General features: G+C 44.3%; 1 protein-coding gene across 4 annotated transcripts; it reads right to left on the reverse strand.

Moving 5' to 3' along the window:
* Window positions 1–1,247: 1,247 nt before the first annotated feature.
* Window positions 1,248–43,062, reverse strand: LOC139384361 (semaphorin-6D-like). 4 transcript variants are annotated; one of them, XR_011628848.1, is made up of 19 exons: window positions 42,889–43,006; window positions 30,154–30,330; window positions 28,626–28,798; window positions 24,738–24,800; window positions 24,403–24,504; window positions 24,188–24,278; window positions 23,862–23,981; window positions 23,345–23,433; window positions 21,179–21,396; window positions 18,202–18,333; window positions 15,979–16,134; window positions 15,611–15,784; window positions 14,714–14,854; window positions 14,361–14,438; window positions 12,658–12,716; window positions 11,217–11,447; window positions 8,340–8,578; window positions 3,608–5,300; window positions 1,248–3,511 (listed from the first exon to the last, which is right to left on the reverse strand). XR_011628848.1 is itself a non-coding variant. In XM_071129067.1 (19 exons), the coding sequence occupies exons 2-19, from the start codon at window positions 30,263–30,265 to the stop codon at window positions 4,095–4,097; spliced, it is 3,441 nt and encodes a 1,146-aa protein (XP_070985168.1). In that variant the 5' UTR covers window positions 30,266–30,330; window positions 42,250–42,465; the 3' UTR covers window positions 1,248–4,094. The 4 variants fall into 4 exon arrangements, 3 of the variants coding, with proteins under 3 accessions (XP_070985168.1, XP_070985169.1, XP_070985170.1); XM_071129067.1 differs by lacking the exon at window positions 42,889–43,006 and adding exons at window positions 12,059–12,115; window positions 42,250–42,465 and having other exon boundaries at window positions 1,248–5,300; XM_071129068.1 differs by having other exon boundaries at window positions 1,248–5,300; window positions 42,889–42,996.
* Window positions 43,063–72,089: the final 29,027 nt, after the last annotated feature.

Here is a 72,089-nt window from a genome sequence, read left to right on the forward strand (position 1 = left end):
GGGTAGCAGGCATGGTGTCCTTCAGGCCCAGTGTGACAGCGTGCATGACAGGGGGGGGAGGTAGCAGGCATGGTGTCCTTCAGGCCCAGTATTACAGCATGGGGGGGTTGCAGGCAAATAGAGGAGCCATTAAATAGCACTACATCTGCCACTGTAATGACAACACCATGAATCATGGAATCATAAGCAGAACCCCATTGTGTGTTAGTGTGTATCTGTAAAACAGAGGTGTCATTCTTCAGCATTGTTATTGCTCATTCAACGGATCAAGCGGGTTAAGAGTAGCCTCCTCATACCCCCACCCAGGCCTGGTCCGCTCTTCTATATCTCATCTCATCACTGTGATCGTACTGGGTTAGTGTGCATGTGTATGGTGTGTTAGTGTGTGTTCAAGGGCCTGGCACAGTGCTGAAGCTCAGATCTTAAGCCCAGAGCAGGGAGGGACCTGATGTTCATCTCCACGACAACAAACCACTCTGGAAACTTTCCCACATGACCACACACACACACACACACACACACAAATGCCCTCTGCTCTGCAACAGATCTCCTCTCAGATGTTAATCACCAATCCTGCGCTGCTATGACCAAAAGGGAATCGAACCAAGGACATCTGCAAACCTCAAGACCATGTAAGCCCACTAAGCTAAAGCCTAGGCATGCAACAGCACTACTTTGCTTTGGAAATCAACATTGTTGTTGGCAAGACAACAACACTATTGGCAAGGCAACAATTACTTATTGGCAACGCTTAGCAGAAACAGCCTGGCCTGCAACACCAAATCTTAACAAATCTCCATCCACATTTTGCATTTCTATTTCTGAAACAATGCTGTCTTACATGTATAACTGTAGATATGTAGCTCACTCAGTGCCAGAGGAAAACAGGACATTGTTTGGCAGAGGTGTAAATAGTGTTTGATGTTAGCTAGTGGTTTGTGATGATAGCAGGGGTGCATGGAGGCAAATAGCCTGTTCTTCTGCTGTGGGATATGTTGAAGAAGGAACACTTTAGTATAAATATAGGCATTAGTGTCCCAGTTAAGATTTCACTCATGAAACTCTAATTAAACCAAAGCTTTGCTAAATCAATACAGTTGAACATGAACAGTATGTTGATGTCTGACTCCTCTAGTGAGTTCAGTGATCGCTGCATCTTGTACTCACTAACTGGATTAGAGAGTCACTGGTCTAATCCGCTGTCTTCTGAGAATCATAAAAAACAAGGGTCTCTCTCAGAATCAGAATTCTGTGCAGTAATATTTTATTTCAACTATACATGCCGTGTTAAAAAAAATTATAACAAGAAGTCCTGAAACAAAAGACGATCATTTTGTACACATTCACAGTTCCAACTTTACAACATATCTACAAACACTCTGAACAAACATCAGGAGGGCTTACTGTCCAATCAGAACAGTATTAGAAAGGTAATGTCAACGAGGCTGGTTCATCTGCACACACAGAGCATAGATAGACAGGAGGGTAGGAAGGCTTTAGACTGACACTGCAACACAAAAACCCAGGTCAATATGGCAATGCACAAGACAGCTGAACGCAGCCTGTCTGTCTGGACGAATGGAACAGGGGTGTGTGTGTGTGTGTGAGCCCAAACGCTGGTTAGCAGAGGACGACTGATAGACAACAGACTTTAATTAATACCATTATCTTTTTTAAACAAAATGTGGCTTCGGGTTCCAAACAGGCAGACAAATTAATTCCCCAAATAAGGTAAATGTAACCAAATCATGAACCTCATTGTCAATGTGAGATCTGACCCACATCCTGTTGTTATACATGTCCCGGTCACATGACCACTGCTCACTCTAATGGAACAGTTTATTAAGCCATTAGATACACATCTTTGATCTATAATAATTACCCAGAGTGTTTACCTTAATACTGGGTTGGATGGTTTATTGAGTACTGTATTGACTGTTTACTGTATATTGGCCATGTTGAGCTGAGTGTTTTGAAGCAAAGCGTTTAGAGAAAAGACAAGAGTCAGTCTACATCCCCATGCCATAATAGTACATTCACTGCATGGAACCTCAGCTTGGTCTTTCAGCAGCCTTCTTCTTCATGAGGTCATATACGGATACTGTAATCCCAGCATGCTTTGCTTCAGCCTGCATTCTGTAATGGAATGTTGGTGACTAAACCGACTCTTAGTTCTAGAATCAAAATAACTGCAGTTTGGTAGATAAATACAAATTGAAATGCAGAACACAAATTTCACTCTGAATTCAAATAATCAGAGTTGCTTAGGTTATATTGTAACAATAATGACATTCAGGACCAAATCACTTTTTTCCCTCAATATTTCTGTATATCGATCATTCGTTGAATAAGGCACACGATGCACAGATTGGGGTTAACTGGCCTAAAAATATGTATACTCATATATTTATAATATGTACAGTATCTTGTCATTACCAGCATGACTCGGTAGGACACATTGGTAGATGTTGGTGTGATTGTACACTTGTCACTCAATGGGAAACTGCAAACACAACACTGCCTCTGGAACCAAAATGGCAACCAGAGAACCGAAGATCTAAGATCAGTTACCCTGGAAATGGTTAAGATTAGGTTTGAGAGAGGGTAAGCTGATCCTGCATCTGTACCTTGGGGCAACTACCACACAGAGAGCAGTGTGTGAACTCCCAACGGAGCACAGAGACTAACACTAGTGATGGACATGCAGTTGGCAGGTGAGACAGACAGACATGTTACAGGACGCCATTTCAACCTGACAGAACTAAACCCATTGGTGTTGCTTAAAATGTTTACGTCTTTCATTTGTGAATAAAATAAAGAAAACCAAACCAAAACAACACCAGCCTGTTGAAGTGGGTTGGATGAAATGTTTCTAAATACCACTCTGCTACAGTGAAAGACTGGAGCAAAGGTCTCTGCATCGCCAGTTTGTATCTGTGTGTCTGTGTGAGACAGGAGAAGAGTGGTATGTGTTGATAGAGGACTCTGATGTCACTGGAGCCTGTTCTAACAGTGCATTGAATTGCATGGTCTGTACGCACACACACACACACACACGTCAGGAGACAACGGCAGCTGTAGGGTACAGACGCATAAGAGGACTAAATACACTCAACATACATTACTCATCATAAACCAATAGCAGCAAACGTGTTTAGTAGATATCCCAGTGAGTTACAGAGGGTCCCTGTTAGGGTACGTAGGCAGCCAGGCCTTTCACCTCCCCAAGCAAAGTGTGTGTGTATGTGTTTGCTGTACATTGGGTTTTGCCCTCCAGCTGACACACAGTGGTGTTCTCTCTGTTGCCTTCCTTCCTCCTCAGTCTTTATAGTTGAGTTAAACACCTCTAAAGGGACACTAAAGGGACACTATGTTTAGTGTGTCTCCTCGCTGCTCTCCCCCATCAGTCAGACAGATAAGATACAAACAGTTCTATTGTATTCCTCCCCCTTGTTCAGTTCAGTCCAGTTCACATTCATGGGAAGACAGAGGGTGTCCCCCAAATGGCACCCTTATTCCCTATACAGTGCACTAGGTACAACCAGGCCTATGTGCCGTGGTCAGAAGTAGTTGACAACAAAGGGGAATAGGGTGCCATTTGTGACACAAACATACAGTGCTTAGTGACAGTGAGACATCAGACCCATTCTTCAAGTAGTTCTCGGAGTTAGACCTTGTACCGTCCACAGTCGGGATCATAGGGCCAGGCTACACACTGGGGGCCACGCTAGTCCCCTACAGGACTCCTACCCCCATCTACCCCCACCCTGCCTTATGTCCTGGGGCTGGGCTGGGGTTAGTGAGTCAGGGCCAGGGGTCAGGGTTAGAGGAGACAGACCAGTGTGTTGTGAGATGGAGAGAAACATGGAGCCACAAGACAAGACACAGACCTCCACGTCACATCTGGTGTGATTTTCTCTTTTTAGAGTGAAGGAATGAATCATTCCACGGGGAACACACCCCGACACACACATGGTCCTACTCTCTCCATAAGCCTTCTCACAACCAGTCTGGCTCTAGAGCACACTCAGTAGTGCCCCTGCCCCGTCCCAGTTAGTACACTTGGTAGTACACTCCATAGTGTCTATAGTGTCCTAGTAGCTGTACTTGTTGACCACCCTCATCTGAGGAGTCTGTGGGGTGAAGGCGTTGGGTTTAGGGGGGACGTCAGGCTTTAGGGACGGGGTCCGTTTAAGCCCCTGGCGGGGGAGCGAGCCGTGCCCACTGTAGCTGCTCTGGCGGGACAGGGAGGGGGGGTGGGGGTGTTGATGGGGGGAGTGAAGCCCCCTCTGGGAGTCCAGTCTGGAGGGAGGGGTGGGGGGCATGTACCCCCCTCTGTTCATACTGTGTTGGTGGGACAACGACACCCCCATACTGACCCCGTTGGGAGAGGTGGCGGTGAGGGAGTGTCTGTGAGAAGAGATCCTGTGATGAGAGCCGTACCTCCTCTCCAGGGTGCCGCTCATGCTTCCTCCCATACCCAGGCTGCCTGTGGGGGAGCTAGGGGTGGAGGGCAGTGGGACGTCAACCCTCTTGGTGGGGCTGTGCCTGGGCAGGGAGGAGGAGGAGGAGGGGGAGTAAAGAGAGGCCTCTCGGCTGGGGACCTTGGGGGGAACCTCAGTGATGTCCCCTAGAGGCTCCAGCATCAGGTGTTGTCTGCTGGGTCGGGGTGCTGAGCCGACCCCCTCTTGGAGGATAGCCTTGGAGCTAGCATTAGCCGTGTTAGCATCGTTCAGGTGCTTCAGCAGGTCGTTCAGTGTGTTCCTGGCATCCAGCGACCTCTTCTGCTCCTTTCTGCTCCCTTTAGAATGAGGGGGCGTGGCCTGCAGGTGTTCCATGTTCTCTGGCTTCCTGTCCAGGGTGCGCGGCGGTGTGACGTCGTCGGTCGGGTTTCCATGGTAACCACTGCTGTATTCGTGCGTGGCGTTGGGAAGGACGACGGCGCTGGGGATGTGGGAGTGTCCCAGCGCAGGGTGGGGGTGGGGCTGGGGGTGAGGAGGGGGGGAACTGGGGTGGAACTGGGGACTCTTGGCAATGGAGGAGGAGGTAGAGTTGGAGTTCTTCCTGGATCCGTTGATCTTCCCGTGGTGATTGGCTCGCTCCCATTGGTTCCTGATTGGCTGCAGGCCTTTCTGCTGCAGCACAGGGGTAGACTCGGGGGTGGGCAGGGCGGCCAGCTCGGGGGGCTGACAGCCGTCCCGGAGGATCATGGTCTTGGTGTCTCCGTTAGGCGTCAGGTCCTTACCACTGCTCAGTAAGTTGGTGTACAGCTTGGGACAGTCCAGACTTGGCTGGTACTCCTGGAGACAAGACATGACAGAAGAGAGGGCTTTGTTCATTTGGTTCCTCCAGCCAACACATACTGTACATACTGTACATACATACATACATACATACATACACACACAGTGCCTTCAGAAAGTATCCAGACCCCTTGACTTTTTCAACATTTTGTTACATTACAGCCTTATTATAAAATGGATTAAATAAAAATAAATCCTCAGCAATCTACACACAATACCCTCAAAAAATGTCTGCAGCATTGACGGTCCCCAAGAACACAGAGGCCTCCATCATTTTTAAATGGAAAAAGTTTGGAACCACCAAGACTTCCTAAAGCTGGCCTGCTGGCCAAACTGAGCAATCGGGGGAGAAGGGCCTTGGTCAAGGAGGTAACCAAGAACCCAATGGTCACTCTGACAGAGCTCTAGAGTTCCTCTGTGGAGATGGGAGAACCTTCCAGAAGGACAACCATCTCTGTAGCACTCCACCAATCAGGCCTTTATGGTAGAGTTGCCAGATGGAAGCCACTGCTCAGTAAAAGGCACATGACAGCCCACTTGGAGTTTCCGAAGGTGAATTACAGGGGAGCCAGGGGGGGCTCAGCTCCCCTGGGGGGGGGGCTTTCTAAATAACGCTAATTTATCCATTCTCCTATTTGTTTAAAAGCAGTGGTAAATATGAAAATAAAAGTTTACAAATGAATCGAACACCCCCACCTTTCTGTCATGGTTTAAACCATTTATTTCTATGTGGCTGCACAAACCGTCTCCCTGTCCACAGCACTGTCCACTCACTAGTGCTGAATTTCAGCCTCAGCTGAGCTCCTTTAAACATTGATTTTTCTTTGCACTTGCTCACTTTCGCCATTTGTTTGCCAAGTCCCCTTGATAAAAATCGCCTTTAATTCCAATGCATTAGATTTATCCGTTCATTCATAATGGTTTGCTTTTGCCAGTCAGCTGTTTAGAGCGCTCATTGCTTTGTTTCTCAGGCGGGCGCGGGTATCGCTGTTCTCTGTGCCGTCCGCGACCAGAAGTAGACCATTTATTTAGCTTTATTATTTTCAATCAATATCAGTTTTCCTGCCTGGATCAGCTGATGATTGTCTCCAATATCACTAGACAACCAGCCTACAGCTAAATAGCAATGCGCAACCATTCCATCCAACATTAATGACAGTACGCCTATAGTAGACTCTTCAGAAGACTTCGATTTGGCAATGGCATAGGCCTATATTATTTTGGATAATGACATTTTACATAGGCACGGTTGCACTTAGTGCTTTTTCCGAGATCTCCAAGATCCAGGAATAGTACAGGGTTTAAGTTCAATGTTCTAATTCAATCATTAAATGCTTAATAATTACAAATTACACTATCATTAATGTCATAAATGTAGGGAAAGGTTGTGGTTTATGTCACATGATCTGTGAAGAATCTAAGAATTCAACTTGTGTATTATATTGAATGTAGGCTACCTGTTCTGTTTATGTTCATGTGTGTAAAATTGCTTCAGTTGAGAGCGTAGGCTACTGGCAGTGTAGGCCTAGTGGAGGGTAAAGGCAACAAAATGCAGTTGACCCTCCCTTTCTGAAAAATGCATTGAAAGTATAGGGAGCGTAACTTTTCTCACCGCAACCGGCAATCAGAGTTTACCCACCATTTATTTACTACTACATCACTGGCTACCCCACAGTGGAGGTGTCATAATACCCATAAAACCTAGCGGTCAAACAGGGAAATGGTTCCAATCGTTTTCCTCCATTCATTTTTCTCATAGGAAATTTTAGAAACACTTAACATAAGGGCTGTGATTCGTGGAGGCTTACCCAGGCGTGGCGTTTTAATAATAAATAAATGTAAATCTCTAGGACAAGGTGACTTTTATCAATATATTCAGCTCTATTTACTTTTCTGCTAATTAGTATCAACGTAGACATGCAAGACTACAAATCCCTGCAAGCTTCTGCACGTCGTCTCTAGCTGACACCTTTGCTAACAGGTATTGTCTCAAGTTAAAACTTGCACAAGACAGTTTACAGAATTGCTACATTTAGCTAACAGATAGTTAATCCAGAGATTCTTACCTTTGCCTCTATTCGGCAGTCTTGTCCAGATCATCATGGTATTTGTAGTTCTTTACGATAGCCACATTAGCGTTTAATTTTTAGGGGATAAACACAGGCGACTATGTTGATAAAAATCAACTTGTCCTAGAGATTTACATGGTTATTAAAACGTCCCACCAAAGTAAACCTACACCAAACACAGCCATGTGTCTCCCATAAATTGACCATGTGTGTTAGGGTAACCACCCAATTTCCCCAGGACAGTTTCAGACCCATTTCAGTTGTCCCGACTTTTCAAGGAACAAAACATTTAAATTTGTCAGCAAGAAGCATCAATTCATTTGGCCTAATCAATGGTATTCGCCGAATGTCAGTAGGCACACTTTTTGGTGTTTTGTAAACAGATCTACGTCCAGTGATCAGAGTACATGCAGATGTCTATTTCCAGTCATCAGAGTACATGCAGATGTCTATTTCCAGTCATCAGAGTACATGCAGATGTCTATTTCCAGTCATCAGAGTACCTGCAGATGTCTATTTCCAGTCATCAGAGTACATGCAGATGTCTATTTCCAGTCATCAGAGTACCTGCAGATGTCTATTTCCAGTCATCAGAGTACATGCAGATGTCTATTTCCAGTCATCAGAGTACATGCAGATGTCTATTTCCAGTCATCAGAGTACATGCATTGCACTGTTTGGATTATTTTGGACTGGACGAACATGCACAGGTAGCCTACATTTTGAGGTGATTTGTTTGACAATCAGATGACAGCATCATGACTGGTTGTGTTCATGCCACGTTAAAAGGTAATACATTTTTACCGTTAAATTACTTCTTTATTATTATTATTAGCCCCCCCTCCCCAAAATAAATTGTGGACGCCGCACCCTGAATGTCACGGTATAATTCGCACTCTGGTTCTATCTATCTACATAAGATACAACGACTCATAAATTGCACTCTGTATTCAGGGCTCCAGGTTACCTTGACAGGACTGTCGAAGAGCCCGTTGAGCTTAGCGAAGGATCCGGTGGAGTCGCTGCAGGAGGGGGCTGACTCTGCATCTTTGTGGGCGTGCCGGGGCTTGTGGAAGGAGTCTCTGTAGCAGAACACCACCAGGCCGGCCACTAGCGCCCCCAGGAGGAAGGCAGCCAACACACAGCTGATCAGGATATTCATGTGGACCATCTGATTGGCTTCTCCCGCCTGGATCTCCCACACACCTGAAGTCACACACCCCATTGGTTAACGAACACCCCGACACACACAATCACAGCCAATCACAGTTTTATACTACACCTCTATATCAGGTGTGTTTGTGGACACATGCATGGTTTCTCTGCTTTTCCCCTTAAAGGTATTCTGTCCGCTATCCAACAGGGATTTTATAATTGCCAAAACCATTCAGATTGGCTTCCACTCTAGTCATTCTTAATTGTAAATACATGGTGAAAATGGTTAGGATCCCACAACCACTCCGGTGATGTAAGCCAATCTAGAAGAAGTAGTATTATGTTAGTTTGAAAAGGAAGAATTGAAGTGTTGCTTTTTCCCTACCAAGTGTCAAACATTTGTCCAGATAGAAATAGGGTTAGTGCATTCCTAACCAGGACAGAGAAAGACTTGTTCTCCCAAAATCAGAAAGACAATGAACCATTGACTCCCCAGCGTTGTCAAAGGGAAGAGGATTGTAGTTTGTCCTCTACATGGTGAGGCTGTTCTGTTTCTAGACTGCAGCTTGGTTAGTAACCACAGACATGGACGAGTTAAACATTCACAGAGCAGGAGAGAGACAGAGAGAGGTCCTGGAGCCGGAGGGGTTAATGGACAGGCCTGGGACCTGCTCTAACGCTCCTAGGGTTAAAAAACCTAACTCCCAGGGTTAACCCTTTACACCCGGAAACAGGGTTAACCCTTCAACTGTAACAGCCAGGGTTATAGGGTCTACTGGCACAGAGAGAAACAAGGGCAAAATAAAGAGTCTGAAGAAAGAATATAGAAGTGCAGAAGGTTTGAAGATAAGATTTGAAATAATTGTTTAAAAAGGGAGAAAATACATTTTCACCATGTAGAAAATCATTATAATCATGACAATAAATCAATGAATAAATCAAAATACAGTTGGATGAAATATAAATCATAACAAAATCTGAAAAATGTCATCTGCTATATCAATTGATGGTAATCCCAAATACCTGCCACTGAGAGAGAGTGTGTGTGTGTGTGTGTGTGTGTGTGTGTGTGTGTGTGTGTGTGTGTGTGTGTGCGTGTGTGCGTGCGTGGGTGTGGTGTGTGCATGTGGTGTGTGTGTGTGTGTGTACAGTACCAGTCAAAAATGTACACACCTACTCATTCAAGGTTTTTCTTGTAGAATAATAGTGAAGACATCAAAACTATGAAATATCACATATGAAATCATGTAGTAACCAAAAAAAGTATTAAACAAATCAAAATATATGTTACATTTGAGATTCTTCAAAGTAGCCACCCTTTGCCTTAATGACAGCTTTGCACACCCTTGGCATTCTCTCAACCAGCTTTATGAGGTAGTCACCTGCAATGCATTTCAATTAACAGGTGTGCCCTGTTAAAAGTTCATTTGTGGAATTTCTTTCCTCAATGCATTTGAGCCAATCAGTTGTGTTGTGACAAGGTAGGGTGAATACAGAAGATAGCCCTATTTGGTAAAAGACCAAGTCCATATTATGGCAAGAACAGCTCAAATAAGCAAAGAGAAATGACAGTCCATAATTACTTTAAGACATGAAGGTCAGTCAATACGGAACATTTCAACAAGTTTCTTCAAATGCAGTCGCAAAAACCATCAAGCGTTATGATGAAACTGGCTCTCATGAGGACCGCCACAGAACAGGAAGACCCAGAGTTATTTCCACTGCAGATGATAAGTTCATTAGAGTTACCAGCCTCAGAAATTGCAGCCCAAATAAATGCTTCAGAGTTCAAGTAACAGACACATCTCAACATCAACTGTTCAGAGGAGACTGCATGAATCAGGCCTTCAGGGTCAAATTGCTGCAAAGAAACCACTACAAAATGACACCAATATTAAGAAGAGACTTGCTTGGGCCAAGAAACACGAGCAAATGGACATTAGACCGGTGGAATTCTGTCCTTCGGTCTGATGAGTCTAAATTTGAGATTTTTGGTTCCAACCGCCGTGTCTTTGTGAGGCACAGAGTAGGTGAACGGATGATCTCCGCGTGTGTGTTTGATGGGGCTTTGCTGGTGACACGGTCTGTGATTTACTTATTTAAGGCTACCACAGCATTCTGCTGCGATATGCCATCCCATCTGGTTTGCGCTTATTGGGACTATCATTTGTTTTTCAACAGATCAATGGCCCAAAAACACACCTCCAGGTTGTGCAAGTCTATTTGACAAAGGGGAGTGATGGAGTGCTGCATCAGATGACCTGGCCTCCATAATCACCTGACCTCAACCCAATTGAGATGGTTTAGGATGAGTTGGACTGCAGAGTGATGGAAAAGCAACCAACAAGTTCCTCATGAAGCTGGTCTAGAGAATGCCAAGAGTGTGCAAAGCTGCCATCAAGGCAAAGGCTACTTCGAATAATCTAAAATATAGCATGTATTTTGATTTGTTTAACACTTTTTTGGTTACTACATGATTCCATATGTGTTATTTCATAGTTTTGATGTCTTCACTATTATTCTACAATGTAGAAAATAGTACAAATAAAGAAAAACCCTTGAATGAGTAGGTGTGTCCGGACTTTTGACTGGTACTGTGTGTGTGTGTGTCTGCTGTAGCAGCTATGGGACCGTCAGGGCTCCATACAGTGTGGTGGCAGCAGTTCTCTCTCTCCCTGCTAGGCCTTACCCTCTAGGCCCCCTGGGAGTGACTCTAGTGAATGGGAGGTGGCCGGGTCATCCTGCTGCACAAACCCTGAGCCATACAGGTCTGGAAAACCAGCCCCAGGCCCCAACCCAGGCCCTTCCCCAGGACCAAGCCCAGGATGGGGGCTCAGGGTGGGGGTGAGTACTGGGGGTACTGGGGGGTGTATGGGCCCACTGGGCTGGTCTGTGAATGACGTAGATGACAACTCCATGTCTGTGGTGACAAACAAACTGTTAACAGGGTGTGTAGACATGAGGCCAGCAGGCTGTTAGCTTACATCCTGGTTAGTAGGCATGGATTGGTATGTGTACGCACATGTGGGTTAGTTTACATAACATAATAGGTTTTATGTTTTATGATAATGCTGTTTGAAAAAAGAATACCTTTTCTGATTCAAGAGCTATTTTATTTATCATTACCAGTCATAGAAATACAGTTGTAAGATTCATTTTGTTGAGACAGGATACAGTTTGAAAGGGGAAAAGGGTGAGAGTTGTCTGAGGAAGGTCTTTGGTACACAGCAGCGATGATTTCATAGCAGTGATGACGTCAGAGGAGGGAGGGGCGCCGAGTGAGCATGCAGGAAGTAAAGAGGAAGTGCGTGAGGAAGTGAGGAAATGAGTCCGTGTGGAGATGGAGATTTCTGACGAGACCCGGTGATGATGATAGTTGTTGAGATGATGAAGAAGATAAAAAGGTGTTGAAGAAGAGGAGGTTTGTTAAATAAGATGAAGAGTGAGCAGCGTTGAAGGAAGGATGGACGGAGAGAGGGGTTTGGAGTTCAAGGAAAGAAAGAAACCAGCGGAATAAAAGATCCAACTAACCAGAGGTCGGGTCACCAAATGATTTGTAATCTGTCGCTGATGTAGTGGCCAAAAACACTAAAACAATTAAAGGAACAAGAAATCAGTATAAAGGAACCCAAAAGAAAAGTCCCAAAACAAAAAAAGGCCCCGATAACTAAGAGTGTAGTTCTTTCTAATCAAATGATAAAAAGCTAAAGGACAGGTTGTCTGAGTAGGCCTATTGCTCCAAGTCTTGTCTGTCTCTAGACCTGAGGAGAGACAGCTATGCATGGCCTCTATCCCCTGTTCTAGTTCTATGGTTTGGTCTGGTGTGTCTCCTATAGCAACACTGTCTTAGTACTGCTACTGGTAGAGCACGTCTATGTTTCTCCCCTCCAAGTAGGCAGCATTAGTAGTTACAGGTGGCCTGGCTGTGTACAGTATGTGGATCTACGGAAGATGTGTATGTTAATACTGAACATAGAACCATGTAGGGAGGGTTACTGATTGGTGTGTTGGTATGGTGTGGTTACTGGTGTTACTGGTAGTGTGTTACTGGTTGGTTGTGCAGACTGATGGTGTGTGATAGCAAGAGAGAGTGAGAAAGAGATGGGTTGGTATGAATGGGAGGGGCTCACCATGGCAGTCTCCCAGCTGAACCGTGTTCCCAAACTCTACATCCTGCTCATAACCAGACCTGAACGAGAGAGGCAGAGGGGAGGAGATTAGAGCCGAGAACCAAACCTCTCTAACCAACATTTCCTTCCTTAATTCAAGTTTTTCCTGAACTCTGTAGTATGTACCCTAGCTTAGTACTGTGGTAGTATTGTAATATTTAATACTCACAGGGCTCTACATTTACATTTTTCATTGGTAGCACTGGTCCTCCCGCCTTTAAAAAGGTTAGGAGAACCAGAAAATCTGATTTTTGAAATAGATTGAGATGTAGTCTATATGAAGTCTAGCTGCTCTACAGCCCATGTTGTGCCCTAAAAACTCATATGGAACCCTGTAAATACATGTGTTTACTATAAAAACCTAAAATGTTGATACAGATACCTGTCATTGAAATGAAAAAGTAATTTTGGGGAATATACGGTTTCTACATTATGTAAAAGCACTATTTTCCTATTGAGATGCATTACATCGAAAATTGTTCACTGTCTCTTTAAGAGCATTTGTGATGATGTCATGCAGGACATCTCTCATTCAAATCAAATACAATTTTATTGGTCACGTACGCATATTTAGCAGATGTTATTGCGGGTGTAGCGAAATGCTTGTGCCATTCATTGTTCCATTCATTCATTGATCATTGATCTCCTGAAGAAGCTATTCCCTTTCCTTTCTTTCTGTGCCTCCAAATGTTTGGATATAAGTCAAGTTACCAGGTCGTTTGCTAGATAGCTAATGAGATAACAAACATGACTGAACAAGGTGTAAAACAAATGCGGCCCGCAAACAGTTTTAGAAAGGCCCGTGACCTGGTTTATGAATGTAAAATGTGTCCCTCCAATAGTTTTAGAAAGGCCCGTGACCTGGTTTATGAATGTAAAATGTGTCCCTCCAATAGTTTTAGAAAGGCCCGTGACCTGGTTTATGAATGTAAAATGTGTCCCTCCAATAGTTTTAGAAAGGCCCGTGACCTGGTTTATGAATGTAAAATGTGTCCCTCCAATAGTTTTAGAAAGGCCCGTGACCTGGTTTATGAATGTAAAATGTGTCCCTCCAATAGTTTTAGAAAGGCCCGTGACCTGGTTTATGAATGTAAAATGTGTCCCTCCAATAGTTTTAGAAAGGCCCGTGACCTGGTTTATGAATGTAAAATGTGTCCCTCCAATAGTTTTAGAAAGGCCCGTGACCTGGTTTATGATGTAAAATGTGTCCCTCCAATAGTTTTAGAAAGGCCCGTGACCTGGTTTATGATGTAAAATGTGTCCCTCCAATAGTTTTAGAAAGGCCCGTGACCTGGTTTGTGAATGTAAAATGTGTCCCTCCAATCCGTGACCAGAATAAATAAATGTTGCTCCAGTAATATGAGTCAGATCTTTTGAAATGTTTGGGCTAAAAACAAGCAGTTTCCACTGGATTAGTGGTGCAATCAGGGTGCTAACGAATCTGCGCTCGGGAAACAACGGTACAACGAAGCCTTATCATTACAAACATTATTATTCAAAATAAAGAAAAACTCATATTGGATTTTTTGGGGTTGCACTGGTGCTCCCAAATTAAAAACTCCAGGTCGCACAGCAAAATATTTTGTTGCATATGAGATCAAATTGATCACACTTTAGGGCCCTGAGTATTCATACTATTTAGTATTGTAATACTTGGTACTCACAGAACTCCAGGCAGGATCCTCTCACAGGCTCCATGAGGCATCCAGCCACAGTAGGGGTCCCTGGACGCTATACAAGACCTAGGGGAGAAACACAACACAGGGTTAACATATCTGTAAATATACAGTTCACCATACAGGGTTAAATAGGCAGAACCAGTTAACCTCTGTCTGGCTGTATATTAACCAGTGTGCTACAGGTACTCAGTGTTTATGACATGTAGATAGAGAAAAAACACATCAATGAACACACAAACCTGTGACCAGGTACAGCAGAAAGTAACCTTGGAGTGGAGTGTGTGCATGTTTCTGAATGCGTGTGTGTGTGTGTCTGTATGTGTCTGTGTCTGACTCACTTGTGGCAGTTAGTGTGTCGCTCACAGCGGCTGAGAGGCATGCGAACCACACAGCTAGAGAAAGCTACATACACACTGTGTGTGTCTCTGTCAACATGGAGCGACAAAATATGCCTGTCATCCTCACTGTTAGACAGACACCTGGGAGACAGAGAGAAGAAAAGAGAGGGAAGAGATGGGTTAGGAGAGGAGAGGGAGTAGGGGAGAGAGAGAAAGGGAGGGTGGGTGGTGGAGGGGGAGACAGAGGAGAATCAGAAATCAGATTACAGGTTACTTGATCGGTTGTTTATCAGAAAGGCCTGTCTACGGTTTCACTCTCCAGATGTAATCACAGTGGCACTGTTTAGCCCTGATACCCTTACTGACAGGAGAGAACGAGAGACTGAGAGGAAGACAGAGGAAGACAGAGGAGAGAGAGAGAGAGAGGCAGAGGAATACAGAGGAAAGAGAGAGAGACAGAGGAAGACAGAGGAAGACAGAGGAAAGAGAGAGAGACAGAGGAAGACAGAGGAAAGAGAGAGACAGAGGAAGACAGAGGAAAGAGAGAGACAGAGGAAGACAGAAGAAAGAGAGAGACACAGAGGAAGACAGAGGAAAGAGAGAGAGACAGAGGAAGACAGAGGAAAGAGAAAGTGACAGAGGAAAGAGAGAGACAGGGAAAGACAGTCGAGAGATACTGAAAGGAAGAAAGAGGAGAGCGAGAGAGACTGAGAGGAAGAGAGAGGAGAGACAGACAGTGAGAGACAGACGGTGAGAGACACACAGCGTGAAAGAGAAGAACACAGAGTGAGAGATGAGACCAAAAAAAGAGAAAGACAGTGAGACAGAGACTAAGAGAGAGACGCAAAGAGAGTAAGAGAGAGAGACAGTGAGAGACGTGTAGTGAGTGTTCCGTACTTGGCTCTGTTGAACAGGTCAATCTCCTCCAATAGGATGCTGTCGTTTAGGGACAGAGGGGAAGTCTTGGCTAGAACCTTCAGCACCACGCCCGCCTCTGAACCAATGAACAGCACCGTGTAGTTACCATGTGGACCAGCCGCGTTGTCCACCGCCAGGGCTGTCAGCCTGTACCTAGAGAGACAAGGACAAGACAGGAGGACAGTCAGACTTCAGTAGGAATTATCAAGCCAGTATTTAAAGGCCATCAGTGCGATCTACAAATGAGCATTTTGATTTAGTTTTTTGTTGATTGTTACCCGGGAATTTAGATCCTACAAGCAACTCTTGCGATGTGTGCGTGTGTGTGTTTGTCTGTGTGTGCTTACCTGACGCGTGTCTTGGTGAACCAGGGCTCATCTCCTATGTTAGGCACGGAGGAGTCCATGAGGGGGTGAGACTTGATGAAGAGGAGGGTCTCATCAGGGAACTCTATAGAGGTCTTATAGGACTCAGCCTGGCCGTGACCCGCACAGCAGCCTGGCCTGGAGTCATAGGGGTCAGAGAGGGGTCAAAGGTCACCACAGGTCACACATGAGCCCAGCTACCATCCCCCTGTAGGGACTAATAATGTTGACTATTGAATTGAACTGAGGAGAGGGGTTAGGGTATGACAGAGGAGCAGATGCCTGTCAGGACCACAAAGAGACGTGCTGCTGTATCACCGTAAACATGAAGTCATAACAGAGGATTAGAATCTTCATTATTTACCACCATAATGAGCAGCTCTGTGGAGCTCTGGGGCCAGAGAGCTGAGCTACGTGTGTATGTGAATACAGCTTAAATATGCAACGTCTAAATATCCAGATTCATTATTTACTGCTAATAACCATCATCTGTGTGTGTGTGTGTGTGTGTGTGTGTGTGTGTGTGTGTGTGTGTGTGTATGTGTGTGTGTGTGTGTGTGTGTGTGTGTGTGTGTGTGTGTGTGTGTGTGTGTGTGTGTGTGTGTGTGTGTGTGTGTGTGTGTGTACGTGTGTGTACGTGTGTGTACGTGTGTGTGTGTACGTGTGTGTGGTCATAGACCATGTCTCTCTTGTTAAAGAGGGTTTATCTCAATGAGACCAAAACTCAAGGTTATGGTGACAATACAGTCCTGCCCTGCATCATAAACTTAAGGGTGGGTCATGTACCTGTTGTTGTGCAGACTGACATACACTTACTGAGACATACTGGGCTTGGGTCAGGGTTAGAGACTGACACACACTTACTGTGACATACTGGGCTTGGGTCAGGGTTAGAGACTGACATACACTTACTGAGACATACTGGGCTTGGGTAAGGGTTAGAGACTGACATACACTTACTGAGACATACTGGGCTTGGGTCAGGGTTAGAGACTGACATTCACTTACTGAGACATACTGGGCTTGGGTCAGGGTTAGAGACTGACATACACTTACTGAGACATACTGGACTTGGGTCAGGGTTAGAGACTGACATACACTTACTGAGACATACTGGGCTTGGGTCAGGGTTAGAGACTGACATACACTTACTGAGACATACTGGGCTTGGGTCAGGGTTAGAGACTGACATACACTTACTGAGACATACTGGGCTTGGGTCAGGGTTAGAGACTGACATACACTTACTGAGACATACTGGGCTTGGGTCAGGGTTAGAGACTGACATACACTTACTGAGACATACTGGGCTTGGGTCAGGGTTAGAGACTGACATACACTTACTGAGACATACTGGGCTTGGGTCAGGGTTAGAGACTGACATACACTTACTGAGACATACTGGGCTTGGGTCAGGGTTAGAGACTGACATACACTTACTGAGACATACTGGGCTTGGGTCAGGGTTAGAGACTGACATACACTTACTGAGACATACTGGGCTTGGGTCAGTGTTAGAGACTGACATACACTTACTGAGACATACTGGGCTTGGGTCAGGGTTAGAGACTGACATACTGTAGGTATAGTACCTGGGCTTGGGTCAGGGTTAGAGACTGACATACTGTAGGTATAGTACCTGGGCTTGGGTCAGGGTTAGAGACTGACATACTGTAGGTATAGTACCTGGGTTTGGGTAAAGGTACAGGTACATACCTGGGTTTGGGTTTGGGTAAAGGTACAGGTACATACCTGGGTTTGGGTTTGGGTAAAGGTACAGGTACATACCTGGGTTTGGGGAAAGGTACAGGTACATACCTGGGTTTGGGTTTGGGTAAAGGTACAGGTACATACCTGGGTTAGGGAAAGGTACAGGTACATACCTGGGTTTGGGTAAAGATACAGGTACATACCTGGGTTAGGGTAAAGGTACAGGTACATACCTGGGTTTGGGTTTGGGTAAAGGTACAGGTACATACCTGGGTTTGGGTTTGGGTAAAGGTACAGGTACATACCTGGGTTTGGGTTTGGGTAAAGGTACAGGTACATACCTGGGTTAGGGAAAGGTACAGGTACATACCTGGGTTTGGGTAAAGGTACAGGTACATACCTGGGTTAGGGAAAGATACAGGTACATACCTGGGTTAGGGTAAAGGTACAGGTACATACCTGGGTTTGGGTTTGGGTAAAGGTACAGGTACATACCTGGGTTTGGGCAGTCTCTCCTCTGGGAAGGCGGTCCAGACAGAGTCAGGTGTTTTCTGTTCTTTAAATCGTCCTCTGAACACCTTCTCTATGTCATCCATGGAGAACGCACACACTGCAGACCCTGGGATACTGAAGAGAGAGGAACACAACCACACACTGTTACACAACTACTATTAACTATAGCTACTAATATACACACTGTAGGCCCTGGGATACTGAAGAGAGAGGAACACAACCACACACTGTTACACAACTACTATTAACTATAGCTACTAATATACACACTGTAGACCCTGGGATACTGAAGAGAGAGGAACACAACCACACACTGTTACACAACTACTATTAACTATAGCTACTAATATACACACTGTAGGCCCTGGGATACTGAAGAGAGAGGAACACAACCACACACTGTTACACAACTACTATTAACTATAGCTACTAATATACACACTGTCGACCCTGGGATACTGAAGAGAGAGGAACACAACCACACACTGTTACACAACTACTATTAACTATAGCTACTAATATACACACTGTAGGCCCTGGGATACTGAAGAGAGAGGAACACAACCACACACTGTTACACAACTACTATTAACTATAGCTACTAATATACACACTGTAGACCCTAGGATACTGAAGAGAGAGGAACACAACCACACACTGTTACACAACTACTATTAACTATAGCTACTAATATACACACTGTAGGCCCTGGGATACTGAAGAGAGAGGAACACAACCACACACTGTTACACAACTAATATTAACTATAGCTACTAATATACACACTGTAGGCCCTGGGATACTGAAGAGAGAGGAACACAACCACACACTGTTACACAACTACTATTAACTATAGCTACTAATATACACACTGTAGGCCCTGGGATACTGAAGAGAGAGGAACACAACCACACACTGTTACACAACTACTATTAACTATAGCTACTAATATACACACTGTAGACCCTGGGATAATGAAGAGAGAGGAACACAACCACACACTGTTACACAACTACTATTAACTATAGCTACTAATATACACACTGTAGGCCCTGGGATACTGAAGAGAGAGGAACACAACCACACACTGTTACACAACTACTATTAACTATAGCTACTAATATACACACTGTCGACCCTGGGATACTGAAGAGAGAGGAACACAACCACACACTGTTACACAACTACTATTAACTATAGCTACTAATATACACACTGTAGGCCCTGGGATACTGAAGAGAGAGGAACACAACCACACACTGTTACACAACTACTATTAACTATAGCTACTAATATACACACTGTAGACCCTAGGATACTGAAGAGAGAGGAACACAACCACACACTGTTACACAACTACTATTAACTATAGCTACTAATATACACACTGTAGGCCCTGGGATACTGAAGAGAGAGGAACACAACCACACACTGTTACACAACTACTATTAACTATAGCTACTAATATACACACTGTAGGCCCTGGGATACTGAAGAGAGAGGAACACAACCACACACTGTTACACAACTAATATTAACTATAGCTACTAATATACACACTGTAGGCCCTGGGATACTGAAGAGAGAGGAACACAACCACACACTGTTACACAACTACTATTAACTATAGCTACTAATATACACACTGTAGGCCCTGGGATACTGAAGAGAGAGGAACACAACCACACACTGTTACACAACTAATATTAACTATAGCTACTAATATACACACTGTAGGCCCTGGGATACTGAAGAGAGAGGAACACAACCACACACTGTTACACAACTAATATTAACTATAGCTACTAATATACACACTGTAGACCCTAGGATACGGAAGAGAGAGGAACACAACCACACACTGTTACACAACTACTATTAACTATAGCTACTAATATACACACTGTAGGCCCTGGGATACTGAAGAGAGAGGAACACAACCACACACTGTTACACAACTACTATTAACTATAGCTACTAATATACACACTGTAGGCCCTGGGATACTGAAGAGAGAGGAACACAACCACACACTGTTACACAACTAATATTAACTATAGCTACTAATATACACACTGTAGGCCCTGGGATACTGAAGAGAGAGGAACACAACCACACACTGTTACACAACTAATATTAACTATAGCTACTAATATACACACTGTAGACCCTAGGATACTGAAGAGAGAGGAACACAACCACACACTGTTACACAACTACTATTAACTATAGCTACTAATATACACACTGTAGGCCCTGGGATACTGAAGAGAGAGGAACACAACCACACACTGTTACACAACTACTATTAACTATAGCTACTAATATACACACTGTAGGCCCTAGGATACTGAAGAGAGAGGAACACAACCACACACTGTTACACAACTACTATTAACTATAGCTACTAATATACACACTGTAGGCCCTAGGATACTGAAGAGAGAGGAACACAACCACACACTGTTACACAACTACTATTAACTATAGCTACTAATATACACACTGTAGGCCCTAGGATACTGAAGAGAGAGGAACACAACCACACACTGTTACACAACTACTATTAACTATAGCTACTAATATACACACTGTAGGCCCTAGGATACTGAAGAGAGAGGAACACAACCACACACTGTTACACAACTACTATTAACTATAGCTACTAATATACACACTATAGACCCTAGGATACTGAAGAGAGAGGAACACAACCACACACTGTTACACAACTACTATTAACTAGATATGGAGAAAACACACACAAGAGATTCACAATAACAACACATCTGTTACACATCTGTTACACCAATATTACAAAGAGTGTACCCCAAATGGCACCCTATTCCCGTATAGTGAACCACTTTGACCAGATCCCTATGGTCCCTAGTCAAAAGTAGTGCACTATACAGGGAATAGGGTGCCATTTGGGATGCAGCCTCAGTGTGTCCATCCTTACCTGTTCATCTGTGTAGTGAAGACTCCCACCACAGAAGGAACTCCGTTGATGTTGATGATGTCAGTGATGGACTGTAGAACATCGAAGTAGAAGAACGATTCTCCAGGAACAGAACAGTTGAGTCTGGCCTTGACGAAGGACGTCCAGTGTTTCTCCAACACACGCTGAGACCCGCCTACGTCGTTCTTACAGATACGAGCCACTCTGGAGTAGACGGCCTGGAAAGGAAAGGGGGAGCAGGGGGGAGAGAGAGAGACTCTGCAATCAGCATCACTAAAACACTTCCTCCCTCTGAATAAGACATCTGCCTCATCCTGTGGCCTCACAGTGTGACGCATACACAAGCACACGCGCGGGCGCACACACATGCTTATCCAGGACCCTGTGTCAGAGAGGACATTTGTTTGAAGCTCCGATTGAACAAACACCTCACACTCACACCTCTTAGCCCTAAACCTGATTCACACACACCTCTTTACTCAGTCTGATTAACCTTGAACTAGGACAGAGATGGGCTATAGGACTGGGCTATATGATAGGGGCTAGGCTATATGATAGGGGCTGGGCTGTAGGACGGTGCTATTTGATAGGTACTGGGCTATAGGACTGGGCTATAGGACGGTGCTATATGATAGGGACTGGGCTATAGGGCTGGGCTATAGGACTGGGCTATATGATAGGGACTGGGCTATAGGATGGTGCTATAAGACGGAACTATATGATAGGGAGTGGGCTATAGGACTGGAATTGGGCTATAGTATGGGGCTATATGATAGGGTCTGGGCTATAGGACGGGGACTGGGCTATAGGATGGGGCTATATGATAGGGACTGGGCTATATGATGGGGACTGGGCTATAGGACGGGGCTATATGATAGGGACTGGGCTAGATCTCTGGGCTAGAGCTCTGGGTGTTGGACTGTGGGGGACTAGGGCTCTGGGTGTTGGGCTGTAGGGGACTAGGGCTAGAGCTCTGGGTGTTGGAGTGTTGGGCTGTAGGGGACTAGGGCTACAGCTCTGGGTGTTGGACTGTGTGGGACTAGGGCTAGAGCTCTGGGTGTTGGACTGTGTGGGACTAGGGCTAGAGCTCTGGGTGTTGGACTGTTAGGGACTAGGGCTAGGGCTCTGGGTGTTGGACTGTGTGGGACTAGGGCTAGAGCTCTGGGTGTTGGACTATGGGGGACTAGGGCTAGGGCTCTGGGTGTTGGACTGTGGGGGACTAGGGCTAGGGCTCTGGGTGTTGGACTGTGTGGGACTAGGGCTAGAGCTCTGGGAGTTGGAGTGTGGGGGACTAGGGCTAGAGCTCTGGGTGTGGGGGACTAGGGCTAGAGCTCTGGGTGTTGGAGTGTGGGGGACTAGGGCTAGAGCTCTGGGTGTGGGGGACTAGGGCTAGAGCTCTGGGTGTTGGAGTGTGGGGGACTAGGGCTAGAGCTCTGGGTGTTGGAGTGTGGGGGACTAGGGCTAAAGCTCTGGGTGTTGGAGTGTGGGGGACTAGGGCTAGAGCTATTGTGGTTTAAATGAAGCGTGTGAAGCAGTCAGCAGAAACAGCTTAAATAATTGACCAGTGCAAAGCTCCATCTGCCCAGGTGTTATCCCAGACCCATCAGCATCGACACACACACACACACACACACACACACACACACACAGGAACACACACAAACACACATCCCAGCATTAGTAGCGCTAAAATATTTATCATCCCACGGTTTCAGCCTGGCCGCCCATTCTCTGAATGATGCATCATGGGTAAATATGAGGCCTGTGGTGGCTAAAGCAACTAACAACTGCAGAAAACATCCATTACCACCAAGAGTGTGTGTGTGTGTGTGTGTGTGTGTGTGTGTGTGTGTGTGTGTGTGTGTGTGTGTGTGTGTGTGTGTGTGTGTGTGTGTGTGTGTGTGTGTGTGTGTGTGTGTGAATCCTCTCCATGGGTAAAGGGTTTACATGTAAAGTAGTTTGACCTACAGTTCAGTCCCTACCAAACTACACCTTACACATTCTGCTGTACTCTGCACTTTTCTACAACACTGTCTGTTGTCTGGTAATATAGTGTTTACTATTTATAATACATCAATATTTATAATATACAATGTTGTCTAGTAAACTGTGTGTGTGTGTGTGTGTGTGTGTGTGTGTGTGTGTGTGTGTGTGTGTGTGTGTTACCTTGCCCAAGTTGTTGTGTTCTGCTGCGATCTCTCTGTAGAAGAAGTAGACATAGTTCCCATAATCCACTGCATGCAGGAAATGGGGCTCTGGAAGAGAGAGGGGACAGAGGTTTTGTGTTGTCACGTCTCTTTTTTTCTCTCCCTCTACTTCTACCTCTGTCTATACATAACTACCTCTGTCTATACATAACTACCTCTGTCTATACATAACTACCTCTGTCTATACATAACTACCTCTGTCTATACATAACTACCACTGTCTTTACATAACTACCACTGTCTATACATAACTACCTCTGTCCTCCCTTCAACTCTGTCTCTCTCTGTTCTCCTCCCCTCTCCCTCCTTCCCCACTTCTCTCTCTCTCTCTGCATCCATCCTGAATATTTCAGTGTTCCTGTTACAGCTGTGTGTAAAAGTTGACCTAGATAGTGTGACAGAGCAGAGCTACAGGACGTCTTCGCAGGACAGGGACATGGACAGAGTCTGTGGTCAACACACACTGCTATGTTTACCTTTCAGCCATTTGGAGTCGTATTTGATAGTCCTGAGGGCCGAGCCGTCACCCATACTACGGTAGATCACTGCGTCGCTCGCCAGGAAGTCAGCAACCGTTGCCGAGTACAGCTTCCCGTCTGAAACAACACACACACACACACACACAGGTCAGACAAACACATTCCATTCTGTCAGACTGGACATGTGGATCTAACACCCTGGTTCAAACTGTTTGTTTACAGACTGACTTATGAACCCTAGTTGCTATGGCCACAGTGTGTGTGTGTGTGTGTGTGTGTGTGTGTGTGTCTGTGTGTGTGTGTGTGTGTGTGTGTGGTTATACCAGCGAACAGAGCGACATTGGTCTGCTTGGCGTCAAACGGGCATCGTGCCAGTCCGCTGATTTCCTCCCCATCAAACTCCAGGTTATCCAGCTACACACAGACACACATGCACTCCGTTAACAAAGACGCGGACGGCATAGTGAACAATAGGTGCTTATGGAGGCAGAGCGGGAGGGAGAGAGAACGTTTCTCACACACCCTGCTGTTGTCTTACCCTGTAGTATCGGCACATGGGGTTGAAGCCGTTTGTTCCACAGATGAACACCAGGTCATCATTTCTGGGAACCAGAACCTTGATGTAGTTATGACACTCATCCTGGAGGAGGACAGAGAGAGAGGAGATCATATTATAAACCGTTTAGCCAGTAGCTATAATGGCAGCTATAGCCAGTAGCTATAATGGCAGCTATAGCCAGTAGCTATAATGGCAGCTATAATGATAAGACATTATGAGGTGAGAGGTAAAGCCGAGTGTAGAGAGTCTATAGTAGTCAGTAGAAAGGCAGTGAGTAGTAACATAGTATATTAGTAAGTATAGTAAAGTCTTACTCTGTGTTTCCCCTTCATGGCACAGTTCTTTCTGTCTGCCTCGCCTGACCTCCATGTTAACTTCTGTAAACATCAACACACACACACATATTGAGGCACATACATTCAGGCAAGCACAAACATACACAATTCAGCATTTGGGATTTCCCACACTGGACAACTTTTTACAGCTGCTGATAAGTCATTGATAACAATCTGCAAAAAATGTCATTACATGAAGATGTAATGGGGGATCATAGCTATATTCAATCAAAGTTTACTTAAAAACCTATGTTTAACCTTTTATCATCGTCTTGACGGATTTGTCCAAAATCGTGTTACATAAAAAATTACTTTTCTGTTCTTGCATTTATGGCAGTGTAAGTTGTCGTTATATCATATACTGTTAGACATTGAACTTTAACCCTGTAAGAATCCTGGATATAGCTGTAGGACAGTTTTTTTTTGTATAGAGATCTCAGAAATGCAGTGTAACCATTTCTTGTCTCCTTATGTTACAGGGTGAAAACTGTTTTTATGGGCACACAAATCCAAAATAATGTATGTGATTGCAAAAGTTTATGCTTCTAACCGAAAGAGTCAACGGTACTTAAAACCTAAATTGATCATTTATTTATTTCACCTTTATTTAACCAGGTAGGCAAGTTGAGAACAAGTTCTCATTTACAATTGCGACCTGGCCAAGATAAAGTAAAGCAGTTCGACACATACAACAACACAGAGTTACACATGGAGTAAAACAAACATACAGTCACTAATACAGTATAAACAAGTCTATATACGATGTGAGCAAATGAGGTGAGATAAGGGAGGTAAAGGCAAAGAAAGGCCATGGTGGCAAAGTAAATACAATATAGCAAGTAAAACACTGGAATGGTAGATTTGCAGTGGAAGAATGTGCAAAGTAGAAATAAAAATAATGGGGTGCAAAGGAGCAAAATAAATAAATAAATAAATAAATAAAATAAATACAGTAGGGAAAGAGGTAGTTGTTTGGGCTACATTATAGGTGGGCTATGTACAGGTGCAGTAATCTGTGAGCTGCTCTGACAGTTGGTGCTTAACTCTTGGTGTTAGGGGGCAGTATTTTCATTTTTGGAAAGAAAACGTTCCCGTTTTAAACTGGATATTTTGTCAGGAAAAGATTCTAGAATATGCATATAATTGACAGCTTTCAATAGAAAACACTAACGTTTGAGGATGGATTCTAAACAACGTTTGCCATGTTTCTGTCGATATTATGGAGCTAATTTGGAATATTTTTCGACGTTGTGGTGACCGTAATTTCCGGGCGATTTCTCAGCCAAACGTGAAGAACAAACGGAGCTGTTTCACCTACAAAAATAATATTTTGGGAAAAAATGAACTCTGGCTATCTACCTGGGAGTCTCGTGAGTGAAAACATCCGAAGTTCATCAAAGGTAAACGATTTAATTTGATTGCTTTTCTGATTTCCGTGACAAGGTTGCCTGCTGCTAGCAAGGCATAATGCTATCCTAGGCTATGATAAACTTACACAAATGCTTGTCTAGCGTTGGCTGTAAAGCATATTTTGAAAATCTGAGATGACAGTGTGATTAACAAAAGGCTAAGCTGTGTCTCAATATATTTCATTTGTGATTTTCATGAATAGGAATATTTTCTAGGGATATTTATGTCCGCTGCATTATGCTAATTAGTTTCAGGCGATGATTACGCTCCCGCATGCGGGTTTGGGAGTCACTAGAGGTTAAAGCTAGTGAGGGAGATAAGTGTTTCCAGTTTCAGAGATTTTTGTAGTTCGTTCCAGTCATTGTCAGCAGAGAACTGGAAGGAGAGGCGGCTAAAGAAAGAATTGGTTTTGGGGGTGACCAGAGAGATATACCTGCTGGAGTGCGTGCTACAGGTGGGTGATGCTATGGTGACCAGCGAGCTGAGATAAGGGGGGACTTTACCTAGCAGGGTCTTGTAGATGACATGGAGCCAGTGGGTTTGGCGACGAGTATGAAGCGAGGGCCAGCCAACGAGAGTGTACAGGTCGCAATGGTGGGTAGTATATGGGGCTTTGGTGACAAAACAGATTGCACTGTGATAGACTGCATCCAATTTGTTGAGTAGGGTATTGGAGGCTATTTTGTAAATGACATCGCCGAAGTCGAGGATTGGTAGGATGGTCAGTTTTACAAGGGTATGTTTGGCAGCATGAGTGAAGGATGCTTTGTTGCGAAATAGGAAGCCAATTCTAGATTTAACTTTGGATTGGAGATGTTTGATGTGGGTCTGGAAGGAGAGTTTACAGTCTAACCAGACACCTATGTATTTGTAGTTGTCCACGTATTCTAAGTCAGAGGCGTCCAGAGTAGTGATGTTGGACAGGCGGGCAGGTGCAGGCAGCGATCGGTTGAAGAGCATGCATTTAGTTTTACTTGTATTGAAGAGCAATTGGAGGAAACGGAAGGAGAGTTGTATGGCATTGAAGCTTGCCTGGAGGGTTGTTAACACAGTGTCCAAAGAAGGGCCAGAAGTTTACAGAATGGTGTCGTCTGCGTAGAGGTGGATCAGAGACTCACCAGCAGCAAGAGCGACATCATTGATGTATACAGAGAAGAGAGTCGGTCCAAGAATTGAACCCTGTGGCACCCCCATAGAGACTGCCAGAGGTCCGGACAGCAGACCCTCCGGTTCTTCAATAATTATGCTTAATACTTGTTGGGTGATCATTTGGTGTCCAGCTGATTAGGTACGCCGTAATATTTTCACACATCATCATCTGATCCAGGAAGGAATTTTCTGAATGACAGTCAAGTGCTGAACGAACAGCTGTTGTGAAAGCGCATGCAATGCAACAACAGCCCGAGTGCTGGAAAAAAATCCTATTTTGGTGTCTCATTCGTTACACCGGTGAAGACAGTTGTTCCTGGATCCACGTTGGATCTAATATCCCTAGTGAATTGATGCGGATCATCTGTTGTTGCCTGCTTGATTTACAGCAGGGTCTCGTTAGATTTAACATAGAAAACATGAACTCAGTACATAAAAATTTTCATCTGTTTTTGTGCCTCCGATTGGACATGGAGTCTACTGTGCGCAGCTGTGCGCAACACCAATGTTATTCCTATGAATTATTCTGGATATAATGCCAACAAATTACACAGCCTAGTGGGCTTATGGACATTATGATCTGGTAATGAAATAACGTGACAAAGACATTTTTTTCTCCATGTTATACCTGCAATTTTAAACAATACAAGAGGCTTGAAGTAGCCTACTTGAAATTAAATTTGGAGCTCAGAAATTCAAGAACTGGAATAGGCCTACCTTGAAAATCTGGTGCTTGAAAATTATTTTTAATTCTTGTAGCCCATTTATAAGTTCTCCTGCTCCCTTTTAATTATCTGTGATTTCATTTTTGATCTGCTTTTGTGAGAAATGTGGCCACAGTTTCCCACCGCTTCAATGGAATTCAATTGAAGGGTGTTGCAGTACTTGCAGTTATTATGAAGACATCTGTTGGCTTCCCATACAAAGTCTTCCATTAAAAAGGAACCTGGTTTTTGGTCACTTTCTCATTATTAAACCAGGGATGGTGAGATTAATGCTACCATTATTCATGGGTTTATTATGTATCCCTGCGTGAACCACATCGGCTACCGAAACAACACCATGTATGCATCCAATCTATTTCATCTATGAAAAAACATTTTATTTTAGTTTCAAACCACTTTGAAATGTTGATCCCAATGTCACACATTGGCCCCATTATTTATAGAAAGAACCATTTCCACTCTCATTTATAGCCTGCTAATTATGTGATTGATGAGGTAGTTTTTTCTACAGACGACTTGTGTGTAACTCAGTGAGTAACTTGTGGTTAGACAGACAGACAAACTCAAAGACAGGCAGACTTACCCTGTAGGGAATGATCTCATTCCTGTAGGATTCCCGGAGACTCACTAGATACACCTGGTCTCTGCCAGCGATGAACAGTGTATCCTGTATCTTGGTCATCAGTTGGAAGTCCAGTCTGTGCTGTGACTCGTTCCCTGACAGACGACCTCGGAACACTGGGTACTGCCGCGAGACTGAAACACACATACACACGTTAGTTAGAGATCACGCACATGTAAGCTTTCAGAGTGCTACACACACACACTGGCTCTGAGGGCCACACACTATCAATCAGGTTATTGATTAAGCGTAAACATGTTGTGTGTTACAGCTTTATAGAAATGTCTCAGTAGTGTAATTCAGGCTGCTGTGGTCGCCTCAGGAATAGTAAACCAACAGAATGTTGTTGGTCCCCACAAGGTCAAATGCCATTTCTAGGGGATTTAGGGTTAAGGTTTAGGGTTAGTAGCTAGGGTTTAGTTTAGGTTCAGGTTACAGTTAGGGTTAAGGGTTAGTAGTTAGGGTTTAGTTTAGGTTCAGGTTACAGTTAGGGTTAAGGTTTAGGGTTAGTAGCTAGGGTTTAGTTTAGGTTCAGATTACAGTTAGGGTTAAGGTAAGGGTTCGTTTTTGGGAAATAGGTTTTTGAATGAGACTGAATTGTGCGTTAGTTATACAAGACTGAGTGAGAGTGAGAGAGAGAGTTATGGTATGCCAGGTCAGCAGTCTTTGTATTCCCTGTGCACATCACAGAGGAAGGGAATCTAGTTAATGCCTGAGCTGACGATGGACAGGATTGATTTTATACAGGGCATACTATGTCTGATCAGTCAGCACATTACATTACCATGAAGACCTTACAGTACACCATCAATACACTATTCACTGATGCACATTACATTACCATGAAGACCTTACAGTACACCATCAATACACTATTCACTGATGCACATTACATTACCATGAAGACCTTACAGTACACCATCAATACACTATTCACTGATACACATTACATTACCATGAAGACCTTACAGTACACCATCAATACACTATTCACTGATACACATTACATTACCATGAAGACCTTACAGTACACCATCAATACACTATTCACTGATACACATTACATTACCATGAAGACCTTACAGTACACCATCAATACACTATTCACTGATACACATTACATTACCATGAAGACCTTACAGTACACCATCAATACACTATTCACTGATACACATTACATTACCATGAAGACCTTACAGTACACCATCAATACACTATTCACTGATACACATTACATTACCATGAAGACCTTACAGTACACCATCAATACACTATTCACTGATACACATTACATTACCATGAAGACCTTACAGTACACCATCAATACACTATTCACTGATACATGCAGGACAATGGGACACATAATTCATGACAACAGGGTGCAGCATAAAAGCTGATTGGAAATTAAATTGTACTGAGACATGATGCTGCTGTCTTGTGAGTGAGACTAACCTGAGTGTGTGTGTACGTGCAGCGTGTGTGTACTCACAGTGTGCATCGACAACGTCCAGGGGTATACTGTCCTCTGGGAAGCTGGCAGACATGGTGTGTGTGGCTGTAGCTAGCAGTATGCTGAGCAGAAGGCCTGCTCTCCAAACCATGACTGTTGATGCTTTTGGTCTGAGACCACTCCTTCCTGCCTGGTTCTCACCCAACAAGATGTTACCTGGAAACACAGAGACGATCAGTCATGAAATACAGATACACACATGGTCAGAAAAGTCCAGAACTAACAGATTTCAGTATTGACACCAAATACCTGTATATTCTAAATCGCCAAAGAAAATTATATTTTCCTCTGTCATTTTCTGTAATCGCTCTCTATATCTCTCTCTTTCACACACACACACACACACACACACACACACACACACACACACACACACACACACACCATTTCTCTCTCATTCTCTCATTCTCTCTGAACCCCTTTTACCAGGGACTATTGTGTCTATTGTAGATCACATGATTGAATGTTTAGTAGTTTCAAGTTGAGATCATTCATGACATGAGCAGTACCTCGGACGGCCTGATCAGCTAGTGTGTGTGTGTGTGTGTGTGTGTGTGTGTGTGTGTGTGTGTGTGAGCAGCCCTTTAGAGACGACGTGTGTGCATATTAATGAACGTCCAGTCAAATATTTATAAGACAAACAAATTATTCATGTGGACAGTCTGAACGGATATACACAATTTACCACTAGACACACCACACACACACACACACACACGGGGATGGATTAGCCAGCAGCACACTGAGACACACACACACAAAAGTGTGCACACAAGCAGAGTATCCCAGAGTACCACTAATGAGCACGTCATCTCTTTGCGCACACGCACGCACACACAGCCACACACACACAAACCAGTATTGACACGTTTTCAATTAGCCCAAGGTCCACCTGCTTCAGAGCAGAGCTAACTGGCAGCAGCCGGTGTGTCTGTCTGGCCAGCCCATTAGTATCTGATTGATCCAGTCAGGATGTATGCCTCACTAGGCTTATATACATGTTCACCTATATGAACTATTATACTAACTACAACAGCCTCTATAGGTTAACACACCACAGCAGTTTACCTATGGAGCATTATATTATATCTTTAGATCTAAGAAATATTAGATGTCATCGTTAGAGCAGCACAGATGACCAATGAGAATGAGGATGTCTGCGGGGGGTCGGATGGAACAATCAACACACTGCAGACTAAATCTACTCTCCCTGTCTAATACTGTTAGCTGGCTGAATACACACAGCCTTAGATCTATGGTATCTATGTGGCTGTTAAAGTGGCCTGAGGAGAGTTATATCACTGTGGTGATGACAGAGACAGAGAGAGACAGAGAGAGACAGAGAGACACAGAGAGACACAGAGTGAGTCAAACCAAACTGTATGACTGGCAGTGATGCATCACCAGCCACTATGGAGGTACACATGCACTACTGCACAACCAGCCCAGTGCCAGCTGGCAGAGCAGATCTGCTCTTCTCTTCAATTAGTGGTTTTAGTGGAGAAATTAGAGTTCTGAAAATCAGAGCAGAAAGAATCAGAGCAGAAAGATCTCTGGTGATCTAACACACATTGATGAGGCTGGCTACAGGATATCCCATACATAAATGATTAACTGATCCATACCGAACAATTCATATAATCTATATAGAACGATTCATAGATCTATAACGAATGATTCAATGATCTGCAACTGTCAGCAATTTCATCCCTCACCCTAATCAGTGAAGAAGAGGAATTGATATAGTGGAGAAAGAGAGACAAGTAGAGACAACTACATGGGGACATGCTGCTTTAGCTACTTAAAGGGGTAATGTGAGATATCGGCAATTAAGACCTTTTTCTACTTACCCAGAGTCAGATGAGCTCATGGGTACAATCTGTATGCCTCTGCATGCAGTTTGAAGGAAGATGAAGGTACCGTTCCTTCAGAAACTATCCACACCCCTTGACTTTTTCCAAATGTCGTTGTGTTACAAAGTGGGATTAAAATGGATTTAAAAAAATATATATATTTCAATGATTACACAAAATACCCTGTGATGACAAAATGGAAGAAAATTTAAAAAAAAATATATATATATGGAAAATAAACCACTAAGTAAGTATTCAACCCCCTAAGTCGATACATGTTAGAATCACATGTGGCAGTGATTACAGGTGTGAGTCTTCCTGGGTAAATCTCTAAGAGTTTTGCTTACCTGGATTGTACAATATTTGCCCATTATTCTTTAAAAAAATTATCATGTCGGTTCTTGATCAGTGCTAGACAGATATTTTCAAGTTTTGCCATGGATTTTCAAGCCGATTTAAGTCAAAACTGTAACTAGGTCACTTAGCAACATTCAATGTCATCTTGGTAAGCAACTCCAGTGTATATTTGGCCTTGTGTTTTAGGTCATTGTCCTGCTAAAAGGTGAATTTGTCTCCCAGTGTCTGTTGAAAAACAGACTGAATCAAGTTTTCCTATATGATTTTGCCAGTGCTTAGCTCTATTCCATTCCTTTTTATCCTAAAAAACTCCCTAGTCCTTGCCGATGACAAGCATACCCATAACATGATGCAGCCACCACCTTGCTTAAAAATATGAAGAGTGGTACTTAGTGATGTGTTGGATTTGCTCCAAATATAACACTTTGTATTCAGGACAAAACGTTTATTTCTTTGCCAATTTTCTTTTCAGTATTATTTTAAGTGCCTTCCTTACTGCCTATTCTGTACAGGCTTCCTTCTTTTCACTCTATCATGTATGTTAGTATTGTGGAGTAACTACAATGTTGTTGATCCATCCTCCGTTATCTGATTCTACAGACATTTTAAACACTGTAACTCTTTTAAAGTCACCATTGGCCTCATGGTGAAATCCCTACGCAGTTTCCTTCCCTGGTCTTTGTGGTTGAATCTGTGCTTGAAAATCACTGCTCGACTGAGGGACCTTACATATAATTGTATGCAGGTGCGCATCTTTCACTGGGGACGGGGGAAATGTCCCCTCCACATTTTGAAATTGCATTTTTGTCCCCCCCCACCCCGTTGTATCATTGGAATGTGGTCCAACAACGAGGCTCCAGGACCATGTGGTCAGGTAGGTTGTTTGGAGTGTTTATCCGACTGGATAAAAAAACATTTAAAAAACACTTCCCCCCACTTCTAAAACCAAAGGTGCGCCCCTGATTGTATGTGTGGGGTACAGAGATGGGGTAGTCATTTAAACGCTATTATTGCACACAGAGTGAGTCCATGCAACTTATTATGTGACTTGTTGAGCATTGGGTATTTATTGTGTGGAGATCAGTGACACCAAATCTCAAATGAACACATTTTAAATTCAGGCTGTAACACAACAAAATGTGGAAAAGGTCTAGCGCTGTGAATACTTTCTGAATGAACTGTAGTTTCACCAGTCGTTGCTAACTAGCATTAGCACAATGCCTGGAAGTCTACCAGAACAGCTAGCATGCTAGCTTAATTGCCAAAATCTGGCAATATCCCCGCTGCTGTTGTTACTCTCCCTACAATTCAGACCTTCAAATCAATTCCAAAAAGTTGTCCAAGAGAAAATGTCTTGTTTCCCAAATGGTTCTCGAGACAACAACTGACAATGACATCTCTAAGAAGAAAACAATGAATACAGATACAATCAATAAAGTATAAACCCTGGGAAAATGATATGAACATTACTATACTGCCTCAGGGCTGCCTCAAGATACAACAAGGCTCCTTTCACTGGTTAATCATTTATTTACAGGTAAATCATAAATCTCCCTTGTTAAGGATTATTTTTTATTATTTTTCCTTTCTTTCTTCTTTCTAACGCTCTCTTTTTTCTCCCTTCCTTCATTCCCTATCCTCTCTCTTTTTCTCCCTTCCTTCATTCCCTCTCCTCTCTCTTTTTCTCCCTTCATTCCCCATCCTCTTTTTTTCTCCCTTCCTTCATTCCCTATCCTCTCTCTTTTTCTCCCTTCCTTCATTCCCTATCCTCTCTCTTTTTCTCCCTTCATTCCCTATCCTCTCTCTTTTTCTCCCTTCCTTCCCTGTCCTCTCTCTTTTTCTCCCTTCCTTCCCTGTCGTCTCTCTTTTTCTCCCTTCCTTCCCTGTCCTCTCTCTTTTTCTCCCTTCCTTCCCTGTCCTCTCTCTTTTTCTCCCTTCCTTCCCTGTCCTCTCTCTTTTTCTCCCTTCCTTCCCTATCCTCTCTCTTTTTCTCCCTTCCTTCCCTATCCTCTCTCTTTTTCTCCCTTCATTCCCAATCCCTTCTCTTTTTCTCCCTTCATTCCCTATCCTCCCTTTTTCTCCCTTCCTTCCTTCATTCCCTATCCTTTCTCTTTTTCTCCCTTCCTTCCTTCATGCCCTATCCTCTCTCTTTTTCTCCCTTCCTTCATTCCCTATCCTCTCTTTTCTCCCGTCCTTCATTCCCTATCCTCTCTTTTTCTCCCTTCCTTCATTCCCTATCCTCTCTTTTTCTCCCTTCCTTCATTCCCTATCCTTTCTCTTTTTCTCCCTTCCTTCATTCCCTATCCTCTCTTTTTCTCCCTTCCTTCATTCCCTATCCTTTCTCTTTTTATTTTCTTTCAAGACTCTCTCTCTCTCTGTTATTGTGGAACACTTGGGCTGTAACTTCCCATGATGCCTAGCGGTGGAGCAGCAGTTGTTCCTAAGCAGCTCTAATGTAAAACAGAACAGAGAGGGAGAGAAAGGGGAGACGTGGAGGGGTCAGCCTGCTAAAATTACCCTCAATCTGAGGCCAACCTAGCATGTTCCCTATTCACTATCCTATTCCTACCCTGCCGAGTGTTTGTGTGTGTGGGGGGGGGGGGGGGGGGGGGAATCGACAGGCCCTGAGACGCAGGAATAGAGCTAGTCACGCAACTCTGTCCTGTTCAGCCTTCCACCTCCTTCTCTCTCTCCTCTCTCTGTCTGTTATTACAGGCTTTTCAGTATCCTACAATCACTCTCCCACTGCTGATGTTGTTGGCTCAGACTCACACTGTTTAAACACCAAGAGGAGGGTGTGTGCGTAAGTATAGTGTGTGTATGTGTGTGTGTGTGTGTGGCGGGGGTTGTTGGCTGGTTGTTTGTTATTGGCAGGATCTGCACCAAGTTGCCCTATGAAGCTTGTTCTAGTTGCAGTGTTTCAATCACAGAACCTGACCAACACCTACATTGTGGTAAAGTTGTAAGTAGCACAAGGTTATTAACAGAGAACTTACAGACTGGGAGCAGCAATCAGTGTGGACAGGACTTCCTCTCTCTGCATATATATATCAATACCTGTCAAAGGTTTAAACAACACCCACTCATTCAAGAGTTTTTGTTTACTTTTACTATTTTCTACATTGTATAATAATAGTGAAGACATCAGAACTATGAGACATCACATGTGGCATCATGTAGTAACCAAATAAGTGTTAAACAAAAATATATATATTTTATATTTGAGATTCTTCAAAGCAGCCACTCTTTGCCTTGATGACAACTTTGCACACTCTTGGCATTCTGCCAACCAGATTCAAGAGGTATGGCATGCATTTCAATTAACAGGCGTGCCTTGTTCAAAGTGAATGTGTGGAATTTATTTTCTTCTTAATGTGTTTGAGCCGATCAGTTGTGTTGGGACAAAGATATGGGTGGTATACAGACGATAGCCCTATTTGGTAAAGACCAAGTCCATATTATGGCAAGAACAACTTAAATAAGCAAAGAGAAATGACAGTCCCCATCGTTACCTTAAGACATGAAGGCCAGTCAATCCGGAAAATTTCAAGAACCATCAAGCGCTATGAAACTGGCTCTCATGAGGACCTCCACAGGAAAGGAAGACCCAGAGTTACCTCTGATGCATATGATAAGTTCATTAGAGTTACCAGCCTCAGAAATTACAGCCCAAATAAATGCTTCAGAGTTCAAGTAACAGACACATCTCAACATCAACTGTTCAGAGGAGACTGGGTGAATCAGGCCTTCGTGGTCGAATTGCTGCAAAGAAACCACTATTAAAGGACACCAATAAGAAGAAGAGACTTGCTTGGGCCAAGAAGCACAAGCAATGGACATTAGACCAGTGGAAATCTGTCCTTTGGTCTGATGAGTCCAAATTTGAGATGTTTGGTTCCAACCACCGTCCAACCACCGTGGATGATCTCCGCATGGAGGAGGTGGTGTGATGATGTGGGGGTGCTTTGGTGGTGACACTGTCTGTGATTTATTTAGAATTCAAGACACACAACCAGCATGGCTACCACAGAATTCTGCAGTGATATGCCATCCCATCTGGTTTGCTCTTAGTGGGACTATCATTTGTTTTTCAACAGGACAATGACCCAACACACTTCCAGGCTTCCAGGCTATTTGGGCTATTTGACCAAGAAGGAGAGTGATGGAGTGCTGCATCAGATGACCTGCCATCCACAATCACCCAACCTCAACCCAATTGAGATAGTTTGGGATGAGTTGGACAGCAGAGTGAAGGAAACAAGTGCTCATCATATATGTGAACTCCTTCAAGACTGTTGGAAAAGCATTCCAGGTGAAGCTGGTTGAGGGAATGTCAAGAGTGTGCAAAGCTTTCCTCAAGGCAAAGGGTGGCTATTTTGTTAAATATATATTTGAATTGGTTTAACACTTTTTTGGTTACTACATGATTCCATATGTGTTATTTCATAGTTTTGGTGTCTTCACTATTATTCTACAATGTAGAAAATAGTAAAAATAAAGATAAACCATTGAATGAGTAGGTGTGTCCAAACTGTTGACTGGTACTGTACATTTAGTCCAGCTTCTGTGATTGTTGGACATACTGTATGTATAGTTATTTCTCTCTCTCTCGTTTTCTCTGTCCATGTCCATCCATCTTTCTATTCTCTCTCTCTCCCTCCCCTCCTTCTCTCATTCTATTCTCTCACTCCCTCCCCTCACGCTGTTTCCATTCTGCCTGTAGAAACAACACCAGAGCAGTCTCTTCTCCTGCAGGTCAGTACAACTGGGGCTGTGGAGGAATTGGCCCAATCAAGTGTGGTACACAATAAGACTGCAGTAATGTAACCCCCATGACCCCACCCTGTGTGTTGTTGTAAATACCCCTCCATCAGTATGACCAGGGTGAATAGAACACCACTGAACAATAGATGCTGCTCCAGGGACAACCCAGCCCAGCCCTATGTTACACACACACACACACACACACAAGTTTTACTATACTTGTGGGGATCAAACAATTTATTCCCATTAAAAATCCTATTTTCCCTAACCTTTAACCTAACCTTTAAACCCTAACCCTAATCCCAAACCCTATTTCTAATCCTAAACCTAATTGTACCCCTAAACCTAACCCCTAAACCTAAAATATATGTTTTCCTTGTGGAGACCATCGAATTGTCCCCACTTGTCCAAATTTGAATTGTTTTAGTATCATTGTGAGGGCTTCTGGTCTCCACAAGTATAGTAAAACCAAAAACACACAGCCATACACACAACGTAGAGGAAATCAGATAACTTCAGTACAAACTGTAGTATTACTTCTACTGGACTTCACTGAATACAATTAAATTTTACTAGTAGCATTCCCTGTGTGTATGCAAGTGTCTGCCTGACTACACGCGTGTGTGTGTGTATGTGTGTGTGCTTGCCTACGTGCGTGCATGTGCGTGTGCAGCCATGCCAAATTGGATGTACTAAATAACTTTGTTGTCCTCATCAGGGCTTTGGGAAAGTAATCAGTTTGTGACCAAGCAGCCAGGCGATTAGCAGACCTCCATCAGAGCAGACTAGAGAAACCATTACTGCTCCCTCTCCTTCTCTTCAATAACAACATGAGCCAGTCATCTCAGTATTTACTGAGGATTACATCTGAAGAGCCTGACTTGTTGCTACAGAGAGAGTTGGCAGAGAAAGAAGGCTGTGCCACCTCACACCATCCCTCCCTCCTCTCTACTTCCCTCCTTTCCTCCCTCTTTCTTTCGTTTTGTGTGTAGAGGGGTATAAGATGAGAAAGACAGTTGTTTCTCTCCTTGTCTCCTTTACTCTCTCTTTCCATATACCTTGGTGAGAGGGGGATTGTAAGAGGAGAAAGGCTCCATGGTTGTTCAGCTGTAGTGAAGCACAAAGGCCAGAGCTGCAGGTGTGACAGGAACAATAGAGGCTTTGGGCTGGGCTGTACAATGGAGCTACCGCCCCTAACACTGTCCAACTCTCTGGGGGTTAGTAGTAGTGGCCCTCCACTGTCCAATTCTCTGGGGGTTAGTAGTAGTGGCCCTTCACTGTCCAACTCTCTGGTGGTTAGTAGTAGTGGCCCTTCACTGTCCAACTCTCTGGGGGTTAGTAGTAGTGGCCCTTCACTGTCCAACTCTCTGGGGGTTAGTAGTAGTGGCCCTTCACTGTCCAACTCTCTAGGGGTTAGGGTTAGTAGTAGTGGCCCTTCACTGTCCAACTCTCTGGTGGTTAGTAGTAGTGGCCCTTCACTGTCCAACTCTCTGGGGGTTAGTAGTAGTGGCCCTTCACTGTCCAACTCTCTGGGGGTTAGTAGTAGTGGCCCTTCACTGTCCAACTCTCTGGGGGTTAGTAGTAGTGGCCCTTCACTGTCCAACTCTCCGGGGGTTAGGGTTAGTAGTAGTGGCCCTTCACTGTCCAACTCTCTGGTGGTTAGCAGTAGTGGCCCTTCACTGGCCTAACTCTCTGGTGGTTAGGGTTAGTAGTAGTGGCCCTTCACTGTCCAACTCTCTAGGGGTTAGGGTTAGTAGTAGTGGCCCTTCACTGTCCAACTCTCTGGTGGTTAACAGTAGTGGCCCTTCACTGTCCAACTCTCTGGTGGTTAGTAGTAGTGGCCCTTCACTGTCCAACTCTCTGGGGGTTAGTAGTAGTGGCCCTTCACTGTCCAACTCTCTGGGGGTTAGTAGTAGTGGCCCTTCACTGTCCAACTCTCCGGGGGTTAGGGTTAGTAGTAGTGGCCCTTCACTGTCCAACTCTCTGGTGGTTAGCAGTAGTGGCCCTTCACTGGCCTAACTCTCTGGTGGTTAGGGTTAGTAGTAGTGGCCCTTCACTGTCCAACTCTCTAGGGGTTAGGGTTAGTAGTAGTGGCCCTTCACTGTCCAACTCTCTGGTGGTTAATAGTAGTGGCCCTTCACTGTCCAACTCTCTGGTGGTTAGTAGTAGTGGCCCTTCACTGTCCAACTCTCTAGGGGTTAGGGTTAGTAGTAGTGGCCCTTCACTGTCCAACTCTCTGGGGGTTAGTAGTAGTGGCCCTTCACTGTCCAACTCTCTGGGGGTTAGTAGTAGTGGCCCTTCACTGTCCAACTCTCTAGGGGTTAGGGTTAGTAGTAGTGGCCCTTCACTGTCCAACTCTCTGGGGGTTAGTAGTAGTGGCCCTTCACTGTCCAACTCTCTAGGGGTTAGGGTTAGTAGTAGTGGCCCTTCACTGTCCAACTCTCTGGTGGTTAGTAGTAGTGGCCCTTCACTGTCCAACTCTCTGGTGGTTAGGGTTAGCAGTAGTGGCCCTTCACTGGCCTAACTCTCTGGTGTTTAGGGTTAGTAGTAGTGGCCCTTCACTGGCCCAACTCTCTGGGGGTTAGTAGTAGTGGCCCTTCACTGGCCCAACTCTCTGGGAGTTAGGGTTAGTAGTAGTGGCCCTTCACTGTCCAACTCTCTGGGTGTTAGTAGTAGTGGCCCTTTACTGTCCAACTCTCTGGGGGTTAGTAGTAGTGGCCCTTCACTGTCCAACTCTCTGGGGGTTAGGCTTAGTAGTAGTGGCCCTTCACTGTCCAACTCTCTGGGGGTTAGGGTTACTAGTCGTGGCCCTTCACTGTCCAACTCACTGGGGGTTAGGCTAAGTAGTAGTGGCCCTTCACTGTCCAACTCTCTGGGGGTTAGGGTTAATAGTCGTGGCCCTTCACTGTCCAACTCTCTGGTGGTTAGGATTAGTAGTAGTGACCCTTCACTGTCCAACTCTCCGGGGGTTAGGGTTAGTAGTAGTGACCCTTCACTGTCCAACTCTCTGGTGGTTAGGGTTAGTAGCAGTGGCCCTTCACTGTCCAACTCTCCGGGGGTTAGGGTTAGTAGTAGTGACCCTTCACTGTCCAACTCTCCGGGGGTTAGTAGTAGTGGCCCTTCACTGTCCAACTCTCTGGTGGTTAGGGTTAGTAGTAGTGGCCCTTCACTGTCCAACTCTCCGGGGGTTAGGGTTAGTAGTAGTGGCCCTTCACTGTCCAACTCTCCGTGGGTTAGGGTTAGTAGTAGTGGAGTTAACAAACCTGATTAAAGGAGTTAACGTTGGTTAATTTCATATTCAGCACAATATTACTTTGTAGGTAAGCACCAGAGTGGGTTTGGTACTGGCAACACCAGAGGGGGTTTGGTACTGGCAACACCAGAGTGGGTTTGGTACTGGCAACACCAGTGGATTTGGTACTGGCAACACCAGAGTGGGTTAGATTCCAGCATGGGCCATATACTGAATATATGTGTTTACTGTAAATCACTTAATGTAAGTCAACTGTTCAAGTTGCTGCTATATGCAAATTCAGCACCAACATATTCCTGAATATATTGCTATATTGATGGGTTTGAGCCTGGACACCCTGTAGACCTGCTACTATTGACCAGGATGAATGGGGAATCATTTTACAGGATTACATTTGCCCTTAAAACAAGGGTTTACAATTATATTCAACTTTCCATATCATTTCAGTCACAAAAACAATCTAGTTCTTGTGATATTATGTATGTCACGTAATAATCAGAATGGCATCAACTATTTGCTAATTTTACCTAAATAATGTGTCTAACTAAACGAGGCATGGCCCTCCTAAACACAACATACAGCGTGTGAATATTGACTTGAATAACTTATCTTCCCGACACAGTCCTTCCACGGCTGTCATTCAATTAGCTGACTCTACTGCGCCGATTCATTCATTCTCCGACGTTAACCCCTACACTACCGCACCCCAACTCCCCCTAACCTTAACCCATTCATCCTATCACTGGATTAGAACACAGTTGTTCAGGGATCCAGAGCTGCGGGACAATCTGGCTATTTACCCTAGCGGACAGGGCAGGCCAGGGAGAGTGCGTGGGGGGAGCTTTCTAGTGCCGGTGGACCCAAGCCACATCCCGGCTCCACAACACCTATTGTCCCGGCTGGGAGGGAACGCATTCAACATTGATCTGTGCTAACCTTTACACTCCACATGAAATGCGAAAGACAACAAAGACGTGAGGGAGAGCAGAGGAGTGACACACCAGTAATGGGGAGAGGAGAGAATTGATTGTTCCACTAATGCATGGATGCAGGGATGGGCTCGGAGGCGGGCGCATTCGCTAAAAGGTCCCTACCACGGCGGACGGAACGAAGGCTGAATAGTTCACAGGAAACACTGATTTATTTAGACTAATCATCAATCCCTATTTACCAACATGTTTAGACGTGTATCTTACTAAAATACAATCTAACAACAAATGAAATTAACCATTGGATAACACGTATAGGTAGTCGCCTACCTATCCAACCTAACGCCAATAACGAATAAAATATCTCGTTTCACAATCACAATGAAGGTGCAATTTCGCTGGTCATGTTCTGTTGATCAGTACCAAAAGTCCACTGTGTGAGAATATGAAAGTTCACATCTTATTCCCATTACTTACATGCCTATACACCGTCACGACCCCAACACAATGTGAGAAACGCTTTTCTCACCTGCGCTTTAAATCAACAATCAGGGCTCATCCATCTTATCTGCGCCACAGTATTAGAACAATAGTGAACTATTTTATTCTCTGTAAATATAATGATGTGTATTTGCTCATCTATCCATGAGAGGACAACAAACTAATTACGCTATTACTTTATTCACTCCAACAATAAAGTGCTGTTATCTGAAATCTATTGTGAATTCTGTACCAATCTCTATAGGACGAAAACTACAGTCAAACAAATGTAGTCTAGATAATTAACAGAAAGTCCAATGCTCAATTAGAAGAAGAAAATATACTTTAACAAACCTTTAACAAACCTTTAACAAACCTTTAACAAACCTATTTTACGCACTTTTCAAACGGTTTATTATGAACACTAATAACATCATACCTTGTGGTTCCAAAATGATTCATGAAAGCGTATTGCGTATTCCAATCCCAATGAAGGCTATATTCCCTATAACGTTCATCCATTATAATAATTCCATTTGGTGGAGTTATAAACGTATATAATTCCTTATTCCCAGTGCCATATGGTCTCCACACTTCTCTTTTCCAGTCGCGGACCGCGGACATTAATTCAGAGTCGCGGACTTCTCCTTCTCTCTCTGCGTCCTTGGGCCCGGCTCAATGCTTACTGATCTTCAAAGCTCAACCGTGATCAAATAGCGCTACAGTCCCCTCGTACGTTCATTCCCCACCCCCCTTTACTATTAACTTTTAAACCAGAGGGAAAACGTAAATAAGAGACGTGCGCTTTCCGTTCAGCCCTGAGCGCGCACATAGAACAAATCAGGCAAAAGAGATACAAGCAGAACGATAATGTTTTATAAACTATGATTATATAGGTTGCAACCCATACGAAGAAAGCCCATGTATAAATAGCCCGGTCGACAACTATTTCTGTAGTATTCACCACTTGTGCAGGGCAGCCCTACAAGCCGACTCAGTTTGCAACAAATACAACCTTTCCCCTTCAGTTTGCAAGGGCACTTTCGCTGCTCGTTGCTGATTTAAAGAATAAACTCACCTCATCGGGTATATCTTTTTTTAATCCTTTTTAGTTTCTATACAATCACAAAATCACGAATAGTCCAACTGGTCGCTGTTAGCTTGCAGTGGGCAGCCAGAAAAACAATCTAATGCACGGCAAATGGTGTAACTCGATCCATACTGAGTCAATCCATCACACAGCGCTCTGCCTGTCTTCCAATAGGCCGAGCTCTCGCTTCAGTCCCTCCCACATCTCTCTCCCTCTCCGCGTCTCTCTCTCCAGGGCTGTGGGTTTTGGCTACTCTCCCTCCCCAACCGCTTTCTTTCCTACGATAGAGAAAAGAAAGAGAAGAGAGAGGCCCCCACCTTTCCACCTTCCCACATGACCCTGCCTTGCCCCCCTCTCCTTCCTCCCATCCCCCACAGCCAGTAAGTGAAGCCCTTGGTAAATATTTTCAGCAGAATAGTTTTTGGAGGGGAAAGGGGGACTTGCTGAGAAAGGAACTATCTTTAAACCATTTAACTCCAGTCTGCTATACTGGACTACAGCTAGCCTAATCCTATGACCTTTCTACACCAACGTGCAGTTGTTGAATGCAATAGACCAAATGCACGGTTATGTATGAAACTTAGACATGGTTTTTCATGTACTTTACCCATGTGTACCCTTTCTGCCATTCCACAAATGGATCCCACAGTAAATATGTGCATCACGCAACGATGCTGATGGATTTAAACATTTGTCTTTAACACACCAGTAAGTAATGCCCTGATCTAACAACAATACACACACACACACACACACACACACACAAATGCAGAGCCCAGCGATGCACTGAACTGAACAATTGGTATGGCCTATGGTAATAAATTCTTACAATTTGTTCCATTAACCCAGTTTGTCAGTGAGAATCACATCAGAGGGATAACGAAGGGCTAGCTAGGCGGAGACGAGGGGCGAGGAGTGGAGAGGAGGGTTGTGGATGGGGAGAGGAGGGGAGAGATACAGACAGAGAGATGCACTGGAAGTAGACACAAATACAGTTACAATCTATCAGGAAATGAAATCCCCACAAGCCCTTACATTACTCAGACCCCAGGACTCACTGACTCAATGTCTATGACATGGCCCACACACTACTATAACATGCTTCAGTCACACCTATAACATGCTTCAGTCACTCCTATAACATGCTTAAGTCACTCCTATAACATGCTTCAGTCACTCCTATAACATGCTTCAGTCATTCCTATAACATGCTTCAGTCACTCCTATAACATGCTTCAGTCACTCCTATAACATGCTTCAGTCACTCCTATAACATGCTTCAGTCACTCCTATAACATGCTTAAGTCACTCCTTTAACATGCTTCAGTCACTCCTATAACATGCTTCAGTCACTCCCATAACATGCTTCAGTCACTCCTATAACATGCTTCAGTCACTCCTATAACATGCTTAAGTCACTCCTTTAACATGCTTCAGTCACTCCTATAACATGCTTTAGTCACTCCTATAACATGCTTCAGTCACTCCTATAACATGCTTCAGTCACTCCTATAACATGCTTCAGTCACTCCTATAACATGCTTTAGTCACTCCTATAACATGCTTTAGTCATCCCTATAACATGCTTCAGTCACTCCTATAACATGCTTCAGTCACTCCTATAACAAGCTTCAGTCACTCCTATAACATGCTTCAGTCACTCCTATAACATGCTTTAGTCACTCCTATAACATGCTTCAGTCACTCCTTTAACATGCTTCAGTCACTCCTATAACATGCTTCAGTCACTCCTATAACATGCTTCAGTCACTCCTATAACATGCTTAAGTCACTCCTTTAACATGCTTCAGTCACTCCTATAACATGCTTTAGTCACTCCTATAACATGCTTCAGTCACTCCTATAACAAGCTTCAGTCACTCCTATAACATGCTTCAGTCACTCCTATAACATGCTTTAGTCATCCCTATAACATGCTTCAGTCATTCCTATAACATGCTTCAGTCACTCCTATAACATGCTTCAGTCACTCCTATAACATGCTTCAGTCACTCCTATAACATGCTTCAGTCACTCCTATAACATGCTTTAGTCACTCCTATAACATGCTTTAGTCATCCCTATAACATGCTTCAGTCACTCCTATAACATGCTTCAGTCACTCCTATAACAAGCTTCAGTCACTCCTATAACATGCTTCAGTCACTCCTATAACATGCTTTAGTCACTCCTATAACATGCTTCAGTCACTCCTTTAACATGCTTCAGTCACTCCTACAACATGCTTCAGTCACTCCTATAACATGCTTCAGTCACTCCTATAACATGCTTAAGTCACTCCTTTAACATGCTTCAGTCACTCCTATAACATGCTTTAGTCACTCCTATAACATGCTTCAGTCACTCCTATAACAAGCTTCAGTCACTCCTATAACATGCTTCAGTCACTCCTATAACATGCTTTAGTCACTCCTATAACATGCTTCAGTCATTCCTATAACATGCTTCAGTCACTCCTATAACATGCTTCAGTCACTCGTATAACATGCTTCATTTACTCGTATAACATGCTTCATTCACTCCTATAACATGCTTCAGTCACTCCTATAACATGCTTTAGTCACTCCTATAACATGCTTTAGTCATCCCTATAACATGCTTCAGTCACTCCTATAACATGCTTCAGTCACTCCTATAACAAGCTTCAGTCACTCCTATAACATGCTTCAGTCACTCCTATAACATGCTTTAGTCACTCCTATAACATGCTTCAGTCACTCCTTTAACATGCTTCAGTCACTCCTATAACATGCTTCAGTCACTCCTATAACATGCTTCAGTCACTCCTATAACATGCTTAAGTCACTCCTTTAACATGCTTCAGTCACTCCTATAACATGCTTTAGTCACTCCTATAACATGCTTCAGTCACTCCTATAACAAGCTTCAGTCACTCCTATAACATGCTTCAGTCACTCCTATAACATGCTTTAGTCACTCCTTTAACATGCTTCAGTCATTCCTATAACATGCTTCAGTCACTCCTATAACATGCTTCAGTCACTCGTATAACATGCTTCATTTACTCGTATAACATGCTTCATTCACTCCTATAACATGCTTCAGTCACTCATATAACATGCTTCAGTCACTCATCAAATCTGCAAGACTGTGTTCAAGCAGCAGATGATTCTCGATGCACATTTGGAGAATCAGAATGTGTGTCTGTTTAAGTGTGTGGGTCTCTCTCTCTGTGTGTACAGTATGTGGTGTGTGTGTGTGTGAGAGAGAGAGAGAGAGAGAGAGAGAGAGAGAGAGAGAGAGGGGGGGGATAGGGAGAGTGAGTGAGAGAGAGAGAGAGAGAGAGAGAGAGGGGGATAGGGAGAGTGAGAGAGAGAGAGAGAGCGATAGAGAGAGAGGGATAGGGAGAGTGAGAGAGAGAGAGAGAGAGAGAGAGAGAGAGGGAGAGAGAGAGAGAGAGAGAGAGAGAGACAGACAGACAAAGAGCTGGGCTAGGAGGGGAGTGAAAGTCCTTATTGACCGTGTCAAGTCATTCTAGGGCCACTTACCCAAACAGTGGCCGTCCATTTGCAACACGTTAGTAGATGTATGTGAACCCCCCTCACACATACTCTGCCCCCCCCCCAACACACACACACCTCCCCCACACACACACTCTGTTCGCCCTCCACAGACATTATTCCCCCCCACCTCCCCCCTCACACACACACTCTGCCCCCCACCTCCCCCTCCCACACACTCTGCCCCCCACTTCCCCCCTCACACACACTCTGCCCCCCCCCACACACTTTGCCCCCCCACCTCCCCCTCACACACACTCTGCTCCCCTACCTTTCCACACACACACTCTGCCAAACAACCTCCCCACCACTCACACACTCTGCCCCCCCATTAGTAATTGTGAAGGTGGTATTTCCATGTGAATGGTTCGACAGGAAGAGCCAGTTTACACTGTTGATGTGTCTGATCCCATTCTGGCTCTCTGGCCACTGATTCACTCTCTTCACTGATTCACTTTCTCTACGGATTCACTCTCTCTACTGATTCACTCTCTCTACTGATTCACTCTGTCCGCTGATTCACTCTGTCCGCTGATTCACTATCTCCACTGATTCACTCTGTCCGCTGATTCACTCTGTCTACTGATTCACTCTGTCCGCTGATTCACTCTGTCCGCTGATTCACTCTGTCCACTGATTCACTCTCTCCACTGATTCACTCTGTCCGCTGATTCACTCTCTCCACTGATTCACTCTGTCCGCTGATTCACTCTGTCCGCTGATTCACTCTCTCCACTGTTTCACTCTGTCCGCTGATTCACTCTCTCCACTAATTCACTCTGTCCGCTGATTCACTCTCTCCACTGATTCACTCTCTCCACTGTTTCACTCTGTCCCCTGATTCACTCTCTCTACTGATTCACTCTCTCTACTGTTTCACTCTCTCCACTGATTCACTCTCTCCACTGTTTCACTCTCTCCACTGATTCACTCTCTCCACTGATTCACTCTCTCTACTGATTCACTCTCTTCTCTGTCACTCTGTCCGCTGTTTCACTCTCTCCACTGATTCACTCTCTCCACTGATTCACTCTCTCTACTGATTCACTCTCTCTACTGTTTCACTCTCTCTACTGATTCACTCTCTCTACTGATTCACTCTCTCCACTGTTTCACTCTCTCCACTGTTTCACTCTCTCCACTGATTCACTCTCTCCACTGAATCACTCTCTCCACTGTTTCACTCACTCACTCTCCCCTGTCTGTCTCCAGTGGTGTAAAGTACTTAAGTAAAAATACTTTAACTTCTTGATTCTACTTGAGACGCATATGTCTCAAGTAGGCACCTGGAAATGCAAATGCGCTACGCTAAATGCTAAATGTACTCGTTAAAACTCAAACCTTGATCAAAATTCACAAGCAGGGTATTGAATTAAAGCTACACTCGTTGTGAACCTAGCCAACAAGTCAGATTTTTAAAATGCTTTTCGGCGAAAGCATGAGAAGGTATTATCTGATAGCATGCACCACCTGAAAATGCCTGAATGCGACGTAAACAAAGACTCTGCTTATCCGACGCAGCACAAAACGCAGAAATAAAATATAAAACATTCATTACCTTTGACAAGCTTCTTTCTTGGCACTCCTATATGCCCCATAAACATCACTATTGGGTCTTTTTTTCGTTTAAATCGGTCCATATATACCCAAAATAGCTTTCTATGGAAGCTGTGTCATTCAGAAAAAAACATCGTTTTTTAACGCTGCATCATTTTTTAAAATTAAAAAAGTCGACGATAAACTTTCACAAAACACTTCGAAATCCTTTTGTAATCCAACTTTAGGTATTAGTAAACGTTTATAATATATCAAAATGATTACAGGGCGATGTATATTCAATAGCTCCTCGTCTGCAAATCAATGGCTGCCATTGTCCACATTTACAGCGTCCTGGTGGAGACTGGAAGAAACGGATGCCAGATACTTGGATTTTCCAACAAAAAATTCAATTGAAAATGACGACAATGGCGACATCGTGTGGAATTTGTATGAATTGCATGCAGGTCGATATTAAATGTTGTCTGACTTATGGAAATTATTTTTAGCTTTCAGAGAGCAGTTTTTCTTGCGTTTTTCAATGAAACACACAATCTGTTATAGTCACAGCCGTGATTTAACCAGTTTTAGAAACTTCAGAGTGTTTTCTATCCACACATACTAATCATATGCATATACTATATTCCTGGCATGAGTAGCAGGACGCTGAAAAGTTGCGCGATTTTTAACAGAATGTTCGAAAAAGGAGGGGGTAGAAGTAAGAGGTTTTAAAGTACTAAGTCATTTTTTTTAGTATCTGTACTTTACTCTTTATATATTTGACAGATTTTACTTTTACTTCACTACATTCCTAAAGAAAAGTATATACTTTTTACTCCATACATTTTCCCTGGCACCCAAAAGTACTCGTTACATTCTGTATGTTTAGCAGGACAGAAAAAGGTTAAATTCACACACTTATCAAGAGAACATCTGTCACGCCCTGGTCTTTATATTTTGTGTTTTCTTTATTATTTTGGTCAGGCCAGAGTGTGACATGGGTTTATTTATGTGGTGTGTTTTGTCTTGGGGTTTTCGTAGGTATTGGGTTTGTGGTTTAGTGGGGTTCTCTAGCAAAGTCTATGGCTGTCTGGAGTGGTTCTCAATCAGAGGCAGGTGTTTATCGTTGTCTCTGATTGGGAACCATATTTAGGCAGCCATATTCTTTGAGTGTTTGGTGGGTGATTGTTCCTGTCTCTGTGTTTGTGGTCACCAGATAGGCTGTATAGGTTTTCACGTTACGTTTGTTGTTTTGTATTGTTAGTTTTTTCATCATCATTAAACATGTATCAAGAATACCCGCTGCATTTTGGTCCGACTCTCTTTCACCTAAAGAAAACCGTAACAACATCCCTGGTCATCCCTACAGCCTCTGATCTGGGGGACTCATTAAACACAAATGCTGTGTTTGTAAATGATGTTGGAGTGTGCCCCTGTCGATATGTAAATTTAAAAAAACTAGAAAAATGTGTCATCTGGTTTGCTTAATAAAAGGCCATTTTAATTATTCATACTTTTACTTTTAATACTAAGTATATTTGACCAACTGTATTTACGTTCGATACTTAAGTGTATTTAAAACCAAATGTTTTTAGATTTTTACTCAAGTAGTATTTTACTGGGGGACTTTTACTTGAGTCATTTTCTATTAAGGTATCTTTACTTTTACTCAAGTATGACAATTGGGTACTTTTTCCACCATTGTCTCTATCTCTACCAGTACCCTGTCTGTATCTCTACCTGTCCCCTGTCTGTATCTCTACCTGTCCCCTGTCTGTATCTCTACCTGTCCCCTGTCTGTATCTCTACCTGTCTGTCTCCTGTCTGTATCTTTACCTGTCTGTCTCCTGTCTGTATCTACACCTGTCTGTATCTACACATGTCTGTATCTACACATGTCTGTATCTACACCTGTCTGTCTCCTGTCTGTATCTACACCTGTCTGTCTCCTGTCTGTCTCTACACCTGTCTGTCTCTACACCTGTCTGTATACCTGTCTGTATCTACACCTGTCTGTATCTACACCAGTCAGTCTCCTGTCTGTATCTACACCAGTCAGTCTCCTGTCTGTCTAGTAAACTGTCTGCTCCCCAGAATGCTGGTCAGATGGCTGTGTCAGCATGGAGGAAGGAGAGGCATCTGTTCTCATTGTGAGGATGGATGTAGGGATGGATCAATGTATCCAATGTTGGCGGAATGGAGAGATTGATGTATTGACGGTGCTAGATGGACAGGAGTAGGTTGTGTGGGAATGGATGGATTGAGGGTGGGGGAGGATGGACAAAAGTGGTGCTTCCAAGCCCTTGTGTGTCCGAGAGGAGGGAGAGGGTGGTGGGGTGACCATCGGGGTGCAGGGGCCTGAGACTTAGGGGGTATGGGACCTGTGTCCTCAGGGGTGTGTGGGATGACCTTAGGGGGTCAGAGGGCCACACCCCCTAAGTCTCAGGCCCAGCCCCTGCACACCCCCGACAGGGCTGGGCTGGGCCAGGGGCCAGAGGGCCAGGGGCCAGAGGGCCACCATTGCAACAAGATGTATAGACAGAAATGCCTCCAGATGGCCTAGGGCTCATTCCTGTGGGGCTGGAAGTAGAAGCTGGGGTAGGAAAATGGGGCTCTGAGGTAGGGGCTGGAGGCAGGGCTGGGGTTGAGCTGTGTCTTGATGCTGGGGTTGGGATATAGGGCTGCTGGGGTATATGGCTGGGGCTAAGCCTTGATACTGAGGCCTGAGGTAGAGGCTGAGAATGAGTTAGTAGCTGGTTGTACAAGGCTGGGGATACAGAAATGATATTAGCTGAATTAATACATTCAAAAGAATACGTGTTGACCAGGTTACGTTAAAGACAAGGTTACAGCAAGGTTAATTCCCAGCCAGCAGGGTGAGGCTGTGTACCTGTCTGAGCTGTGGTCTCTGTCTGACTCCTGAGTCACTGTCTGAACCAGCTGTATCTTACCCGACAACACAGGGTGAGGCTGTGTACCTGTCTGAGCTGTGGTCTCTGTCTGACTCCTGAGTCACTGTCTGAACCAGCTGTATCTTACCCGACAACACAGGGTGAGGCTGTGTACCTGTCTGAGCTGTGGTCTGTGTCTGACTCCTGAGTCACTGTCTGAACCAGCTGTATCTTACCCGACAACACAGGTAGAGGCTGTGTACCTGTCTGAGCTGTGGTCTCTGTCTGACTCCTGAGTCACGGTCTGAACCAGCTGTATCTTACCCGACAACACAGGTAGAGGCTGTGTACCTGTCTGAGCTGTGGTCTCTGTCTGACTCCTGAATCACGGTCTGAACCAGCTGTATCTTACCCGACAACACAGGTAGAGGCTGTGTACCTGTCTGAGCTGTGGTCTCTGTCTGACTCCTGAGTCACGGTCTGAACCAGCTGTATCTTACCCGACAACACAGGTAGAGGCTGTGTACCTGTCTGAGCTGTGGTCTCTGTCTGACTCCTGAGTCACTGTCTGAACCAGCTGTATCTTACCCGACAACACAGGTAGGGAGGGGCACATTAAATGTTCCAGAACACTCAAATGATATCCCAAAAATGTGAGAGGAACAAAGTTGACAGAATAGCAGATGGAAGGTATAGGTTTGGCAGTTGAGATATGACATGGGAAATATGGACATTTACCAAGCAGATGCTTTTATCCAAAACAATAACAGCACCAACTAACTGAGCTAAAGAACCACATTTTTACCCCCCAAATAAATAGTATTTTTACCTTATTGTGTATTTTATATCACCATGAGTGGTCTATCAGATGGTTCTCTATGGGAGGCTGGATGTCACTCTCCTGATCTCTGGCTGATTTAGAGGCCATATCTGGCACTCTGCCTGCCTGGTCACCATTTGTCATTCAGGGTGTGTCCCAAATGGCACCGTTTATAGTGCACTGCGTTTGACCAGGGCCCATGCTCTTTTGACCAGGGCCCATGCACATTTGGGACACACCCCAGTGTTTAGTGCTCCTGAGACCCCCTATCCCTCCACCCTCATGCTCAACCAGTCATTTTGTACCAAAGTCATAATTTCCTTCACCTTATTTGTCTACACAACTACTACACACCCTGTGAGCTGAGGTTAAATGAAATGCTACCTACAGTATGTTGTGGAGTTTCCCTACTGGTCGTGGTGGTTGGAAACAGGCAGGATGTGATAATGTCACTACGTGGGTTAGAGTTTAGAGAGCAAAGGGAAAGTTCAACAGGCTTTAAAGGTATTTCAACTTGGCTTTGCTTTTTTTCTGTCAGCATTTGTGAGTGTCTGTGTGGGTAGGTTGTCTGTGGTGTTACAGTGCCTGTACCCTGATCCTGGGCCAGATCCAGTTTGGATTGATTTGAAAGGTTTGAGTTTGACATCAGAACCTGTTTATTTCTGTTAAGCGTTTGACATTTCAATCTATTCTGCCTAAGTATTGCTATCATCATCACAACCATGATTTTGTTAAAGAAAGCAGTACTTTGTCTGGTAGAGTCCTGCTTGCCTAATGAATTAGCAGCTTTCTGCTAACACAGTCTGAATTAAAGCACTGCAAAAACCAGGAAGGTCTCCTTACAAGCCAGAATGTTGAATAAAATTACATTTGAACTTACTTGACCGGTTGTCTGTGCAGTTGGTCCTTATTCAGGTGGAAATGTGAGAAAAACTTTACAATAAAACCGACTTCTCAAAACACTGGTACTGCCGTTGAGGTCACCGGGCACACACGCCAAACACCTGCCTGACTTTAAATACATATATACAACAAAGGGATTCGTTTACAGCAGGGATTAATTAAAGGTGCAACGAAATGCAAAATTCTGTTAGTTTGCATCACACGCATGTACTTCTGTCTTGTGCGAGTGCCTTCCCACTGGGCACACTGGATGAATCAACGTTGGTTCCACTTCACTTCATTGAAATGACGTTGAACCAACCTGGAATAAACATTGAATTGACATCTGTGCCCAGTGGGTCAGGTGATTAACAAACAAATCGTGATAGCCACACACAGAGACACGCGTTTTCAAGTTACGTTAAAAACACTTTACAGTGGATGTTTTGTCTCGTATATCCAGCTGAATAAGCAGGAAATCAGTAGAGTAAGTTCAAATGTTTTAGTGCATATGTTGTAGCCGAGTGAAGAAGGACATTCCACACTCGGATTTGAAAGGGGCATAAAGGTTGACCTTTATTGTCATGAGTCTTGTTCTGGAGGCAGAACTGAGCCATTTCCCCTTAGATAGGCAAGCTGCAAAGTCAAAATTGGCTAATAGTTATATTTGGGTTTATATAGTATATTCCATAACTAACCTGTTTAGTTATATTTGGGTTTATATAGTATATTCCATAACTAACCTGTTTAGTTATATTTGGGTTTATATAGTATATTCCATAAATTACCAGGAAATGACCCAGTCTGCTGTAATGTGATGAACCAGATGACTGTCACAATGTGACAACAGTGGAACGGCCTGTAAAGGTAGAATGTAATCTGTGAAAGCTGATGATTGTGGTTATTATAGTTGTTCTGCCCAGAATGGGATGCATAATCATATTCATAGACCAGCGACTGGCTGACTCGTGACAGTACACGCACGCACGCACGCACGCACGCGCGTGCGGAAAGAGGAAAGAAAGCTGATGACATTCTGAGCTCATAATGTATTGATTCCTCCAGCTCCTATCATAATGTTGTCGTCTGCTGCCCAACATTAGCCCTCACAGGGGGTGTTTCTACTGTTTAGTGTTCATGGAGGTTGATGCTTTGAATGTTGAAATGTTTTCAAATGAGGCCTCTGTCTTAGACTAGGATAAACAACTCCAAACACATCTCATAATATCCCCTGTTTTGTGACCTTGACACTGTTAGATAATGTTGTTTACTCCTCTCAAGGTCTCTATTCTAACCTGCAAGGCCTTCTGGCTGTGTGGCTGTTGGTTCATTATTATCATTATGAAGGAGGAGAGGTTCATTACTATAGCAAATGATAATGAGTGTTTCCTCCCACACACACACACACACATTAACACCGACACACACACACTGCCCTTCACTTCGTTAGGCCATCGATCCCATTAAAGGTTCTTGTTAAGTCTATCATCATAACTCCTGTAATGACGGTTCTTAACCAAACAACCCACCACTCAGGTCAGAGCAGGGCCCTCAACACAGGTAGACAAATTCTGATATTTTGCCACTAATTGGTATTTTGACCAATCAGATCAGATCTTTTGCCAATAATTGGACAAAATATCAGAATTGGACTGCCTAAGTTTGATAGAAAGGTGTGACCAAGGCCTCCTCTGACCTGAGTGGTGGCTTGTTTGGTTTAGAACCATCATAACAAGAGTTATGATGATAGACTTAACAAGAACCTTTAACGGGATCGATGGACTAACGAAGTGAAGGGCAGTGTGTGTGTGTGTTCTAGAGATTCTAGATGCATGGAGAAGTGTTTTAGAGGTTATAGATGCATGGAGAAGTGTTCTATAGCTTCTAGATGCATAGAGAAGTGTTTTAGAGGTTATAGATGCATGGAGAAGTGTTATAGAGGTTATAGATGTATGGATAAGTGTTATAGAGGTTATAGATGCATGGAGAAGTGTTATAGAGGTTATAGATGCATGGATAATTGTTATAGAGGTTATAGATGCATGAGGCAGTGTTATAGAGGTTATAGATGCATGGGGAAGTGTTATAGAGGTTATAGATGCATGAGGCAGTGTTATAGAGGTTATAGATGCATGGAGAAGTGTTATAGAGGTTATAGATGCATGGAGAAGTGTTATAGAGGTTATAGATGCATGGGGAACTGTTATAGAGGTTATAGATGCATGGAGAAGTGTTATAGAGGTTATAGATGCATGGAGAAGTGTTATAGAGGTTATAGATGCATGGATAATTGTTATAGAGGTTATAGATGCATGAGGCAGTGTTATAGAGGTTATAGATGCATGGGGAAGTGTTATAGAGGTTATAGATGCATGGAGAAGTGTTATAGAGGTTATAGATGCATGGAGAAGTGTTATAGAGGTTATAGATGCATGGAGAAGTGTTATAGAGGTTATAGATGCATGGGGAAGTGTTATAGAGGTTATAGATGCATGGAGAAGTGTTCAATATACTGCTCTTGAGGTTCAATGGCTTTATTATTTGGTATTTGGTTGGTTGTTTCTATTGTTTCTATTTTCTGAGCTTCCGCAAGATGTACGTATGTGTGTGAGTGTGTGTGCATGTGTTCGTTCTGCTCACACACTCCTTGGGGGTTATCTATTCCTGTGTCTGTGTGTGGGGCCATGGGGAAAGAGAGAGAGACTCACACATGCACACGGGGGGTATTCAGACAGGTGTTGTGGAGATGTGCTGACTGGACAGCAGTTGTGTGGAGGAGCGTCAGTGGCACTTCGGGTGGTAATGGTTCTACATTCTCAGACTGACCAACCGGACACAGACCCCCCCCCCCCCCCCACCACTCCCCACACCCACAGATATGCATGCCCAGACAGTTGTGGGGTGGCATTCACAAGCCCTGAAATGGAGAAAGCTCTTAGTCCCTGGGCCTCTCTAAGTCCACCTCCAGCTTTATCCCCTGTTGGATATGTCAGCCATACCTAAGCCCCAGCCTAGCCCCAGCATAGCCTCATACCTCAGTCCCAGCCTCATACCTCAGCCTCATACCTCAGCCCCAGCCTAGCCTCATACCTCAGCCCCAGCTTAGCCTCAGCCCCAGCCTAGCCTCATACCTCAGCCCAGGCCTAACCTCATACCTCAGCCCAAGTCTAGCCACACACCTCAGCCCCAGTCTAACCACATACCTCAGCCCCAGCCTCAGACCTCAGCCCCAGTCTAGCCTCATACCTCAGCCCCAGCCTCATACCTCAGCCCCAGCCTAGCCACACACCTCAGCCCCAGTCTAGCCACATACCTCAGCCCCAGCCTCAAACCTCAGACCCAGCCTAGCCTCATACCTCAGCCCCAGCCTAGCCTCATACCTCAGCCCCAGTCTAGCCTCATACCTCAGCCCCAGCCCCATACATCATCCCCAGCCTAGCCTCATACCTCAGCCCCAGTCTAGCCACATACCTCAGCCCCAGCCCCAGTCTAGCCTCATACCTCAGCCCCAGCCTAGCCTCATACCTCAGCCCCAGCCCCATACCTCAGCCCCAGCCCAGCCTCATACCTCAGCCCCAGCCTAGCCACACACCTCAGCCCCAGTCTAGCCATATACCACAGCCTCATACCTCAGCCCCAGCCTAGCCCCATACCTCAGCCCCAGCCTAGCCCCATATATCTACCCCAGTCTCATACCTCAGCCTAGCCACATATCTCTGCCCTAGCCTCATACCTCAGCCCCAGCCTCATACATCAGCCCCAGCCTAGCCACACACCTCAGCCCCAGCCCCAGCCTAGCCCCATGCCTCAGCCCCAGCCTAGCCCCATGCCTCAGCCCCAGACTAGCCCCATGCCTCAGCCCCAGCATAGCCCCATACCTCAGCCCCAGTCTAACCCATGCCCCAGCCCCATGCCTCAGCCCCAGCCTCATACCTTAGCCCCAGCCTAGCCCATACCTCAGCCCCAGCCTAGCCCCATGTCTCAGCCCCAGTCTAGCCCCATGCCTCAGCCCCAGCCCCAGCCCCATACCTCAGCCCCAGCCTAGCCCCATACCTCAGCCCCAGTCTAGCCCCATACCTCAGCCCCAGCCTAGCCCCATGCCTCAGCCCCAGCCTAGCCCCATGCCTCAGCCCCAGCCTAGCCCCATGCCTCAGCCCCAGTCTAGCCCCATACCTCAGCCCCAGTCTAGCCTCATACCTCAGCCCCAGCCTAGCCCCATACCTCAGCCCCAGCCTAGCCCCATACCTCAGCCCCAGCCTAGCCCCATGCCTCAGCCCCAGCCTAGCCCCATGCCTCAGCCCCAGCCTAGCCCCACGCCTCAGCCCCAGCCTAGCCCCATACCTCAGCCCCAGCTCCAGTCCCACAGCCTAACCTTCCTGTATAACCTGCCAGCCCTGTGAATTGTAGGGTTATCAAGGGTTTAAGAGAAAAGCTGTTTATCCCAGGACTTTCACTGGCACAGCCTCTACTACAGACCAACAGGAAAACACCAGCTCTCAGCAGAACCATACCAGAGCTGTAAATAGTATCTCTCTCTGCCTGTCTGAAGCTGTGAGGATTTGTAGAAGAGATGACGGTATTTGGTATCTATTATTTTATATGGGGACCCTGAAAGCATGGGAATGTTCTCCCAAAGAATCCACATTTAACTGGTATCCTTTAACAACAACGGTAGATCGACTGTTTATACCCCTGTTCTGCAATTCCACTCCCCTAGTGTCTAGTACATACATTTCTGCCCATCACAGAGGATGTTAGCTTCATATGCTATAGGATTCTATGTTCCCTTCTAGGCTTCTGGGTCCTTCGTGCAAGGATGAGGAAATTAGAAGAAATGTACTTTAGGTATATAGCGTGTTGCTAGGTGAGTCTAAAGAGGCCTGTGACTGTTCCATAGTACTGTAGGTATATAGCGTGTTGCTGGGTGAGTCTAAAGAGGCCTGTGACTGTTCCATAGTACTGTAGGTATATAGCGTGTTGCTAGGTGAGTCTAAAGAGGCCTGTGACTGTTCCATAGTACTGTAGGTATATATCGTGTTGCTAGGTGAGTCTAAAGAGGCCTGTGACTGTTCCATAGTACTGTAGGTATATAGCGTGTTGCTAGGTGAGTCTAAAGAGGCCTGTGACTGTTCCATAGTACTGTAGGTATATAGCGTGTTGCTAGGTGAGTCTAAAGAGGCCTGTGACTGCTCCATAGTACTGTAGGTATATAGCGTGTTGCTAGGTGAGTCTAAAGAGGCCTGTGACTGTTCCATAGTACTGTAGGTATATAGCGTGTTGCTAGGTGAGTCTAAAGAGGCCTGTGACTGTTCCATAGTACTGTAGGTATATAGCGTGTTGCTAGGTGAGTCTAAAGAGGCCTGTGACTGTTCCATAGTACTGTAGGTATATATCGTGTTGCTAGGTGAGTCTAAAGAGGCCTGTGACTGTTCCATAGTACTGTAGGTATATAGCGTGTTGCTAGGTGAGTCTAAAGAGGCCTGTGACTGTTCCATAGTACTGTAGGTATATAGCGTGTTGCTAGGTGAGTCTAAAGAGGCCTGTGACTGTTCCATAGTACTGTAGGTATATATCGTGTTGCTAGGTGAGTCTAAAGAGGCCTGTGACTGTTCCATAGTACTGTAGGTATATATCGTGTTGCTAGGTGAGTCTAAAGAGGCCTGTGACTGTTCCATAGTACTGTAGGTATATAGCGTGTTGCTAGGTGAGTCTAAAGAGGCCTGTGACTGTTCCATAGTACTGTAGGTATATAGCGTGTTGCTAGGTGAGTCTAAAGAGGCCTGTGACTGTTCCATAGTACTGTAGGTATATAGCGTGTTGCTAGGTGAGTCTAAAGAGGCCTGTGACTGTTCCATAGTACTGTAGGTATATATCGTGTTGCTAGGTGAGTCTAAAGAGGCCTGTGACTGTTCCATAGTACTGTAGGTATATATCGTGTTGCTAGGTGAGTCTAAAGAGGCCTGTGACTGTTCCATAGTACTGTAGGTATATAGCGTGTTGCTAGGTGAGTCTAAAGAGGCCTGTGACTGTTCCATAGTACTGTAGGTATATATCGTGTTGCTAGGTGAGTCTAAAGAGGCCTGTGACTGTTCCATAGTACTGTAGGTATATATCGTGTTGCTAGGTGAGTCTAAAGAGGCCTGTGACTGTTCCATAGTACTGTAGGTATATATCGTGTTGCTAGGTGAGTCTAAAGAGGCCTGTGACTGTTCCATAGTACTGTAGGTATATAGCGTGTTGCTAGGTGAGTCAAAAGAGGCCTGTGACTGTTCCATAGTACTGTAGGTATATATCGTGTTGCTAGGTGAGTCTAAAGAGGCCTGTGACTGTTCCATAGTACTGTAGGTATATAGCGTGTTGCTAGGTGAGTCAAAAGAGGCCTGTGACTGTTCCATAGTACTGTAGGTATATAGCGTGTTGCTAGGTGAGTCTAAAGAGGCCTGTGACTGTTCCATAGTACTGTAGTTATATAGCGTGTTGCTAGGTGAGTCTAAAGAGGCCTGTGACTGTTCCATAGTACTGTAGGTATATAGCGTGTTGCTAGGTGAGTCTAAAGAGGCCTGTGACTGTTCCATAGTACTGTAGGTATATAGCGTGTTGCTAGGTGAGTCTAAAGAGGCCTGTGACTGTTCCATAGTACTGTAGGTATATAGCGTGTTGCTAGGTGAGTCTAAAGAGGCCTGTGACTGTTCCATAGTACTGTAGGTATATATCGTGTTGCTAGGTGAGTCTAAAGAGGCCTGTGACTGTTCCATAGTACTGTAGGTATATAGCGTGTTGCTAGGTGAGTCTAAAGAGGCCTGTGACTGTTCCATAGTACTGTAGGTATATAGCGTGTTGCTAGGTGAGTCTAAAGAGGCCTGTGACTGTTCCATAGTACTGTAGGTATATATCGTGTTGCTAGGTGAGTCTAAAGAGGCCTGTGACTGTTCCATAGTACTGTAGGTATATATCGTGTTGCTAGGTGAGTCTAAAGAGGCCTGTGACTGTTCCATAGTACTGTAGGTATATAGCGTGTTGCTAGGTGAGTCTAAAGAGGCCTGTGACTGTTCCATAGTACTGTAGGTATATAGCGTGTTGCTAGGTGAGTCTAAAGAGGCCTGTGACTGTTCCATAGTACTGTAGGTATATAGCGTGTTGCTAGGTGAGTCTAAAGAGGCCTGTGACTGTTCCATAGTACTGTAGGTATATATCGTGTTGCTAGGTGAGTCTAAAGAGGCCTGTGACTGTTCCATAGTACTGTAGGTATATATCGTGTTGCTAGGTGAGTCTAAAGAGGCCTGTGACTGTTCCATAGTACTGTAGGTATATAGCGTGTTGCTAGGTGAGTCTAAAGAGGCCTGTGACTGTTCCATAGTACTGTAGGTATATATCGTGTTGCTAGGTGAGTCTAAAGAGGCCTGTGACTGTTCCATAGTACTGTAGGTATATATCGTGTTGCTAGGTGAGTCTAAAGAGGCCTGTGACTGTTCCATAGTACTGTAGGTATATATCGTGTTGCTAGGTGAGTCTAAAGAGGCCTGTGACTGTTCCATAGTACTGTAGGTATATAGCGTGTTGCTAGGTGAGTCAAAAGAGGCCTGTGACTGTTCCATAGTACTGTAGGTATATATCGTGTTGCTAGGTGAGTCTAAAGAGGCCTGTGACTGTTCCATAGTACTGTAGGTATATAGCGTGTTGCTAGGTGAGTCAAAAGAGGCCTGTGACTGTTCCATAGTACTGTAGGTATATAGCGTGTTGCTAGGTGAGTCTAAAGAGGCCTGTGACTGTTCCATAGTACTGTAGTTATATAGCGTGTTGCTAGGTGAGTCTAAAGAGGCCTGTGACTGTTCCATAGTACTGTAGGTATATAGCGTGTTGCTAGGTGAGTCTAAAGAGGCCTGTGACTGTTCCATAGTACTGTAGGTATATAGCGTGTTGCTAGGTGAGTCTAAAGAGGCCTGTGACTGTTCCATAGTACTGTAGGTATATAGCGTGTTGCTAGGTGAGTCTAAAGAGGCCTGTGACTGTTCCATAGTACTGTAGGTATATAGCGTGTTGCTAGGTGAGTCTAAAGAGGCCTGTGACTGTTCCATAGTACTGTAGGTATATAGCGTGTTGCTAGGTGAGTCTAAAGAGGCCTGTGACTGTTCCATAGTACTGTAGGTATATATCGTGTTGCTAGGTGAGTCTAAAGAGGCCTGTGACTGTTCCATAGTACTGTAGGTATATAGCGTGTTGCTAGGTGAGTCTAAAGAGGCCTGTGACTGTTCCATAGTACTGTAGGTATATAGCGTGTTGCTAGGTGAGTCTAAAGAGGCCTGTGACTGTTCCATAGTACTGTAGGTATATAGCGTGTTGCTAGGTGAGTCTAAAGAGGCCTGTGACTGCTCCATAGTACTGTAGGTATATAGCGTGTTGCTAGGTGAGTCTAAAGAGGCCTGTGACTGTTCCATAGTACTGTAGGTATATAGCGTGTTGCTAGGTGAGTCTAAAGAGGCCTGTGACTGCTCCATAGTACTGTAGGTATATAGCGTGTTGCTAGGTGAGTCTAAAGAGGCCTGTGACTGTTCCATAGTACTGTAGGTATATAGCGTGTTGCTAGGTGAGTCTAAAGAGGCCTGTGACTGTTCCATAGTACTGTAGGTATATAGCGTGTTGCTAGGTGAGTCAAAAGAGGCCTGTGACTGTTCCATAGTACTGTAGGTATATATCGTGTTGCTAGGTGAGTCTAAAGAGGCCTGTGACTGTTCCATAGTACTGTAGGTATATAGCGTGTTGCTAGGTGAGTCTAAAGAGGCCTGTGACTGTTCCATAGTACTGTAGGTATATATCGTGTTGCTAGGTGAGTCTAAAGAGGCCTGTGACTGTTCCATAGTACTGTAGGTATATAGCGTGTTGCTTGGTGAGTCTAAAGAGGCCTGTGACTGCTCCATAGTACTGTAGGTATATAGCGTGTTGCTAGGTGAGTCTAAAGAGGCCTGTGACTGTTCCATAGTACTGTAGTTATATAGCGTGTTGCTAGGTGAGTCTAAAGAGGCCTGTGACTGTTCCATAGTACTGTAGGTATATAGCGTGTTGCTAGGTGAGTCTAAAGAGGCCTGTGACTGTTCCATAGTACTGTAGGTATATAGCGTGTTGCTAGGTGAGTCTAAAGAGGCCTGTGACTGTTCCATAGTACTGTAGGTATATAGCGTGTTGCTAGGTGAGTCAAAAGAGGCCTGTGACTGTTCCATAGTACTGTAGGTATATATCGTGTTGCTAGGTGAGTCTAAAGAGGCCTGTGACTGTTCCATAGTACTGTAGGTATATAGCGTGTTGCTAGGTGAGTCAAAAGAGGCCTGTGACTGTTCCATAGTACTGTAGGTATATAGCGTGTTGCTAGGTGAGTCTAAAGAGGCCTGTGACTGTTCCATAGTACTGTAGTTATATAGCGTGTTGCTAGGTGAGTCTAAAGAGGCCTGTGACTGTTCCATAGTACTGTAGGTATATAGCGTGTTGCTAGGTGAGTCTAAAGAGGCCTGTGACTGTTCCATAGTACTGTAGGTATATAGCGTGTTGCTAGGTGAGTCTAAAGAGGCCTGTGACTGTTCCATAGTACTGTAGGTATATAGCGTGTTGCTAGGTGAGTCTAAAGAGGCCTGTGACTGTTCCATAGTACTGTAGGTATATAGCGTGTTGCTAGGTGAGTCTAAAGAGGCCTGTGACTGTTCCATAGTACTGTAGGTATATAGCGTGTTGCTAGGTGAGTCTAAAGAGGCCTGTGACTGTTCCATAGTACTGTAGGTATATATCGTGTTGCTAGGTGAGTCTAAAGAGGCCTGTGACTGTTCCATAGTACTGTAGGTATATAGCGTGTTGCTAGGTGAGTCTAAAGAGGCCTGTGACTGTTCCATAGTACTGTAGGTATATAGCGTGTTGCTAGGTGAGTCTAAAGAGGCCTGTGACTGTTCCATAGTACTGTAGGTATATAGCGTGTTGCTAGGTGAGTCTAAAGAGGCCTGTGACTGCTCCATAGTACTGTAGGTATATAGCGTGTTGCTAGGTGAGTCTAAAGAGGCCTGTGACTGTTCCATAGTACTGTAGGTATATAGCGTGTTGCTAGGTGAGTCTAAAGAGGCCTGTGACTGCTCCATAGTACTGTAGGTATATAGCGTGTTGCTAGGTGAGTCTAAAGAGGCCTGTGACTGTTCCATAGTACTGTAGGTATATAGCGTGTTGCTAGGTGAGTCTAAAGAGGCCTGTGACTGTTCCATAGTACTGTAGGTATATAGCGTGTTGCTAGGTGAGTCAAAAGAGGCCTGTGACTGTTCCATAGTACTGTAGGTATATATCGTGTTGCTAGGTGAGTCTAAAGAGGCCTGTGACTGTTCCATAGTACTGTAGGTATATAGCGTGTTGCTAGGTGAGTCTAAAGAGGCCTGTGACTGTTCCATAGTACTGTAGGTATATATCGTGTTGCTAGGTGAGTCTAAAGAGGCCTGTGACTGTTCCATAGTACTGTAGGTATATAGCGTGTTGCTTGGTGAGTCTAAAGAGGCCTGTGACTGCTCCATAGTACTGTAGGTATATAGCGTGTTGCTAGGTGAGTCTAAAGAGGCCTGTGACTGTTCCATAGTACTGTAGGTATATAGCGTGTTGCTAGGTGAGTCTAAAGAGGCCTGTGACTGTTCCATAGTACTGTAGGTATATAGCGTGTTGCTAGGTGAGTCTAAAGAGGCCTGTGACTGCTCCATAGTGAGTAGTAGTGAGTAGTAGTCCCAGTGTTGCCTGGATATGGTATTGGTACAGCCTCCCCCAGTATTCTCAGGCTGACTGACAGACAGACTGGACACTGGGCTAATCTGAGGATTAAGGTTCCTGTCTTTAGGAATGTCTATGACTGACCAGGTGTCAACCCAGCTGGAGGTGTGTGTGTGTGTGTGTGTGTGTGTGTGTGTGTGTGTGTGTGTGTGTGTGTGTGTGTGTGTGTGTGTGTCTTAAAAGGGTCGGACCCGGTTGCCCTGCATGACAATAGCAAGTGCTGGGCTTCACAAGAGGGGCCAGTATGCCAAAGTATTACACACATACAGTTTAAGTGTAACTCAATACGTTTAATTAGACAACATGTAGGATGAGTGTTGGTTTACCACTCTGTCCTCTCTCACCCCATCCCTCATACTGGAGGCATGGTACTGTTTTCTACCATTTCTATGATGTGTTCTTAACTTTCACTTGTCTCAAGCCCTTACAGATCATTCCCCTATTGCAAAACAATTGCTCATAGATCATGTTGTTTCCTGAAGGATCTGTTCCGGAAGTATTCCTCATTTTATTCCTATACGTTTCCACAGACAGTCCTAGTTCCACGTCATTATTAGTAATAGGACTGACACACTGAGCTGGGATCCTAGCCTATCCTTAAGTTTTATTAGCCTATCCTTTAATGACGTATAACGCCATGCCTTTATAAAGGCTGTAACGAGGGGTGGGGTGTGGTGGGACAGGAAGTGTGTGTGTGTGGAGTTTAGAGAGAGAGCAGCTGGAGATGTAATCCCATCCCATCTCGTCTCAACAGGTCACACACTGACAAGCTGCAGCAGGCTCAGCCTTTATCTGCCCTGTACTAATTAACACACACCAACAGGGAAATCTGCCTCTCCTGCTCTCTCTCATTCTCACCTTCCTTCTCTTGTTCTCTTGTTCCTTCGTCCCCCCACCCTCTCTTCTCTCCCTCCCTCTCTCTCCGGCCCCAGTCATCCGTCAAGGGGTTAATATATATGAATGTTTTCCACAGCTAGAACATGAGGCTTTGACCAGCTAGAACATGCTTCAGCTAGACTCCACTGCTCTACTGCTCCACTTCTATAGCCAAGCCCATAGATATATGGGCTATCAGGTGTTTATTAAAGCAGATAACAGTGAACTCAACAGTCAGCATTTTATTTCCCAAACCATAATGCTGAAGCACGGACCTATTTTTCTATCAGCTCAAACCACCATAATGGCATTAAGACACAACATACTAACCAATAGGAATAGACAGTAAAACTGTTGGTACATTCGGTATATTCCTATACTCTGTCCTGGCTGGAAGCCCTGATAGAGCCCTAATAGAGTCCTGCTAGGGCCCTGATAGAACTCTGATACAGCCCTGATAGAACCCTGATAGAACCCTGATACAGCCCTGATAGAACCCTGATTAAGATATAACCATGATAGCACCCGGATAGAGCCCTGATAGAACCCTGATAGAGCCCTGATAGAACCCTGATACAGCCCTGATAGAGCCCTGATATAACCCTAATAGAGCCCTGATAGAGCCCTGATAGAACCCTGATTCAGCCCCGATAGAGCCCTGATAGAACCCTGATACAACCCTGATAGTACCCTGATAGAGCCCTGATTAAGATATAACCCTGATAGAGCTCTGATAAAGCCCTGATAAAACCCTGATAGATGCCTGATAGAGCAGTGTACCTGTGTATTTGTGTTATGTAGCCCTGTCTCTGACCCTAAGCCTAAACAGACACATGTAAAGCACCTGTTTATTTGTGACAATGCAGAGTAGAGGGTATTATCTCAACAATATGGCCTAACTCTCACCCTGGCCTGTGCTGGCTCCTTAGTTGAACTCTGCTAACACTGTGAGAGTGAGTATAGATACTACTGGAGCTACCATTGCTACCACTGTTACTGAGCTACTGTTGTGGGATTGAGATGTGCAAAGCTGGCGTCTGTCTCTCCCCCCTCCTTCCCTCCCCTCCTCCCCTCCTCCTCTCTCTCTCCAGTGTGTCCCTAGCAGAGCCTAGCAGTGCTGGGGTATCGGGTGTCATTTAAAAGTGCAGTTGTCAGGGCTGGCAGAAAATGGAGCATGACTCTGTTCATCCCACATTGTAGCCTGGTGAAAATGGTCTCCTCTGTCTACTCTCTGGCAGTGTCCCAAATGGCACCATAGTCCCTATAAAGATTTGACCAGGGCCCAAGTAGTGCACTAAATAGGGAATAGGGTGCCATTGGGGACACACTTCTAATTCCTCTGAAAACTGCCTCTGCTTCTGATTTCAGATTTTTGCTCCTCCATAACAGCCCTCTCTGCTCCTCCATAACAGCCCTCTCTGCTCCTCCATAACAGCCCTCTCTGCTCCTCCATAGCAACCCTCTCTGCTCCTCCATAGCAGCCTTCTCTGCTCCTCCATAGCTGCCCTCTCTGCTCCTCCATAGCAGCCCTCTCTGCTCCTCCATAGCAGCCCTCTCTGCTCCTCCATAGCAGCCCTCTGCTCCTCCGTAGCAGCCCTTTCTGAGAGTAAATCTCACCTTACACCCTATTTTACAGATAGTGGTGCACTACTGGCCAGAGCACTATTTGGCAGCCCTATGTTGCTCTGGTCTAAAGTAGTGCACTTTATCGGGAACAGGGTGCCATTTGAGACACATCCACTGTATAACAGTCTTCTGTATTCCTCCATAGCGTCATAGCAGCTCTGTCTACAGCCCCTCTGAGGTAGGTTAATGGACCGCTATTAAGAGCTGTATCTTTGCAGCATTGATTTCTCTTGTGTTGCACCAAATGAATATCTTGATAGATTTCTCTGAGAGAGGTGTGGATGCCAAGTGCCCTGGAAGTTCAGCCATATGTTTTTCACAGCCACGCTACACTACATTATTAATGAAGCTAATGCCACACATCTACCTTGAAGGAATAAGCTCACTTCAACTCAACACGCATATATGTATGCACACACACACACACACACGCACACGCACACGCACACGCACACGCACACGCACACGCACACGCACACGCACACGCACACGCACACACACACACACACACACACACACACACACACACACACACACACACACACACACAGTCAGAGGGGATTAGTGTAGAAAGCAGCTTGAGCTGTTTCAGAGTCAGACTGACAGCAGCAGAGCCAGACTTGACCTGCAGTGACTGACCTGATCTTCTTTTGATAACATGTCACCAGGCTGGTCTGGATCCAAAATGGCGTCCTAATCCATATAAAGTAAGAGTAGGTAGCCTTGGCTTTTGCGAGTCGGACCTACCAATCTCAGAGTGGACACTAACCACAAAGCCACTGAGTTGGTTATGGGCCCTGTTCAACAGTAGTGCACTACATATGAATAGGTTATCATTTGGGACCCAGTGAGGGGCTTCTCAGTAGTTGTGGTTAGGGTGCATACCTTGGGGCTGTGGTTAGGGTACTTACCTTGGGGTTGTTGTTAGGGTATTTACCTTGGGGTTGTGGTTAGGGTACTTACCTTGGGGTTGTGGTTAGGGTACTTACCTTGGGGTTGTGGTTAGGGTACTTACCTTGGGGTTGTGGTTAGGGTGCTTACCTTGGGGTTGTGGTTAGGGTACTTACCTTGGGGTTGTGGTTAGGGTACTTACCTTAGGGTTGTTGTTAGGGTATTTACCTTGGGGTTGTGGTTAGGGTACTTACCTTAGGGTTAGTGCGATGGAGGTTCAGTCTCCTCAGTGGTCTTTCCTCTTCCTGCAGGTCTCTGCAGTATACCTAGCTTTACTGTTGTGCCGTTAGTTCCATCTTCTCAGACTGTGTTAAACCTATCTGGAGAGCTTGTTTAGTCCCCTGTACAGTATGTAAATATTACTATAAAATATACTATTATAAGATTTTACAATATAAGATATCTTATTCTGGAGAGCCTGTATAGGCCTCTGTATGTGATGATGACTATAAAATACAAGATGTTATCTATGATAATTAACGACTTCCTTTCCAGAGAAACTCCTTTCTCAGCAGTTTTCCTGCAGGCTGGAGCAGAGAAGTAGCTTAGCTGTATTACCTGGGGCAACAACTGTCTTACTACATCTAAAGCAAAGTTAAATAAAGGCTTCCCTTGGTTTCTCTTCCTCCATTGCTCTCCTCTTCCTCTCATCTCAGATTAAGTATTGTAAACGAGGCTCCTTCCTCCATTAGAGCATCAGAGTAATTCACATTATTTCACTTTGTCTCTCGCTCTCTCTCTCTCTCCCCCCCTCTCTCTCTCTCCCCCCCCTCTCTCTCTCTCTCTCTCTCTCTCTCTCTCTCTCTCTCTCTCTCTCTCTCTCTCTCTCTCTCTCTCTCTCTCACTCTCTCTCGCTCTCTCTGTTGAGTAAGGAGACAAGCTATAAATATGAAGTTTATGATTCAGTAAGGGGAATCGGATTGTGCGTGTGTCTGCGCGTGTGCATGTGTGTGAGTGGCTGGGGGGGGGGGGTTAATTATATCCCATTGTGCTGGGTGTTCTCTCTCAGACTAAGTGGAGTCAGAGAGATGGATACCAGCGTTATTATAGAGGTTAGACCAGATAGATGGATACCAGCGTTATTATAGAGGTTAGACCAGATAGATGGATACCAGAGTTATTATAGAGGTTACACCAGATATATGGATACTAGAGTTATTATAGAGGTTAGGCCAGAGACATGGATACCAGAGTTATTATAGAGGTTAGACCAGAGACATGTATACCAGAGTTATTATAGAGGTTAGGCCAGATAGATAGATACCAGAGTTATTATAGAGGTTAGACCAGATAGATGGATACCAGAGTTATTATAGAGGTTAGGTCAGATAGATGGATACCAGAGTTATTATAGAGGTTACACCAGATATATGGATACTAGAGTTATTATAGAGGTTAGGTCAGAGACATGGATACCAGAGTTATTATAGAGGTTAGACCAGAGACATGTATACCAGAGTTATTATAGAGGTTAGGCCAGATAGATAGATACCAGAGTTATTATAGAGGTTAGACCAGATAGATGGATACCAGAGTTACCATGGGTCAGATAGATGGATACCAGAGTTACCATGGGTCAGATAGATGGATACCAGAGTTATTACAGAGGTTAGACCAGATAGATAGATACCATAGTTATTATAGAGGTTAGGCCAGATAGATGGATACCAGAGTTATTATAGAGGTTAGACCAGATAGATGGATACCAGAGTTACCATGGGTCAGATAGATGGATACCAGAGTTATTATAGAGCTTACACCAGATAGATGGATACCAGAGTTACCATGGGTCAGATAGTTTGATACCAGAGTTATTATAGAGGTTAGACCAGATAGATGGATACCAGAGATATTATAGAGGTTAGACCAGATAGATGGATACCAGAGTTACCATGGGTCAGATAGATATATAGATACCAGAGTTATTATAGAGGTTAGACCAGATAGATGGATACCAGAGTTATTATAGAGGTTAGACCAGATAGATGGATACCAGAGTTATTATAGAGGTTAGGTCAGATAGATGGATACCAAAGTTATTATAGAGGTTACACCAGATATATGGATACTAGAGTTATTATAGAGGTTAGGCCAGAGACATGGATACCAGAGTTATTATAGAGGTTAGACCAGAGACATGTATACCAGAGTTATTATAGAGGTTAGGCCAGATAGATAGATACCAGAGTTATTATAGAGGTTAGACCAGATAGATGGATACCAGAGTTATTATAGAGGTTAGGTCAGATAGATGGATACCAGAGTTATTATAGAGGTTACACCAGATATATGGATACTAGAGTTATTATAGAGGTTAGGTCAGAGACATGGATACCAGAGTTATTATAGAGGTTAGACCAGAGACATGTATACCAGAGTCATTATAGAGGTTAGGCCAGATAGATAGATACCAGAGTTATTATAGAGGTTAGACCAGATAGATGGATACCAGAGTTACCATGGGTCAGATAGATGGATACCAGAGTTACCATGGGTCAGATAGATGGATACCAGAGTTATTACAGAGGTTAGACCAGATAGATAGATACCATAGTTATTATAGAGGTTAGGCCAGATAGATGGATACCAGAGTTATTATAGAGGTTAGACCAGATAGATGGATACCAGAGTTACCATGGGTCAGATAGATGGATACCAGAGTTATTATAGAGCTTACACCAGATAGATGGATACCAGAGTTACCATGGGTCAGATAGTTTGATACCAGAGTTATTATAGAGGTTAGACCAGATAGATGGATACCAGAGATATTATAGAGGTTATACCAGATAGATGGATACCAGAGTTACCATGGGTCAGATAGATATATGGATACCAGAGTTATTATAGAGGTTAGACCAGATAGATGGATACCAGAGTTATTATAGAGGTTAGACCAGATAGATGGATACCAGAGTTATTATAGAGGTTAGGTCAGATAGATGGATACCAAAGTTATTATAGAGGTTACACCAGATATATGGATACTAGAGTTATTATAGAGGTTAGGCCAGAGACATGGATACCAGAGTTATTATAGAGGTTAGACCAGAGACATGTATACCAGAGTTATTATAGAGGTTAGGCCAGATAGATAGATACCAGAGTTATTATAGAGGTTAGACCAGATAGATGGATACCAGAGTTATTATAGAGGTTAGGTCAGATAGATGGATACCAGAGTTATTATAGAGGTTACACCAGAGACATGTATACCAGAGTTATTATATAGGTTACACCGGATAGATGGATACCAGAGTTATTATAGAGGTTAGGCCAGAGACATGGATACCAGAGTTATTATAGAGGTTAGGCCAGACACATGGATACCAGAGTTATTATAGAGGTTAGGCCAGAGACATGGATACCAGAGTTATTATAGAGGTTAGGCCAGAGACATGTATACCAGAGTTATTATATAGGTTACACCAGATAGATGGATACCAGAGTTATTATAGAGGTTAGGCCAGAGACATGTATACCAGAGTTATTATATAGATTAGGCCAGATAGATGGATACCAGAGTTATTATAGAGGTTTGGCCAGAGACATGGACACCAGAGTTATTATAGAGGTTAGACCAGATAGATGGATACCAGAGTTGTTATAGAGGTTAGACCAGATAGATGGATACCAGAGTTATTATAGAGGTTAGGCCAGATAGATGGATACCAGAGTTATTATAGAAGTTAGGCCAGAGACATGGATATCATAGTTATTATAGAGGTTAGGCCAGAGAGATGGATACCAGAGTTATTATAGAGGTTAGGCCAGATAAATGGATACCAGAGTTAGCATGGGTCAGATAGATGGATACCAGAGTTGTTACAGAGGTTAGACCAGATAGATGGATACCAGAGTTATTGTAGAGGTTAGGCCAGATAGATGGATACCAGAGTTATTATAGAGGTTAGACCAGATAGATGGATACCAGAGTTACCATGGGTCAGATAGATGGATACCAGAGTTACCATGGGTCAGATAGATGGATACAAGAGTTATTACAGAGGTTAGACCATATAGATAGATACCATAGTTATTATAGAGGTTAGGCCAGATAGATGGATACCAGAGTTATTATAGAGGTTAGACCAGATAGATGGATACCAGAGTTACCATGGGTCAGATAGATGGATACCAGAGTTATTATAGAGCTTACACCAGATAGATGGATACCAGAGTTACCATGGGTCAGATAGTTTGATACCAGAGTTATTATAGAGGTTAGACCAGATAGATGGATACCAGAGTTACCATGGGTCAGATAGATATATGGATACCAGAGTTATTATAGAGGTTAGACCAGATAGATGGATACCAGAGTTATTATAGAGGTTAGACAAGATAGATGGATACCAAAGTTATTATAGAGGTTAGACCAGATAGATGGATACCAAAGTTATTATAGAGGTTAGGTAAGATAGATGGATACCAGAGTTATTACAGAGGTTAGGCCAGAGACATGGACACCAGAGTTATTATAGAGGTTAGACCAGATAGATGACACCAGAGTTACTATAGAGGTTAGGCCAGATAGATGGACACCATAGTTATTATAGAGGTTAGGCCAGAGACATGGATATCAGAGTTATTATAGAGGTTAGGCCAGGTAGATGGATACCAGAGTTATTATAGAGGTTAGACCAGATAGATGGATACCAGAGTTACCATGGGTCAGATAGATGGATACCAGAGTTGTTACAGAGGTTAGACCAGATAGATGGATACCAGAGTTATTATAGAGGTTAGGCCACAGACATGGATACCAGAGTTATTATAGAGGTTAGGCCAGATAGATGGATACCAGAGTTATTATAGAGGTTAGACCAGATAGATGGATACCAGAGTTACCATGGGTCAGATAGATGGATACCAGAGTTGTTACAGAGGTTAGACCAGATAGATGGATACCAGAGTTATTACAGAGGTTTGACCAGATAGATGGATACCAGAGTTACCATGGGTAAGATAGATGGATACCAAAGTTACCATGGGTCAGAAAGATGGATACCAGAGTTGTTAAAGAGGTTAGGCCAGATAGATGGATACCAGAGTTACCATGGGTCAGATAGATGGATACCAGAGTTTTTACAGAGGTTAGGTCAGATAGATGGATTCCATAGTTACCATGGGTCAGATAGATGGATACCAGAGTTATTATAGAGGTTAGGCCAGATAGATGGATACCATAGTTATTATAGAGGTTAGGCCAGATAGATGGATACCAGAGTTATTATAGAGGTTAGGCCAGAGACATGGATATCAGAGTTATTATAGAGGTTA

Source organism: Oncorhynchus clarkii, chromosome 26 (genome assembly GCF_045791955.1).
Source record: "Oncorhynchus clarkii lewisi isolate Uvic-CL-2024 chromosome 26, UVic_Ocla_1.0, whole genome shotgun sequence".
Taxonomy (NCBI): domain Eukaryota; kingdom Metazoa; phylum Chordata; class Actinopteri; order Salmoniformes; family Salmonidae; genus Oncorhynchus; species Oncorhynchus clarkii.

Coding starts and splice junctions, on each gene's coding strand:
- LOC139384361 (XM_071129067.1), bottom strand. CDS start 30,265: ATGGTTTGGAGAGCAGGCCTTCTGCTCAGCATACTGCTAGCTACAGCC. Junction 23,434..23,861: donor CGACTCCAAATGGCTGAAAG/GTAAACATAGCA, acceptor TCTCTCTTCCAG/AGCCCCATTTCCTGCATGCA. Junction 11,448..12,058: donor ATTTGGTGACCCGACCTCTG/GTTAGTTGGATC, acceptor TTGTCACCACAG/ACATGGAGTTGTCATCTACG.